Genomic DNA, 72,089 nt, shown 5'->3' on the forward strand with positions numbered 1-72,089 from the left:
AGGTGGAGAAAGAGTAACTTTACAGGGTAAAACTTGATAGCAACCACTTTAATGAAGTTAACGAAGTGAATATCATTAATAATGATACACATTGAAATCATGCACTACCTGATAACATGCAATGAGATGAACACAACATTGCTTCTGTGACGTTTCTGTCGAAGATGTGTGACATGAATCTAATTATGAGGAAACATTCAGTGAACCAAAATTGAAGAGATTCCTACAAAATAACTGCCTTCTGGTTTTGGCATCCAGGTAATACTGGGCTCAGAGAATGAGTTGGGCAATGTTTCTTCCCCATCTACAGTTAGAATGAGTTTGGGGAGAATGGACATGAATTCTTGTATAAATATTTGGTAGAATTCACCGGTGAGGCCATCTGGGCCTAGGCTGTTGTATGGGGAGTTTAAAAGTCACTAATTCTATCTCTTAGGTCTTTTATTTCCTCTTGAGTCAATTTCAGTCATTTGTGTCTTTCTAGGAAATTGTCCATTTCATCTAAGTTTTTTACTTTGTGGCATGATACTCCCTTATACACATTTTTATTTCTCTAAGGATGGTAGTAATTTTTCATTTCTAATTTTAATAATATGAATCTTCGCTCTCCCTTTTATCAATATAGCTAAAGGTTTGTCAACTTATTGATTTTTTTTTTCAAATAACCGTGTTTTGGTTTCTTGATTATCTCTGTTTTTCTATTCTCTATTTCATTTATTTTGCTCTAATTTTTATTACATACTATCTTCAGCTTACTTTGGGTTGAGTTTGCTCTTCTTTTCCAATCTCTTCAGTGAAAGGTTACATTATTGATTTTTTTTCTTCCTTTTTAATATATGAATTTGTAGCTATAACTTTCCTGCTAAACACTGTTTTGGCTAGATCCCGTAAGTTAGGTGTGTTGTGTTCTTTTTTTTTTTTTTTTTCAGTCTTATCAATGTATTTTCTATATTCCCTTGTGATTTTTCCTTGACCCACTGCTTTTTTAGGAGTGTGTTATTTAATTTCCACATATTTGTCTATTTCTAAATATTTATTTTTATTATTCTCTAATTTCATTACATTGTAGTCAAAGAACATACTTCAAATGATTTAGAGCCTTTAAAATTTGTTTAGTTTTGTTTTATGTCCTAGCATATGGTTTATCTTGGATAATGTTCCATATACTCTTAAGAAGAATGTGTATGTTGATGCCGTTGGATAAATTGTTCTATAGATGTGTTAGACCTAGCAGGTTTATATTATGTTCAAGTTCTCTGTTTCCTAGTTGATCATCTGCCTACTTGTTCCATCATTGGAAGTGAGTTGTTGGGGCACCTTAGTGGCTCAGTCTGTTAAGTGTCTGCCTTTGGCTAAGGTCATGATATCAGGGTCCTGGAATCGAGCCCCACATTGGGCTCTGTGCTCAGCAGGGAGTCTGCTTCTTTCTCTCCCCCTGCTTGTGCTTTCTCTCTCAAATAAATAAAATCTTTTTAAAAAAATAAAGTGAGTCATTGAAGTAGAGCTATTATTACTGAGTTTGGGCTCCCTTCTCAGTGGGGAGCTTGCTTCTCCCTCTGCCACTCTCCCTGCTTGTGTTCCCTCTCTCGCTGTCTCTCAGTCAAATAAATAAATAAAATCTTTGAAATAAATTCATTCATTCATTCATTCATTCATTCATTCATTCCAGTATCAAAATGTCTGCTTTTTGTACAGATTAACTCAGTTTTATTGTTATTAATATGACTGGTTTTACAACCATCATTTTACTTTATGTTTTTCCTGTGATTCATGTTATTTTCTCATTCTTTCTGTATTATCTTCATTTGAAGTGATTATTTTTAATGTAGTATTTCAGCTATTTTAATAATTGTTTATTATTTTTAAAATTTATTTTCTTGGTTACCCTAGGGCTTTCAGTATACATCTTAATTCTCAGATCTATTTCAAATTTATACCAACTTAAGGACAGTGAGATAGGGAAATGTTACTTCTATGTAGCTCTAGCCTCCTCTGCCTTTTTGTATGATGTTTGCTTATCAGCAAAATCTGCATTTTTTAAAGATATTGATTTTTGTTAGAGAGAGAGTATACACACATGGGTAGGGGAGTAGACTCTCTGCTAAGCAGGGATTTTCCCATGCAGGGCTCAATCCCAGAACCCTAGGATCATGATCTGAGCTAAAGGTAGATGCTTAATAGACTGAGCCATCCAGGTGCCACAGATCTGTATTTTTTGACAGCATCCATAAGCAAACTTTTCTAGTCGCTTTCAAACAAAGTCAACCCCTTTAAGAGAGAGCTACCAAGCTCTGTTCTTACCGCTTGACTCTCGCCATATGTGAAACTCTTTGCTACTGCTTCAGAGATGGGGCAGGAATATTTACCCTTACAGTATCATCCATGAGAAGCAAGACTCTGGGCTGGGGGGCAGGAGGGGAACAGACATCTCTGATCTTCTTGGTTTGTCCCTTCCAGCATAGAACCTTAGTCCTACATGGAAGCTGGGGTGAAGATTACTGGAACCCAGTATTCTTGGCTTGCTGCACCTGTGAATGGGAGGTAGGTGAAGGGAGGGAGCCTCAAAAGTCCTTTGCCAAGAACAGAGCTTCTGCAACACAGAACTGGGAAGGACAAGTAATGCTGGTGACCAACACCATCTGGGGAGAAATCATAGTCATAAACGGATATGGATGTTTTTATGGTATAGCTTGAGCAGTCTAATCAGAACTGATGGATTATATAATTAAGAGGGCACAGTGAAGAATAAAATATGGGGTTCCTTCTTCAAAACTCATTAGGAATTTCAAGACAGTGACAGCAGATTAAATCATGTCTGAAGCTCTTCCAAGGCCCCAAGCATAGGTACCTGTGTAATTACATAGGACATATAGTCATGAAGTCATCCTCACTCCTTTTTGCCCTAGAGTAGGATCCTGGAGAACTCCTGCTATTTAAAGTTTATTAAAGGTGTTTCTTGGGGCACCTGGGTGGTTCAGTGGGTTAAGCCTCTGCCTTCGGCTCAGGATCCTGGGATTGAGCCCTGCAACGGGCTCTTTGCTCAGCGGGGAGCCTGCTTCCCCCGCTCTCTCTCTCTGCCTGCCTCTCTGCCTACTTGTGATCTCTCTCTGTCAAATAAGTAAATAAAATCTTTTTTTAAAAAAGAAAAAGGTGGGCGCCTGGGTGGCTCAGTGGGTTGGGCCGCTGCCTTCGGCTCGGGTCATGATCTCGGGGTCCTGGGATCGAGTCCCACATCGGGCTCTCTGCTCGGCGGGGAGCCTGCTTCCCTTCCTCTCTCTCTGCCTGCCTCTCTGCCTACTTGTGATCTCTCTCTCTCTCTGTCAAATAAATAAATAAATCTTTAAAAAAAAAAAAAAAAAAAAAAAAAAGAAAAAGGTGTTTCTGGGAGGTCCTAGGGGAGAGGCTTCTAAGTGAGGGCATAGGGCAGCCCTAGGTGACAGAAGTCAGATGGGAGAGAGGGGCGATGTGACTTAGGGGACTATCTATATATCAAACATTTGGGAAATTTTTGGTATCTTAAAACTCTATCATAATGCAAAAAAAAAAAAAAAAAAGGACTTGAAAAAATTCAATTTCAGAAAATTTGGAGTCACATTATTGAAAGGTTAGTAAACCTATAGAGTTAGTAGGCCAGGAGTTCCAGGGATCCTTCTGCAAAGACCTTTTGTCTTTTTGTCCAGATTTGTTGTCATTTTGTTGTCATATCCAGTTTATTAGGGCAATTTTGGTAGGAACTTGTAGGTTTATGGCAGGAATGCCAGCAATCTTTTGATTAGTAGAACTAGTTATGCAGCTCTCAAGAGAGGAATTGAAATACTTGTTCCCCAAGACCCACTCATGTGGCTGACTTCCATTTCTGTCTAGGCTTGACATTTTCCCCTCCACATTCCTCTTTCTTCCCCAACACCTCTCAACTCTTCAAAACATCTTTAGCAAGACCTGGTTTGAGAGTAATTTGCTAATCATATATATTGCTATAGGACTTTTAATGTTTAACAAGGATAGGCCTTAGGAAGGTGGTAGTGCATCTGTCATTGATTACAAGTGACAGTAGAGAGTGGTATTCTGGTTTACACCTCGGTTTACCTCTTCTTCCCCTTTTAGAGATAAATGGTCACTACCAATAATAGTCAAAGCTGTGGTTATCCTGCTGATGGGTTTATCTCTCCATTATACTGTTTTAATCAATTTCATTCTAAAATGCTCCTATATATCAGTGCTTTTCAAATTGAATGTGCAAATGAATCACCTGGGGATGTTCTTAAAATACAGATTGCTAATTAAGAAGGTTTGGCTTAAGGTCTGAGATTCTGCATTTCTAATAAGCTCCCAAGAAATCCCTACTCTATTGGTCTGTGGACCACAAGGAAAAAACACTTTGAATTATATTAAAAGAAATTTGTCCAAACTAAAACTTGGCTCTTGAATGTAATCTATAGGTCATTATTCCCTAAGTTTTAAAGCAACTCTCTACACTTAGGTTGCCATGTTCTCTCCCAGAAGTTAATTGTCAATTAGTCTGAAAGTTATATTTACTTTTAAAAGGCTTCTTAGTAATTTCAAGGCTTCTGCCTTTTGGTTCCTGAACTTAAAAATAAATAAATAAATAAATAATCACACCATCAGAAAGTAGGAGATGCGGCCTGCCAACTAGTACAGGAAACTCCCAAGCTTTTACTACATATTTGTGACATCTGGATTTTTCAAATATGATCTCTCTACTCATTTCATTATTTTCAGCCTTCCTATGCATTCATTTCTTCCACCTTTTTCCACAAAATATAAAGTACATATTTAGACTATCAATGTACTGAAAACTTCTTATTTCTTATTAATCCTCTCCACAGGTTAATTTTAAAGCCAAACGACTTTACTTATGGTGACTACATTCATCCCAAGTATTATTTTTTTTTTAATGAGAATCTCATTTTCCAGAATTCAACAATATTTCTGGCTTAGTGCAAATTATAAAATCACACTGTTTTATTAACACATCAGTGATTAGAATCTGACCCAACCCTTGACTTCTCTATGTGTAGTACTCTGACTATGCATTAATGAGGAGAAAACTTATTAGAATCCAGAAAATGTACTACTAGTCGAAGGTTTGAGTATTCTAAAGTCTACTTAAATACAACAATGCTTTTAAAACAAGATTTATTCAATATTTGGTGAAAAGCTTCAGTTTAATAAGACTCATATTTAACATTTGGTCATAAGACTGAAAGTTAATGAGTCAAAAAAATGTCTCCTGATGAGAAAAGACTTCTTTTTTTGCCTGAAAGATCTGAAATTTAAAAAAGAGCTCCATTATTAACAAATAATCAGTAATAACACAAACTATTTCAACTCAGATTAGTAACTCAGAGAAATAGATTTTAAAAAAGCGTTCAGCAGAGAAATACAGTGAAACATTTCATGCACATTCAAATTTCCCTTTATCTTTAAAAGACTTGGCATTAAGATATTTTTCTACAAATCACAGTTTCTCCTTAAAGCCCACCAATCTTTATTGACCTTCATTTTCTGAAATTGTGTAACATTTGTACAGCTTAAATAGGAACTATCTAAAAACAGCTCACAGTACAGATTATTACTTTTTATGGATTCTATCTCCCCAACTAGAGTATATAAACTCTTGGAGGGCAGACACTATCTTTTTCAATTTGGGGGATATTTGCCTGTGACATACTAGTAATATATTTCTAATATAATTAGTAATTACTAGTATAATTAGTATAATTAGTAAGTTATATTACTAATATATATATATTCAGTTTAAGTCACTCCTTCCTTCCTCCCAATCCTGCTTTTCTCCTGTAACTCTTTCCTTATATTGTTCCCTAAACTAGAGGTGAATAGTGTTTCATATTCCAAAACATTATTCCTATATTTCAACAAAAGTAAATCCACCTCCAAATTTAGCTTTATAGGATTAATTTTTTAAATTATTGTATTTTCTGAAGACATCATCATAATCCATACAACATCAGTTGTATATCCACAGTTTATAGGAAAAATTATAAAAACATAGGTCTATCAATTCTAAACACAGAACATTTATTTGTTAGCTACTATCTCAGACTAAACATTATGTTATACAACTTACCGTTTTCAGTAAAGCCCTTTGATTATACAAAAGCAGACAAGTTATTACCAAAATGAACAGTGAGATAAAAGCAAATGGTATCAAGAAAAATACTACGGTTTCCTTCCATTTGTCACCTAGGATTAAACAGTTAAAAAAAAAAAAAGGAAAGGTTAGATGTTTACAATTTTTTTTATAACTTTCATCTTTTTTTTTTTTTGAAGATTTTATTTAATTATTTGACAGACAGAGATCACAAGTAGGCAGAGAGGCAGGCAGAGAGACAGAGGAGGAAGCAGGCTCCCCGCGGAGCAGAGAGCCCGATGCGGGGCTTGATCCCAGAACCCTGGGATCATGACCTGAGCTGAAGGCAGAGGCTTTAACCCACTGAGCCATCCAGGCACCCTACAATTATTTTTGAAGCTAAATTAGTTTGTAAGTAAGCCAGTAACTGGTGAAGAACTGAGTTAAACTTGGAAGCCTCTGCCATATTTGCTAGTGCCTAGGTACCACAGTTTTGTTTGAGTATAGCATACCTTCCATTTGTGCAATTTGTATATAGAACAATTACTTGACTAAACGTCCCATCTCTTCATTGCACTTGGAAAAACAACTCCCTAAAGCTCAATTCTTGTTTTCCGATGTGATTTCATTTAAAATTTTACCTTGTGAAATTTCATACCAAAATGATGAAATATTAGCTAAGTGATTAGAAAAAGAGATCTTGTGTATCTCTTAACTCTTACTAAGTCAAAGTTTTATATCACCTAATGCTATAGTGAGCAAAATCTGGTAACAGGGAGCAGAATACATAACCAGAAAATACACCACCTTGGCAAGGGGATTATTTTGAGCTGAAGGCAATCAAGACTCAGCAGACGCAGGGTGCCTGGATGGCTCAATTCTTAAGCTTCTGCCTTTGGCTCAGGTCGTGATCCCAACATCCTAGGACTGAGCCCTGAATCAGGCTCCCTGCTCAGAGGGAAGCCTGCTTCTCCCAGTCTCACTCCCTCCCCCTGCTTGTGTTCCCTCTCTCTCTCTATACATAAATAAAATCTTTAAAAAAAAAAAAAAAAAGACTCAGCAGACTCAAGAAAAATGTTTACCTCTCCCTTAACCACATAAAAGAATTTTTATTCTTTTATTTATTTATTCTTTTATTTATTTAATGATCTTATTTATTCTCAGCCTGGTCTGAGAGCAAGCTATTACCAGAAACAACTTTCATTTGAATGACCTATCTGTATGGCAGGGGAATCATGTAATTACAGTAGCATCCCACCACCATCAACATCCTTATCCATGGGGGCGCCTGGGTGGCTAAATGGGTTAAAGCCTCTGCCTTCGGCTCAGGTCACAATCTCAAGGTCCTGGGATCGAGCCCCACATCAGGGTCTCTGCTCAGTGGGGAGCCTGCTTGCCTCCTCTCTCTGCCTGCCTCTCTGCCTACTTGTGATTTCTCTCTGTCAAATAAATAAATTCTTCTAATAAATAAATAAACAAACAAAACAAAAAACCCCATCTTTTTCCATGGTTTTGCTTTCTATGGTTTCAGTTACAAGTGGTCAACTGCAGTCCAGAAGCAGATGATCCTCCTTCTGATGTATAATCAGATCAACAGTAGCCTAATGCTATGTCATAATGCCTACAGTAGTATTGCCTCACTTCATCTGATCACTTAGACGTTTTATCATCTCACATCATCACAAGAAGGGAAGATTGAGTATAAGGTATTTTTAAAGACCACATTCAGGGGCGCCTGGGTGTCTCAGTGGGTTAAAGCCTCTGCCTTCGGCTCAGGTCATGGTCCCAGGGTCCTGGGATCCAGCCTAAAATCGGGCTCTCTGCTCAGCAGGGAGCCTGCTTCCCCCCAACCCCCTCTGCCTGCCTCTCTGCCTACTTGTGATCTCTGTCTGTCAAATAAATAAATAAAATCTTAAAAAAAAAAAAAAGACCACATTCACATAGCTTTTATCACACTATATTGTTATAACTGTTCTATTTTATTAGCTATTGCTGTTAAATCTTTCTGTGCCTACTCCTAAATTAAACTTTACCATAGATTATATAGGAAAAAACAGTTTATAGAGGGTTCAGTACTCTCCATGGTGTTAGGCATCCATTAGGGGTCTTGGAACATATCCCCTGTGGGGATATCCCCCTCTTCCTATTGTCCTGTGAATTACCCTTCTCCTACTTTGAAAAGCCAGGTCCCAGTCCCATTCCTTAGCTCATGATGGCATATAAGCCTCAACTGCCCTAATTGTCCTTGGGTCTCACATTTCCATGGGGCCCCTGTACTTATGAAATTAACTTTTTTTATTGTTAATCTATCTTATATCAGTTTAATTATTAGAGAAGCCAAAGAATCTAGAAGACTAGAAGGAACATTTTTCCTCCACAACAGTTAGTGTATTCAGCAGGATAAATTTTAACTGGCTGGCAAGAATTCTTACTATGTGAGTCTCCTAGATCTCTGCCTACAGAGTCTCATGAAAGCAAGAGTGGTGAGAGTCCTTTTCTTTTCTAAATGTAGGTTAACAGGAGAAAATATTTATGGAACAAGTTCCTTGGGTGCAGTACATCTGGTAAAGATTTGGTATGAGTACTTTTGTTTTCTATTAATCCTTTGCCTCGGTTTCTTTTTGTCACTTTCTACAACTTGAGAGCTTGGCTTTATGACCAGTGAGAATATTCTGCCAACCAAAGGGTACATGTACCAGTGTGCATTTGGCAGAGAGCTGAACAGGCTGTGGATCTGAGCGGACGGAGTTAGGCCTGGGTCCAATGTAAAAACAGAACTTGGGCTAAACTAGTCTAGACCTAGGTTTCTTGGTCTGACTATGCCAGCTGTCAGGGGAATTTTGTCTTAAGGGGCCTCAGTTCATAAGGGGCCTTTGTCATCTCAATTTTTGTTGTCTCGTTGTGATAATAAAGGTCTTTGTTCTCTTAGACTGAATCCTGTGAGGGCTGTATCTGGTGTACTCTCCTTTGCGATACCCTTTGTGTCCATAGAGAGGCTTATTGATTTGAGTCACTATTGAGATTAATAGATCTTACTTATCAATGGCCAGAAAATGGATCTTTTGAATTAGATTTCTAGATTGAAGCTTTTAGGGAGCACTCATCCTATTGACAGCTGTGGAAAAACTACATTTTTTTCCACAGGCGCCTGGGTGGCTCAGTTGTTGAGTATCTGCCTTCGCCTCGGGTTGTGGTCCCAGAGTCCTGGGATCAAGCCCTGCATCGGGCGCCTTGCTTGCTTCTCCCTCTCCCCCTGCTTGTGTTCTCTCCCACTCTCTCTGTCAAATAAATAAATAAAATCTTTTAAAAATAAAAATGGAACACAAAGGAATATAATATGGCAAGCCTTAGGGGCTCCCTTAACAAAATGGAAGAACAAAAATTAGAAAAAAATTAAAGTCTACATCCAATGTAAATTCTCCTTTTCAAAATCTGGCTCCATCTGCCTAGTTCAGCTTCCCCTTTCCTCTAACATTTACAGAGAATACTCTTGCCTGATCGCCAGGTCCAGGGTATATGGGTTACTTGTGTAAATACTGAAAGCTAGGAAGTGATTTTAGCAGAAGCACCCAATAAGGGTGGTGGAACTCATTTTGCTATCCTTTATAATTCCTACTTTCCAAGGCTCTTTAATCAGGCTCTACCAGCTTCAGGTCTTCCCATATGAAGTCCTTTTCAGGTATATCTTGGACCCCCACTGTGAAGAATTCATGTCCCAGGGACAGCAGCTATTCTTTTAAATTATAAAGCCCCTTTACTTTCGCTTTCAGATCATACAAATTTAGAGAGGAGTTGGAAAGATTAGTGGCCATTCAACACCCCTACTCACAAGGACCTTATTAGATGCTAACGGGTGTTCTTCCTACCGGTATATTGCAGTTAAGAGACAAATCATATGGCTCCCTGAGAAATCTTTCCTCCGCCACCCTCCCCCCCCCCCAAAATATGACCAGAATTGCTCTTAGGCCCTCCTACAAGTGATCAGCTGACAGCCAATGTTCAGGGGCAGATAGAAGCAACAGGAGATGCTTCCCTCCAACTCTGGAACAAGGGTGAATTGGTCCAAGTTTAAATTGTACACTCAGAAAGAAGGCCTTTGCTTAAAAGGTTTGCTTAAAAGTTTTGCTTAGAAGTTTTATACAGACTTTACAAAGGCCCTATGCAAATTCTTCAACATCAACTCAAATGTCCTCAGTTTTATCCTTCCCTGAAGGAAGGTTCCCGTATGGGCCCCTCCCAGAGTTGATGAGACCCTGGGGGATTTTCTCGTAAACTGCTATGTTATTCCCTTAAACAGCCAAGGGAAGCTAACACTAAAATTAATTAAAAACTTTGCCAAATTCTGGAGTCTACAAAGGGCATCTTGGGAAAACTGGTAGAAGCCAGCAAAGGGTAAGAATTCTTATCAGAGTCAGCTCTCACAAATCTCTGCATAATGCTCAAGAGAAGAAACTAAAATTTAATATTGTCCCTTCCTTTTCAAATCCAGACCCACTGGTTATTGATCCTGTCTCTCCCAGAGATAGCTAGCTATATGCCTTCTTGCTTGTCTCGTTTGTGTGTCCTACAAATCAGGCTTGGATTCCTGCTGCCTGGGACATGCAGGTGGTTGATTCCTTCCTAGGGCTATCTTTAGGAGTGACTCTGGATCTTCGGAAGGTAATATCCTTTACATCCTCCTTGGGGCCCCTCTTACACCAAGTGGGGATTGTTAAGTACTGCCAGAAAAACTGTTTGTCCCAGCTGAAAATTCACAAGATAGTCTAAAGGATTCTTTAGCAGTTCTATGGTCACAAGTTGGTCAGACACTGAAAGCTGATACACAGAGCCTGAAAGAATTTTTTTTTTTTTTTTAGGCTTCCTTCCCTAAACCAAAAGGAAATTATGCACCCAGAAAGAAAAACCTTCTGAAGCCTTTGTAAAAGGATTTACTAAAACATTCCAAAGATCCGTGGTATAAAAAAGCAAATTGAAGATAAGGTACTTTAATAGGAGGATCAACCTCTTATGTCATTTAGGCTGCAATCCAGTTGTTGGAGAAAATAAGAATAATTGTCCTTATCTTACAAATCTTTACAGAATGAGAAATGCAGCTGTAGAAGTAGTTTAAAGTTCACTTCTTCCTTTTTATCGCTCCCTAAACCTCCCCTGTTTATTTCTAAAGGCTTTTTAAGTATTGTAACAATTCTGGCCTTAGGAAACTAAAGTCCTTGTTGGAGGAACACACATTCTTTCCCTCTGTCTTTGGTAAGTGCTTTTATCTAGGTCATCTCTTTAAAGTACAAACTTCAGGGAGGTAATTCTTACCAGAAGAACTCAAAAATAAAAAGGTCATTTGAAACTTAGATGAATGCTTCTCACAAATACTAATTTGTATTATTGTACCTGATTCAATGGCAGTATTTTTTAAATGGAAGCTATAAGTTTTCTGTCTGTATATTTCTAGTTATTTATTTTTTTAACATTTTATTTGAAACAGAGAGAGCGAGCGTGCATACACAAACGTGCGTGCACACACACACACACACACACACACACACACACGTGCACACATGCAGGGGGGAAGGGCAGAGGGAAAGGGATAAGTAGACTCCCTGCTGAGCTTGGAGCCCTGCTGGGGCTTGAGCCCTGCTGGGGCTTGAGGTCATGACCTGAGCAGAAGTCAGAAGCTTAACCAACTGAGACACCCAGGCGCCCATTTGTGTGTGTTTATATATACATGTATTGTAAGATATTTTTCTGCCTATGGATAGTACTGTCAAAATTAATTTGTAAAAAAATTCTATTTAACCAACTTAAAATTAAACATTTATATAAACAATTCTCAGAAATATAATAAGAAACTAACCCAAATGAGTTTCAGGTTTACATGATCTGGGAAAATACTGGGTATTAAAACTACTTTAAGTTTGTTGGTTTAATTAAAACAGGTATGTCTTTCAAGTTACCAGGATTAAACATAATTCTTTTTTTCTACCAAAGCTTATTAAAGGTCAAAAGAGTTCATGTTATCTCTTACAAAACTTGTCAGCATGAAAAAATAGTTTGAGATGACAGTTGACTTTGTTTCATGTCTTATCAAGTTTTTGTGAGTAATATAAACATAATTGAGAACAATTAGATAGATGTTTATGAAATAAGAGTTTTTAGGTGAATTTTTTTGTTTCCCCAACTCTTTTTGGTAACATAAAACCTTAAAAGTTTTGGTAAGTTAGGGGCACCTGGGTAGCTCAGTGGGTTAAAGCCTCTGCCTTTGGCTCAGGTCATGATCTTAGGGTCCTGGGATGGAGAGCCCTGGCATCGCATCGGGCTCCCTGCTCAGCAGGGAGCCTGCTTCATCCTTCCTCTCTCTCTGCCTACCTGTGATCTCTGTCTGTCAAATAAATAAACAAAGCCTTTAAAAAAAAAAAAGTTTTAGTAAGTTAAATGAAGGATAGCTCTAAATATCCATAATATAGTAATAAACAAAGATCATTTTGGGGGCACCTGGGTGGCTCAGTCCTTAAGTGTCTGCTTTCAGCACAGGTCATGATCCAGAGTCCTGGGATCGAGCCCCTCATCCGGCCCTGCATCAGCCCCACATATGGCTCCCCACTCAGTGGGGAGTCTACTTCTCCCTCTGCCCCTTCCCCAATTCACTCTCTCTCTCTCTCTCTCGCAAATAAATAAAATCTTTTTTTTTTAAAGAAAAAAGACATTTTTATTTTATTTATTTATTTATTTAAAATTTTATTTATTCATTTGACAGACAGAGATCACAAGTAGGCAGAGAGGCAGGCAGAGAGAGAGGAAGGGATCTCTTTGATCCCTGCCAAGCAGAGAGCCTGTTGTGGGGCTGGATCCCAGGAACCCAAGTTCATGACCTGAACCGAAGGCAGAGGCTTTAACCCACTGAGCCACCAGGTGCCCCGAAAAAAAGACATTTTTAAATAAGATAACATACTAAAACATTAATTGCTGAACATAGGTTTATCTATTTTTTCTTCCTATTGCTAAAGGAAAAAGATAACGGGCTCAAAATGGAGTCCCTTGTGCTAAGCTCCACACCAGAAAACTAAGACTTAAAATCTAACTTAATTACAGTTTCAGCATTGTGCCAGGGACATGACCTTTATCAAGTGTCTGGAATTACCTGATCAGTACTAGTGAGATAATCTGCCTGGTGGACCTCTGACCCCTTTCATCCCGTAAAGGAAAGTGACCTTTCCTAAAATAATCCATAATTTTCCCCCTTCTGCCTATAAAACCTTCCATTTCATACAGCTCCTCAGAGCTCCTTCCTATTTGCAAAATGGGATGTTGCTCAATTTATAAATCTTACATAAAGCCAATCAGATCTTCAAATTTACACAGTTGAATTTTGTTTTTTAAACACTATTACAAAGAAACTACGATATTGGGGTCTGTCGGTAAGCATGTCTTGTGTTATAGTGAAAGACTATATTGTGAAGAAACATATGTTTCTAGAAATTATGAAATGTATTCATAAATTTTCCAATCTAAAGCATGTTGGCAAAATATACAATTCACAATTGCTTTAGTTTCACTATAAATTAAATTTCTAAGGATTAAGAATTCTAATTAATACATGTAATTAAAGCTGCTAGAAATAATAAGGAAAACACATCTGTATGCAAGGATAGTACGATATGCATGTTTGGTAAGAGAGGTTATGAGGAATGGAGATGCATTTTTTGTTGAGGAAAAAGAAAGTAGTTTTATCCTAAAATCAAACTGGTTGTTTCAGAAGGAGAATGAAGATAATAAAAGACAAATTATATAGAAAATTAGGAAGAAAGAAAGAGAGTCATACCTTGTGTTCTTAAGTTGGGCTAAAATAGAATTCATTTATTACAGGGGATATAAAATTAAACTTTAAAATCAGTAATGCACTTTCATAAAACTGGAGCTTAATTTTCTTTTCTATAAATCTATGTTTGAGGTGCTTGCTAATTTATCTATTTATAGACTATATGCAAGAGCATTTTTATTTCCATTATTACAAAATACACTGAAAGAAAATATATTTGTTACCAAATAGCTATTCAGTTACTGCTCTTATCTCTTACCTTTCCAGCATTGTTCATCACTCCACTCACTCCAGAGTCCATCATCTGAGCAATACATATTTATTTTACTTCTTACCAAAAAGCACAATTTTTTACTTTCATTTGATGTTCTGGTGATTTGAATCTCATTTTCAACTGTGGTAGTCTGAAAGCCAAGTAAAAAATAAGATGCTATTATTTGATCTAATTGCAGCTAGATAGATCTCATTTGACTTGTCATTTTGGTAGCAGATTTTATTACATGAAATATACATATCAAATGACAAGAAAGCTATATACCAAATCTTTTTTTTTTTTTTTTAATTTTATTTATTTGACAGAGATCACAAGTAGGCAGAGAGAGAGGAAGGGAAACAGGCTCCCTGATGAGCAGAGAGCCCAATGTGGGGCTTGATCCTGGGATCAACCCTGGGATTATGACCTGAGCCGAAGGCAGAGGCTTTGATCCACTGAGCCACCCAGGCACCCCCATATACCAAATCTTCACAGCGATTATCTCTCTGCATGGTGGGGTTTTTTCATTATTTTTCTTCCCTTCCTTATCTGTATTATAAAATTTTTCTATACTAATAATGGATCACCTGTAGTAAAGGCATGTGGGACAGAGCAAAATGTCTACATAGCTTTATTGTTTATGATAACCAGTATTTGGAGTAGTGTCAAATTTCGCAGATTACATAAACTGGAATATGCTACAGATACTGAGTTAGCAAAAGGAGCCATCATGTGAATGTTATTTCTATGGAAACTACAGAGTTCATACACATAAAGTCTTTTTTTTTTCCTCTCTCTCTCTCTCTCTCCTTATTTTGGCTAACTGCCATAAAAGCTACATAACAGTGCTCAGGGCTTAGCATGAAACTTCTTCAGATATGAGAATACACAGGGCTAGATGTTCTCAAAGGGAAAAAAAAAATCAATGAAGAAATTGCTTGAGTTTTGCATTTCAAAGAACTGAACAGTATCTCTCATCCAAAATAACAGCTTCTATTTTATTGTATCTTTTCTTGGGAACCGGCATAACATAGTGGACTGGGACTAGCTGAATAATTTGTAAGTCAATTCATTTTCTTGGGACTTGTAAATCAATTCAACTCCCAGTTTTCTTCTTATCCGTAGGTGAAATTAATTGATTAGAACTAATGGCTCACCTATGCTGTCTCCACCACTTTCTAAGTTGGAAACCAATGAATAAAATTAACATATAACAATGTAGGGCTAAAGGCATCATCACACTGTTGTTACTGGGGGGTAATGAGTTTTGCAATCATTGTCTCCTTCCTCTGTCAGCCCCTCTCCTGCATTACCAGCAATTCAAGTAGCCCTGTCAGAGTCTAATTCTGACATGATGCTTGTTCCTCAAGAAGTGGTTTTATTGTGCTGTTTTCCTTTTCACCAAAGCCCTCATCATAACCCATCTCATACCTGCACTTGGCAACTTTAATTTATTGGCACAATATTAGAAACAACTGATTACATTATCTCTAAAGTCCTAACGTAGCTTTAAAATTTCTATGACTGATTATCCTTTCAGACTACAAGCAAGCATCTTTCTTTTGTCCCCTACATTATATTGTTTTCTGGAAATTATACTAAGATACATGTCATATTCTATTTCTTATGTGGATAGCAACTGATTTTGGTTCTCGTATTTGCTTATTTTATTAAGTCTATATTTAAAAAAAATTAAAAACTATGTTTACGTTTTTTCCAAACAAATGCAATGTTCGTACCACCCAGGTAGTGTCATCTTCGGTGAATTCAATTTCATAAATAAAACATTTGGCTGGAATGGGTCCTTTAGGCATGCTCCATCTCAGGTTAACTTCCTCTGAATTCTCCACAGTAAGACTAAGGTACTCTGGTGGCAAAGGTTTAACTGAAAAGCGAAAGGAAGTCATTTCAACATGGAAGTCATTAAGTTTAGCAGTAGCTCTTATCAAAAGCTAGGGACACCTAGTAAGAGAAATCTCTAACATAAATCGGATGGGTCAAGACTAATCACTACAATGTGAATTAAAATCAAAGTTGCTTGGCAACCAAGATTAGTTTATTGAGAAACTTGGTTATTTTGGAAACTAAATTTTGGTAAATCACATATTGACAAATATTTAAACCCAAAAGAAAACTTAGAAGATCCAAATCATTACAGTCATTTTTCCATTTGGTAGCATTAGGAACAGCTGCCACAACAATTACCACTACTATTTTTATCAATAGCTAACTCTCATTTAGACCTTATGATGAGTCAGGCACTGAAGCAGGGATATCACATCATAAACTCACTCATGGCGGTGTCTACATGGCTTAGTCGCTTAAGCGTCTGTCTTCAGCTCAGGTCATGATCCCAGGGTCCTGAGATGGAGCCCCTCTTTGGGCTCCCTGCTCAACAAGGGAGTCTGTTTCTCCTTCTTCCCTCCCCCCACCAATCTGCAATGCTCTCTCTTGCTCGCTCTCCTCTCAAATAAAATCTTAAAAAAAAAAAAAAAAAAAACCTCACTCATGTCTCACAATAAGCCTTTGAAGTGTCCTCTATCATCCTCATTTTACTGATAAGGAAATTGAAACAGACTTTAAAACTTGCCCAAAGTTATACAGCTATAAACTGGTAAATCTAAGATTCAGATCCAGGTATGGCTGACTCTAAAACCTGACATTATTGTAACACTAGAACTAAGAACTCCAACTCAGAATATCTAACCATTTGTGCATTGAGATGTGGGAATAAGGGATTCTATAATTACTCCATTATTAACTCTAGACCAAAATACTTTACAGCAGACCAATGCTTTGAAGCTAGGGAATAAATTGTAAATTCTAAATAAAAATTAAAAAAATAATTCTTGCTGAGATTCCTTATTCCTATACTTTTATATTTAATAAGAGCTTCTTCATATACTCTCTTGGCCCTCATTTCTTAGGCTTTGCATTTCCATAACTTTTTCTATATCTTTGTCTCCATCTCTTCTCTTCCATGTGATTGTAAATGGCTTAAACTAAAAACATTTTGAAGTTGTTTAACTCACCTATATTTTGAAGCTGAAAAATAAAATAGCTGGGTTGGATAGGATGGGATTCTGATGATCCATTAACACAGATATAGAAATCTTTATAGTCTGATGACTCCAAATGGGGAAACCTGCAACCTGTATTTTTTCCATTAGCCTTGATGTAATCGGGACACTGTATTGCGTGCTTCAAGCCCTCAAACCTGTAAAAAGAGGTATTGTAAGAATTGTGCTTCCCAATATCTTAAAGTATCATGGTATTCAGTTTTCAATTATTTTAAGATACCAAGTGAATAAAAAAATCATTTAATAACATCCAATATTTATTGGGCACCAACTCTGTGCCAAATCCTATGCTATGTGATAGAGATATAATAATAAAGAAAGCATATTTGATAATTTCATGGAGATTACAATCTGATGGGAGTCTTTACAAAATATCGAGGATAAGGCAAGGATTCTTACTCATGTATTGAAGTGATATTAACTTGCCCACAGGATTTGCGAATCAAAGAGTAAGATTTCTATTTTAAAAAAACCTAGGGTTTAAATATATAATGCTGGGTGATGTTGCCCTTTTAATATTGTACTGGAGAACTTATATTAGAAGAAAGCACATCTAAAAAGCAGACTTACAAAATACTGCTATGTTTAATAAAATGAATGATAGTCCTCTGAAGATACCATACACATCAAGAGCTAAGCCTCAGAAAAGCCAACAGAGGGGTCAAAAAGAAAAAGAGCTGTCTGGCAAATAAATATGTAATTTCCCATTCTCTTTGACAAGAAATGTTGCCATATCACTCACTGAAAGTTAACCTCTTTCCAGTATTAAAGCTAATGGGAATTAGGGTGGATTTCCCTACTGATTTTCAAAACACAAATGTCTGGTTTATTTTCCTAAATTATATTTTGCAATGCAAAATGTGACATCTGTAAAAGCAGCCAAAATCCCTCTTGAAATTAGGCCAAGCTAGTAGCTGACCAGGTGCCGATACAAATGGCCAGACTTTACTGAATTCACTTTTTGCCAAGTAGTCAGGTTGTTTCCATTGCTTGTTTTGTTTTTTATCCCAAGTTGTTATGTATTTGCATGAGGGGGGGTGATAACAGAATTTTATGATAGTGAAAATCACTTTATTTTTTAACACAATAGCTGCCAGCAGCTAGAGAGAGGGAAGAAAATACAAGCATTCTATAATATATTAGCTTTAATTTCCCTTTTCAAGTAGTCAAGTATTTACTCTGGGCAGATTTTGCAAAGTTACAGTCTCTTGGTTAGTTCACCTAATTTTGTTTGGGAGACTTGAGTTTTAGGCTTGACTTTACTCAGATTTACTATGTGCCAGCGTGAAGCCTCATGGCAACCTTATTTTCCAGTTTCTAAGATGTCAATATTTACCCCTCACTACTAAGATGAGGATAAAGCTATGTTATATATGAACTACAATGTATAAAAGGGCATACTTTCGGCCTTTTTATCTAGAACAGTGCCTGGCATTTTATAATTGCTTCAAATTTGTTGAATTAATGAACAAATAAATTAGACTGTAGAGATTGACCCAGCCAATTCCAGATGAAGAAACCCCAGAAAGGAAAATGGCTTGCCCAAGACCACCAAACTCAATGATGCCAGAGCAGGCGTTAAAACCTAGTTCTCAGTATTCTCAATAGCTTATGGCTTATCAGTTATGTCTTATGATTTGTCTAAAAAAAAAAGCCATGGGTCTGAAACACAAAGAGTAACACTTTGTCCTCTCTTGCTTTTTAACGTTATTTAATAAATGAATAAATTCTAATACATATTTATCAATGTACCAATACTCTCATTTAATGAATATTTTGTGATGATCTATGATAGGCATAGCACAGCACAGATAGTGAAAAGAAATGTAAGAAACAGTTCATGCCCACTAATCACTTAAAAATTTAAGGGACCAGACAAAGCACACATATATGACAAAAATTTAAATGTCATTCGGACAAGGAATTAAGAGCTAAAATAAGTAATAGTTCGGAGAAAAACTGAACAGAAGTTGATGTGATCAGTAAAGAGTTAATGAAACTGAATACCAGATGGGCCTAAAAGATGGGTGATGGGTAAGGGTTAGGGAGAAAGCCAGAGGGCATTCCAGATAGTAATGCACACAAAGGCATAAAGAATCATAACAGAGGTGAGAAAGAAAATGTAGAGATGGGTCTAAATGGAGTGGAACACTCACACCAGAGATAGTAGAAGGTAATGTTGGAAGAGCAGTGATAAAGTGAGGCAGACATTTGAATGCCAGACAAGATTTTTATCCTGGAGCAATGAAGAGCCACTGGAAGGTTTTGATATATGAAAATAGCAATATAGGAAGATAAATCTGGCTACACTGTGCAGAATGAATAGGAAGGGAAGAGCCTGGAAGCAGAGACCATCATTTGGGAAACTATGAGTCATCCAGTTGCGGAACAGAGGTGAGCCTACAGTAGAGTTCTTACAGTAGAGATGGGAAGTGAAGAACAGATGTGCAACCTTGGAAAGCAGTGTCAGAATGCAGTGAACAATGTTATCATGAAACAATGAAGGAATGAAGGAGATAGAAGATTCAGATGGCTCTAAGTGTAAAGCCTCAGTGATAGTTAAAAAAGGGAAGTCAGGAAAAGGATTCAGCATTAATAGGTACCTGCCAAAACTTTTTAGGTTATAATCCTATATATCTAAAGGATACAAAATTTAATCCAGTACAGGAACAGTGTTGCATTCCTGTATCACCCCATAGAGTGACTTCCAGTAGATACAGCCTAAACCTACTTATCCCCCCTTGAAAACCCCAAATAATTGTAAGCAACCTTCATCATAAATGCAACTCCGAAAAATAATAAATTCAATTTAGTAAAAATACAGTTATTCATACTATAATATTTATAGATACTTTCTTAATATGGAATTCTTATTATAAAAATACTTACCAGTAAAACAATTGGTAATTGGTAACCAAATGGGCACTCACACCAGGTTTCCAAGAGCAGAGTAAATGTTGCCAGTTGTAATATACACAGTCCATTTCCCGAACTTTGGTATCCTCGTTTCCTAAAGAATGAATGAACTATCAATGCTTGAGAGGCATGGTTATGAGTAATTTGGGAAATCACTATGCAATTTAATTCATTTCTTTTGATCTCTCTATTTCATTTAGCAATCAATATATAATCAGGAATATTCTAAAAGGAAATTATTAGAAGTCACTTCACTGTAATGGGGCATGTAAAAATCAAAAAACTTTTGAGGGCTCATTTAATGGTACTAGTATAAGCATATGAAAAGGTACTAAATGAATAATTCTAGGATGCAGGGTGCCTGAGTGGCTCAGTTAGTTGGGCAACTGTCTTCGGCTCAGGTCATGAGCCCAGGGTCCTGGAATTGAACCCTGCATCAGGCTCCCTACTCAGCGGGGGCCTGCTTCTCCCTCTCCCTCTGTCTGCTGCTCCCCTTGCCTGTGCTCTCCCACTCTCTATCTCTGTCAAACAAATAAATAAAAAATCTTTAAAAATTAAAAAAAATTAAAAATAAAAATTATTCTAGGATGCTCTGAGCAGTTGAGCAAATACTCACATACGTATTTACTAATATGACCTCAAAACTGGGAACTATAGGAGCACCTGGGTGGCTCAGTGGGTTAAAGCCTCTGCCTTCATCTCAGGTCACGATCCCAGGGTCCTGGGATCAAACCCCACATCGGGCTCTCTGCTCAGCGGGGAGCCTGCTTCCCTTCCTCTTTTTCTGCCTGCCTCTCTGCCTGGTTGTGATCTCTGTCTGTCAAATAAATCTTTAAACAAACAAACAAACAAACAAAAAACTGGGAACTATATTAACCTAATAAGATGCAGGTTTTGCCAAATTTGTTTGCTGATTTAAAGGATTCAAAATGGCCAGTCACCCACTCCTAAGAAGAATTCTATCTGCTGCCACACTTTCATTTATACATACAATCTAGTAAATAAGGGTTAAGGGCCTTATGCCCTGTATGGGTTGTTCTGACAGTATTAAATATGAAAAGAGAGCTTTATTTTAACCTCTTGGTGATGTCCAATAAGTAGCTTCTGACCATGAACTTCGAACTTCCAATCCATTTGTGCATTGTGCTGGCACAAGTGTGTGTATCTTTGCTTCAACACCTTTGTTAAGATCAAACCCATCTTTGTAATGTAGATTCTTGGTAATGACGGTCTGTTTGATAAGAAGATGAGACAAAGTCAAACTTACAGTGACAGCATCATGAGCCACATTATTGGGGCTAAGAAGTCACCTTGGAGTGTTACCAATATCTAAGAAATTCCTAATGATTATCAGATACAATGTCCTAGATATTTCTAGGCAGGCTCATTTCTGCATATTGTATCATTTGAGAATCTTAACATCTTATACAGAATAAACCCAGGGGTGCCTGGCTGGTCTAATGGGTAGAGCATGGGACTCTTGATCTTAGGGTTGTGAGTTCAAGCCCCATGCTGGGTGTAGAACCTATTTAAAAACAAACAATGACAACAAACGAAACAAAACCAAAATAACCCCCAAAAAATCTGGAAAAGAAGAGAGTCTCTATGCAAGATCTTGAGCTATAACAAACTTGAAATCAAGAGATAATTTTCAGATACCATATGCCTATTACATGACAAATGTTTCTAATCACATTTCAAGTATCATTTGAACTCTTCAGGAACCATATACAGTAAAACCTGGGAGGCAACTGGAGAAAGGCAGACAAACTATGAGCTCCCAGAGGACTACAATCATGTCATTTATCCTTGTATTCTTGATACCTAGCCAAGTGCCTGGCACAAAATGTTGCTCAATAAATGTACTTGAATTGTCTCTTGAAACTACCTATGAATTGAGGAAGCTAACAGTATGCCTCATACAACGAAATCTTTGAACATGCTTGACTATGTCCTTAATAAGTCAATAAAGTTTCACTGAACACTTACTATAATATATGCAAAGAACTATGCTTTGTTCTGGGGTCAAGTGCAAAGATAAATAAGGCTTAATTCCTACAAAGAAAAAGCTTACGGTCCAATAGCCTATATAAGACTCTTATACAGGTATTTACGTAACCATAAAATACAGTAAAATGTGTAAGTATTCTTCAAGTCTATATTCCATGGAATCAATTTTTTTTTTCCTACACTTCAAATGGTAGTCTTAATACTGGGTGTGGTAAAAATAGATGTGGCAGGATACTCAGGCGATAGCAGCAGGCATGGCAGCTTATTATTTCTTAACAATAACTATTGAGAGGGTGCCTGGGTGGCTCAGTCAGTTAAGTGTTTGCCTTTGGCTCAGGTCATGATCCCAGGGTCTTGGGGTGGAGCCCCACACCGGGGTCCCTCTTCAAAGGGGAGCCTGCTTCTACCTCTGCCTCTGCTGCCATTCTGCCTACTTGTGTTCTTTCTCTCAGTCAAATAAACAAATCTTTAAAAAATAATAATAATAATAGCTATTGAGATACAGGATTCAGAGTGGACACTGACATCAAAAATTAAAAGAAAGTTCCTAATAATCACAACAAGTTTGCAAGTGCTTGCTTTACTTACCTTCCAATATTTGCTACCAATGTTTCGGTATTTTAATTCATACTCTATTGGGCAGTCTTTAAAATTATCCAGAAACAGTGGAGGTTGCCATTGCAAAGACAGATAACCTAAATATCCAGGGTCCACTATCTCAAAATCCTCAGGAGGATTAACTGAAATAAAATCAATAAAATATTTTTACTTTTTTTCCTGTATCTTATGACAAAATTTGCTAAATCTAGATCACTTCCATATGTCCACCAGGTGGTGAATAGATAAATAAACTGTAGTACATCTATACAATGGAATATTATTCAGCCATAAGAATGAAGTACTGATTGACGCTACAACATCCAAAGGCCCTGAAAACATTAAGCTAATTTAAAATAAGTCAATCACAAAAGATCACATAAGACCAATTTATATGAAATATTCATAATAGGCAAATTCGTAGAGACAAAAGTCAATTAGTGGTAGCCAGGAGCTGGAGGAAAGGAAAAAAACACATGACTACTGTATAAATACTTGATTTCCTTGGGGAAGGGGATATAAATATTCTGGAATTGAGTAGCTGGGGTTGTTAAACAAGTATATTGTGAAGATACTACAGACCACTCAACAGTACACTTTTTTTTTTTTTAAAGATTTTATTTATTTATTTGACAGACAGAGATCCCAAGTAGGCAGAGAGGCAGGCAGAGAGAGAGGAAGGGAAGCAGGCTCCCTGCTGAGCAGAGAGCCCCATGCGGGGTTCGATCCCAGGACCCTGGGATCATGACCTGAGCCAAAGGCAGAGGCTTTAACCCACTGAGCCACCCAGGCGCCCCAACAGTACACTTTAAAAGTCTGTGTTTTATGTTATGGAAATCATATCAATAAAGCTGTTAAAAAGTCTAGATTAGGGGCACCTGGGTGGCCCAGTGGGTTAAACCTCTGCCTTCGGCTCAGGTCATGATCTCAGGGTCCTGGGAGAGAGCCCCGCATCAGGCTCTCTGCTCAGAGGGGAGCCTGCTTCCCCCTCTCTCTCTGCCTGCCTCTCTGCCTGCTTGTGATCTCTGTCTGTCAAATAGATAAATAAAATCTTTAAAAAAAAAAAAAAAGTCTAGATTACTGCTATATGCAAATATGACTTTGCCTTACCTAGCTACTAAGTTTTCACAGAAGCAGGCAGTTGAACATGGAATTATCTCTGTGGTTATATAGACCAGAATTTGGCCTAAGATGGGAACACTTTATTACATAAATCTCTCTAATAACAAGAACCAATCAGTATTAATTCAGTGTTTACTATATGCATATAACACAAAAGGGATAGGAAATGTAAAATATGACTACTATGGCTTAATGCCTTAAGGATTAGAACAAGCAGATCTTGTCATTCCATTCTGGTTAACTGAATTCTCCAACTAAAGTTCATTACTATCCCAGGGAAAGCCAGGGCCACTCTTCCGAAGGACTTAAGAAAAAGTGTGAGGGAGCTGAGGAGAGTAAAAAGCCCATTTTATTTGTCGGGAGGAGCAGTGGACGGCAATGGCTGCCCCAACTGGTGGTTTAAAAAGCAAACGAACAAGTAATTTTCTCACTAGCAAATCTAATAGTACTATAGTACTGCCCTCATGTTGCCTTTCTGCTCATAATTTCCTTTCATTTTTGCCCATTTGTTCATTTTAATGCCTCTCATGATACATATTGAGGTGAAGAAAAGAATCTACAAAAAGATTGTAATTTGCGGTACAAATTATGATTTGACATGGGACCCCCACCAGGTACCAATAAAGAATGTCTCTATTGAGGATAAAATGACAACCCTATTGTTTCAATTCTTATACTTACAAATCTTTGTGAAATGAATTGTTCTGATTACCTTCCGCAATAAGGAAAATTCAGTAGACATGATTTAATAATTCTGTAATTATGTTTAAATTTTACTTTTTAAAAAATTTTTATTTTTTTTTTTAATTTCTTTTCAGCGTTCCAGAATTCATTGTTTAGGCACCCCACCCGGTGCTCCATGCAATATGTGCCCTCCACAATACCCACCACCAGGCTCACCCAACCTCCCACCCTTTGCCCCTCCAAAACCCTCAGTTAGTTCCTTAGAGTCCACAGTCTCTCATGATTCATCTCCCCCTCCAATTTCCCCCAACTCCCTTTAAATCTCTGCATATTTTTCCGTATTTATCTAATTATCTCAAAGATTAAGGACCACAAATAAGTTTCCAGTTAGTTGAGTATTAGGCAATGAGATTTCAGATAATTAACCTATTAGAAGACTATATGAAAAGGTCTGGAAAGTGTCTTTTAGTTTGACTTTTATCCTGCAAAATGTTTGTTACCATTAGTTACCTTAAACATGAGGCTGGCTAGTAAGAACATATCATTTGTGTATGGACTTCCTAAAATATTTCCAGTAATAATCTATCTACTTGTTATGCACTTCTACAGGGTAGGTTGAAAAGACAGTTAATATCCTAAAGTTTAAAAGTACTCCATTGTTGGTTTACCTTTTATCTCAGCATTTGAAGGCACAGAGACAAACGTTGTGCAAATAAGCAGGGTACAGAAGTGTCTCCCATCCAAATGAGCGAAAGCCATTTCTCCAAGATTAAATACCTTGAGATTTCCACTCTAAGAAGGAAAAATACATTTTAACTTTATGTTACTTCAAATAACTAAGACTAAATGTGATTAAAAACACATTTGATAACTCTGTGTGCCTTCAACTAGGAATTAGGAAAACTGTGCCCCTTTGAACCATGGAAACAGAAAAAATCAGGTTTGGAACCAATAACCTAGAAAGGGAGGATTCTAGGCTCTTTTTTCCCTAACAGTTAAAAAAAAAAAAGCAAAACAAACATATAAACATATAACTGCTTGTATCCCTTCATATCGGCCCCCCAACATAGACTTTTCCATACATCACATGCTCTGGCCAGGATAGGATAACTTCAAATAACCTTCAGCCTGAAGACTGAGTCAGACCCACCAGAGGGTCCTTATTGGATCACAGTGGGCGTTATGACATCATTAATCTCCATAGCAACCCTCTCACCTAGCAACAAGATACATACACTGATACATATACTCTTTTCTGAGATTAAAAAGCATTTGAAAGTTATCTGATTACCAAGAAAGCACAGAACCTACACCAAAGCCTCAGACTTTTTTTGCTCCATAAGTATTAAACCACCATCCTCTACTCTCTATCTGTTTCTGTTTGCTGTATCAACAAATAGCATTCTCATCTTCCCAGTTGCCCAAACTAGAAACCTGGGAGTTCAACTTCTCCCTCTCCCATACAACCTCTCCCATTATCACTACCCCTTCCAAGATGAGGAACTTATCATTAGGATTTCATTATCCAGTCTTTCTTGTCTCCAAACCATCCTCCATACCACATATAGCCAGAATGACCTCTCTAAAAAGCAAATCTCTTTTCACCTGTTTCTTAAAACAACACTTCACTGTCATAGAATACAACTTAATAGTCTTTACATTCTTGAAGAATATTGGTTGTATGACCGAAATTTAAAGGATTCATGTCTCCACATAACGACTTAATAAAAAACCACTCTTCTTTCAAAGAAAAATCACTACTCCCAATTTTATACTTCTCCTTGAGTCTATACTCCTGGAACCAACAATTTCACAGGAAGTTAAGGAGTAAAGATCACTATACCAATATTTAGTGATTACCTTTCTTTTCTCTTACATAAATTCATTAAGCAGGGGAGACCCTCTCTCCCTGTACCACCCTCTTCAACCTACCTGGACCGTCTGTAACATTCTAATGTTGCTAGGTTTCAATTATTATCACACAGGACCTTGAGATCAAACTATTAAAGCCAGCCATGTATTTTGGAGGTTATGTTAGCCCAGCCTCATTTATATGTTGGGAAGTAAAACTCAGACTTGCCCAAGATTACACAGCAAGTTAGTAACAGAGCTGGAAATAAGACAGAAACATGATCTCCCTAACTCAGTGTACTTCCACCCTATGCTGGATCCCACGCGTTTGAGAGTTATGAAACCTTCCTCTGGGACTCCAGCATTTAAGTCTTCCTTCAATTAGCTAGCCAGGCTGAGACCACACCATGCTCTTGTTTTTCTATGTCTCATAAAATCATAAAAGAATAACATTTCTCTTACTAATGTTGGGTTCGTGGTCAAAGGAGCGAGACTGATACAAAGCGAAGGTCAAGCCAAGCTTTATTTTGCGCCAAGAATCGAGAATCAAACTGACTGGCCAGAGCCATCTCTTGCAAAGAGGAGACCTCTCTCTGCCTTATAGGCTAGCTTTTAAGGGCAAAGGCCATGTGGTTGGGCTTGGCCACGCACAGGTGGCCAATGAGATTGTAACACACAGAGAAAGCTGCACAGTCATGCTAGGTCACGCATGGGTGGCCAATTGAATTACAATTTACCCTAGTACATATTTGACCTAGTCTATCACTTTGGTCAGAATTAGCGCCCAAAAGGTGTCCAGAGGGCAGGGCCCATACTCCTTGGTAGCTAAGGAGACAGTATGCTCCCCACTGATCAGATACCTCCACCTGGCCTGACCCGCCCTTGTATTTGGGCTTTGTTACCTAGGATTGGTTTCTGGGACTTGTTTTTAAGTAAGTTCCCGGGGGGGGGGGGTGGGCACAGGGTCAGTTTAAGTTTTACTGCATAAACAACAAAATCATTGTTTAACCAGATGGAGCTGCTCTGGCTAAGTAGGCTTACACTAAGATCGAATAAATCTCCCTCAATTCCTCCCTGCCAACATGCAAACCCATTGCTGTCCTCTAAAGCATCTGTAAGTAGTAGGTAGGCCTGTCAACAGATCTTCCACAGAGCTGCTCTCATGGATTGAGATGAACACTCTGGTTACATTCTCATCTAAGGCAGCACATAGGTCTGACAAAGAGAAATCCCTTCCTATTCCTAATAAGAACGAATCCAATCAGAACTCCCTTAAACTGCTCCCAGAAAGATCTTGAAGTTCTCTCTTCTTTATCAATCTGTCCTTATATATTTTCATAGACCTGTTTCATGTGCAGCACAAATGGTCAGAGTTAAAAATCCTTTGTTTCTGCTCCTTTTATAAGTTACTGAAATTTGATTTCGGCTACCAAATCGCATATTTCCTACATCGGCCCAACACATTTAAGCAAAGATAGGAAATGGAATAGTCACTTCCTGAGTCAACTTTTCTATAAATCTATGAAAGGAGTCCCCTGAATTTCAATGCACTTAGGGCCCCACCTAGACTTTCACACACAAATGAATGTGAAGACAACTCTTTCCTTGGTTTCCGGGTTACAAGATTGCCACTTGAGCAATGAGGTGCTTTACGTACTATGTGGTTACCAGGAAAGACAGGATTTTTCACAAGAGGGGAAAGAACCTGAAGGCAAAGGGAAAATAGGGGATGGAAACACAGACATACAAAATTTAAAACAGTTTCTGGTAAATTCTCCACCCCAGCCCACAGTTAACAACCACTGTTAACAACAAACCCCATCTGGTCTTAACTCCTTATTTTTAAAAATGAGGACATACCAAGAGAGGTAGATGAACTGTAGACTCACACAACTTACTGTTGTGTACCGGAGGTAGGACTGAAAACCAGATCTCATGATCCCTTTCCACTGACTAAACAATAAATTTTCTTGTTATAAGGAGTCTGTGCTGAGCCCATTTTACCAGAAGCCTCCCCTAACCTTGTTCAGCCTACCGTCACCACCCAAACCATCAACCCAGCACACAGTTTTACCAGCATGACCTTTCTGGCAGAATAATAATTGAGAAAGCATTTACTGAGCACTTTTTTTTTTTTTTTTTTTTTTTGCCAGATGCATTTCCAGGTAAATCTTGTCCAGGATACAATGTATAAGTGACAAATCATAATATCCATAATAATAGCAATCCTCCTACTATTTATTCAGCATTCACAGCATTCCAGGCACTACTCTGTGCTAAGCACCACACATACATTATATCATATGATACATAGTCAGCCTTGGATGCACATAGTATTTTCACGCCCATTTTAAAGACCAGAAGCTGAGTCACAGAGAAATTAAACAACTTCCTGTAAGTCACACGGACCATAAATAATGAAGCTTGGTTTGAATCCAGACAGTTTAGTACCAGAGTCCTTGATGACAACCACTAGGCTAGACATTTTCCACTGTTAAGATTAATGTGGAGGGCAGCTTCCAGTTTCTACCCATTCAGTTTCACACAACACTATTGCTTAAACAGTTTCCCGCTGAGAATCTCCTTTGGAATGGCAAGCCTAAACTATTTCCTGTTTTCAGCCTCACTTCCCCACCTCTTCAAAGCCATGCTACATAATGCTCTTGTTCTAGGAGTTGGGCGAAGATAATCCTTGCATGACTGGAGAAACTCCAGGTACTTACCAATAATACGGTTTCTCAAGAAATGAATTATCATAGGCAATTATCACAAGTCCTTCTTTTTTTCTCTTCTTCACTTCAGAGACATTAATTAAAATCTCTAACACTTCCCTTCCTGTCTGATGAACAAGCACACTGGAAAAAAAAAAAAAGATAGTGTTCCTGAAATAGCCAGCATGTCTATGGCCATACCACCCTGAACGCGCCCGATCTCGTCTGAAATAGCCAGCAGGCCAGGATATGGATTCTGCAATACACAAGACAGGGAGGTTATGGGTGGGGCTAAAAGCATCTAAAACAAATTTAGAATTACAGCAGGGAATGTAAAAGCTGACAGGACTAATTAATCTTTGGATAAACAAACAGATATATAGCTGAGGAACTTGTTAAAACAAAAGGCACAATGGTCTAAGTATCAACTGGGATTTCAGCACTGCCTCAACCACTAATGTTCCTGGAAGCAAATTATAATTCAATTCCCATTTATACAATAGAGGTAATGACACCGGCCTGGCAGATTCGTGCTGAAGACTAAAGGAAACAATGTATGTGAAAGGACTATAATTAAATTATTATATTAATTAATTATTATATTAATTAATTAATAATTATTATATTAACTTAAATTGCTCTGTATGCTTAGGAGGAGTTTGCTTCTGAGCACCTTACTACTAATCACAATTTTGAAAATAACTTGCTGAAATAATTTTGAAAATACACATTTGCTCCTACTAATTCAGGAAAATTGATCCATCCACAGTTGATAAGTAGACAGTTATCAACCTCCAACTTCCACTACCCTTATTGATCATCAGTTGCCTCTACTGATACTTGTCTTAATAACAAAAGCTTCACACATTCTCTTATCTTTTACAATTTACAAAGAACTGCTTAAATTATTCTAACAAATCCGCAGGTGTATAAGGTTGGTATTACATATTTACAGTCAGTAACATTGCAGCTTAGAGAAGAGATATGACTGGCACAAGATCCCACAGCTGATACAATCTTTATGGAAAGGCAAGGTAAAAGAAGTAAGGGACAGAAATGTTGCAAGCCTAAGAATGCAGTCACTTACATAATATGGCTTTATGGAAAAGTTCCATTTCTGCCTTGACAAAGAAATACAAAAAGACTATTCCAAACTATCTGAAATGACCACAGCTTCTTGTTTCATTTATAAAGGCAGTGAGCAAGTTCCAGAGACAAATAATAATGGAGTTTTGTAATGCCACTAAAGCGATCTCTAAAAAAAACACATAAAGTATGGCCATGTCATTTATGTTGCCATTAGACTGAGAAACCAGTGTTACAAAATTTGAGAATTTCCATTCACATTATTTAAGGTATCTAAAAAAATCAGCCAAAGCAGTAAGTAAGAATAGGGCTTGGAGAAAAAGAAAATGGGAAAATGGGAAGTACAGCTTAAGGAGAGAAAAATAGAAAAGTGGGGTGATGGTAAAGGCTTAAATCTCATCTGCGGACAAAACAATTTATGTGGTCTTAAGTGAAAAGGCACACCGACTAGGAGATCTGGGCTCTAGTACCAACTTTATCAGGGGATTTAGAAAATAATAATAACAGGAACTAGAGTTCTTTGAACTCTCACCAGGTGTCAAGCTCTGTGCCAGATGCTTGATCTGTGATGAGGCAACAGAAGGCTCCGGAAGAGAAAAGCGTAAACTGACACCCTGCAGTCACTCCAGGGTGGGACAGGTGTGACATTCTTCCAGGAATCTCCCAACTATCTTAAGGTTAATACCTTGCCAGAGGTAAAAACAACCTTAGCTTGATAATAGCCAGGCCTCCAGTATCCTGAGGTTCTTCTTTAACATATAAATATCCTTTTGTAACCTCTTTTTCCTTACTTCTCCCAACTCCAGAGTATCAAATCAGCCACCCCTCAAGATCCTGCAGCAGCTCTTTCTGCCCAGGGATCCTGTCCCCATGCTTTAATAAAACACCTTTTTGCACCAAAGACCTCCCAAGAATTCTTCCTTGGTCATTGGCTCCAGACTTAACTCCACTGAACCTCACCTATATTTCTAAAACCACATCAATATGGATTAGCTCACTTAGGTCTCACAAACATTGATAGTTACTGTATTATTATCCCAATATTACAAATGAGTCATTTGAGGCTCAGAAAAGTTAAAGTACTCAAGGTCATATAATTTAAGCAAGAGAAGATGTGTATGTCTGATTCTTAAAGACTTGTTCCTTTTAACATATAATGCCTTTCAACTAATCTCACTTTAGTGAAGCTAAATTTCCTTTCAAACAAGTTCTCCCTGGGATATCATTCTGTTTCATTAGTTAATCTGCTGTGTATCCATGCATGGTTTCAGGATGTCACTCAAAAGTACTAGCTTCCCAAATAACTGACCTCCTTTCCAGGAGACCACCCGACATGCACAAAAGTCTAGTTACAGCTTCTGGCCTATGGCCATGACTCAGCATTATAATCAGCACCTCTGGAACCTGCCAGATCCTGAGGCCTGACAACATGCTGAGATCAATACGTGGATCAATCAGCATATGAACTAGTGGTGAGTCAAATTCAATTTAAGTTTCAGTGGAGTAATTCGTAAAGAATGCTAGAGATGACTGTGTACTTTCAAACACACACACACACACACACACAACTTTGAATCAGGCAGATTCCTCATACTTGCCACTAGTCAAGTGTAAGTCACCTCCCACAAAAATACACAAAAACTTTAGGCACATGCTGAATGATAAAAATCATTGTAGAGCAATGAAATACAGGTAGGATCTCTTTTCAACACATACCACTTTAACAACCAGTTATCTATAATATGATTATATCTGTGCCCTTGACAACATTACATTCTAACACTGTATACAAAAAAAATCCTTCCTGTAGATGATTTCCTGTATGACACCCTGAGTTCATCCAGCGAACAAGTTTCCAAAAGCATGCACAAAGCCAGTGAATTCAGTTTTGAGCTACAATAGCCACTGCCAGTTTTACAGTGTTAATTCATGAAGCAGTTTGCACATTTCAGAATCAGTCCCTAATCTGAGAGGATCAGAGCATTATTAGTTTATAACCCCACCCCACTTTTATAACCCTTTAAAGAAAAGCCCCCACTTCATCCACTTCCTAGAGCAGGTCAAATTGTTATTATGAAATATACCTTACACTCTATTCAAGTGAAGTCACAGCTGTAAAGCAATGCAGCATCTTGAAAGGCACCACTTCTCTGGAGCTGGCAAAACAATCTCTTTTGTTCAACACCCTTCTCCCCACTACCAGATGCTCCCAAATACTTGTCAGCAAGCAAACACTGTGTACTCAAAACATTAATTTCGCGTTACTTCGCGTAACAACTTCAAAAGTAAATAATACAGTGTGCCCCACCCCCTCCAATTAAGTAAAAACAGAATACAAAATGTACCACACCAGGGTTTGTTTTGTTTTGTTTTTTAAGACTTTACTTATTTATTTGACAGAGAGCACAATCAGGGGGAGAGGCAGGCAGAGGAAGAGGGAGAAGCAGAGTCCCTACTGAGCAAGGAGCCAGGTGCACCAGATCCCAGGACCCTGGGATCATGACCTGAGCCAAAGACTGACAAGACTGACAAAGCTTAACAGACTGAGCCACCCAGGAGTCCCACCACAGCAGGGTTTATGACTTCAAGGTTATTCTACCAGTATATTTCTTCATGTCCATGAGGTATAAACTGCAAATACATGAAAATATGGTATTATATCATATATATAATATATATTATATCATATATAATATCATATATAATACCATCAATTACAGTAAGGAACGCTAAGAAAAACATATGAATATTTCTATCATGTATTCATTATTTAATAATTAGTTTTGAAAGCCTACTACATGCTAGGCCTTCTTCCAGGCATGAGGGATATAACAGTGTACAAGACCAAAAAAACCTGCATCTCATAAAGATAGGCAGGCTGTAGACCATAGTAATGAGTTTCTCATTTATTTTAGTAAAATGGGAGACAACTGGGCAGTTGTGAGTATAGTGACACCATGTGTGGAAGGAAAGGGTAGAAGCAATAATACAGGCTAAAGCTGATGGTGATGGGGATCAAGTTGATGGCAGTGGAGATGCTGATAGGATCTACTGATGGATTAAGTACAGACCATCAGAGGATGATGTCTCTATTTTTGTTGTGGGCAACTGGGTAATTATTTATGTAGCTTGGGGATGATGGACAAGGGATCAGCTTTGTATGTTTCAATTTAAGCTGCCTAACTAAACATCCAAGGGAGGAAGATGAATAGTTGGATAGTTGCCTCTGTTAGGGGAAAGAGCAGAGATACAGATAAATATTTGACAGTCACCCATATATAGACAGTATTTAAAGACACAGGAACAACTGAAGTCCCCAAGGGTATAAAAGAAATGAAATAAAGAAAAGAGGACCAAGAACTGAGATCTGAGACCCTCCAATATATTGAGGTCAAAGAAATGAGGATGTACCAACAAGGGAGACTAAGGAGAGGCCAGGGAGATAAGAGGAAAATCTAGAGCTTGTAATGCCCTAGAAACCAAGTAAAGAAAATATTTCTAAGAGTGATAGATAATGTCAAAAGTTGCTGATTGGACAAGATGAGACCTGAAAAAAATCTAATGGATTTGGCAAATAGGAAATAGTTGGTGACACTGATAAGGGAACAGGTGGAATATCCAGAGCAAAACTCAGTTGTAAGTGGGTTCAGGAAAGAATGGATGAGCCAATGGAGACAATGAGTACAGTTAACTCTGCTAAAAGTTTGCTATAAAGGAACATGGGTCCCTTTAGGGAGATCATAGGTGCTCCTGCTAGGAGGCAATCACACATTTCTTTCCTCTTAAAAACATAAATGGAGAACATCTCACATGAAGGTTTGATCCTACTTTTTCCTGGAATTTTTTTTTTTAAGATTTACTTATTTATATGAGAGAGAGAGAGAGCACTTCTAGAGGATAGGGCAGAGGGAGAGAGAATCTTTTTTTCTTTTTTTTTTCCTTTTTTTTTTTTTTAAGATTTATTTATTTTAGGGGCACCTGGGTGGCTCAGTGGGTTAAAACCTCTGCCTTTGGCTCAGGTCATGATCCCAGGGTCCTGGAATCGAGCCCCACATCGGGTTCTCTGCTCAGCGGGGAACCTGCTTCCTCCTCTCTTTGCCTGCCTCTTTGCCTACTTGCGATCTCCATCTGTCAAATAAATAAATAAAATCTTAAAAAAAAAAAGATGTATTTATTTTATTTTAGAGAGAGAGCATGTGTGCACGAGCCGGGGGAATGAGCAGAGGGAGAAGGGAAGCAGATTTCCCGCTGAGTGGGGACCCTAAGGCTGGGCTCAAACTCTGGACCCTGAGATCACAACCTGAGAAGGATCCAAGAGTAGGACACTCAACCAACTGAGCCATCCAGGTGCCCTGAGGGAGAAAGAACCCTTAAGCAGACTACATGCTAAGTGTGGAGCCCAACTTGGGGCTCAACCTCACAACCCCGAGATTACAACCCGAGCCAAAACCAAGTCAGACACACAACTTGCTGCACCACCCAAGTGTGCTTCCTTGGATTTTTGTCATACCTGTTCAGGAATGGCAGGTGTTCTTATTTGAGGGATGCAGGCCAGAGTAGTTTAGAATTGTAATATGAAAGGGTATCATACCAAGGCAGAACATTTTTTCTAGGGCAACTAGAACCTAACAAAATTTAGTTTCATCAGTGATTACTTTAACAAATAGTTTCCATCTGCTCAAATTATTTTGCAAAGCTATCTCCAACTTCTTGCATTTCTAATGAAATAATATTTTTTTAAAGTACCATTTCTCCAGACTATAGAACATCTTTACTTTCTATGAGAAATAAGAGATTTCATTTTTTTTCCTTCTAAATTTGTCTTTTGCAGCAAAAGTCATCAGAAACAATTTTATTTTTATAAGGCACATACAAAATTCAGCTGTTAGTCTAGAAAGATAATTGAAGATCTGAATTGAAAAATATCAGAGATTCTGGTTCCTGTCCCGATTTCAAAGTGCAAAATAGGAACATATAGTCTTTATCATATGTTGAAAACTTTGAAACTGAGGGATCAAACAATACAACTGGACATACTCCCAGAGTTCCAGTAAGTGCATCTCTCTAGGCTAGAGGATTTGTATTCTGGTTTACAGAATATCTGAGACTCAGACCATGGATGGTAGCTAATCCATCATTTCTCTTTGCTTCTTCTCCCTCATGCCCCTCTGCCACCTGCTCCCACTTTCTTTTCTCTTCTGATTCTATTTTTTTCCCTCTTTTCCTTTTTTTTTTTTTTTTAAGGATTTTATTTATTTGTTTGACAGACAGAGATCACAAGTAGGCAGAGAGGCAGGCAGAGAGAGGGGGAAGCAGGCTCCCCGCTGAGCAGAGAGCCAGATGCAGGGCTCGATCCCAGGAACCCAGGATCATGACCTGAGCCAAAGGCAGAGGCTTTAACTCACTGAGCCACCCAGGCGCCCCCCTCTTTTCCTTTGTCTGACTGATGTTTCTCTTTTCCATTAAGTAGAAATTAATATATTTTTGGATCACTAGCTGTCCTCATTTTTAAAACACTGGAGCATTCTCTCTTCTCAATGCATTTTCTTTGGCTTCAGAATAATCACTTAATCACTTGAAGATTAAACCAGTTATTGATTGATTGATTGATTGATCGATATTTTTTATTTTTTTTTAAAGATTTTATTTTTTTACTTGACAGAGAGATCATTAGTAGGCAGAGAAGCAGGAAGAGAGAGGGGGAAGCAGGCTCCCCACCGAGCAGAGATCCCGATGTGGGGCTCGATCCCAAGACCCTGAGATCATGACCAGAGCCAAAGGCAGAGGCCTAACCCACTGAGCCACTCAGGCGACCCAGTTTTGTTTTGTTTTTTAATTACCATATAATGTACTATTTATTTCAGGGGCACAGGTCTGTGATTAATCAGTCTTACACATTTCACAGCACTTACCATAGCATATACCCTCCACAATGTCCAGCCACGCTATCCCTCCCACCACCCCATCCCCTCCAGCAACCTTCAAAAGATTAAACCAATTTTGTAACCTTGTAAGCTTACTTTTTAAAAGTGCTTATGATAGAGGAGCCTGGGTGTCTTTGTCAGTTGAGCATCTGATTCTTAGTTTCATGATCAGGTTTCATGACCTGACATGATCAGGTCATGATCTCGGTTGTGAAATTGAGCCCAGCGTCAATCTCTGTGCTCAGCAGAGAGTCTGCTTCAGATTCTCTCTCCCTCTCTCTTTGCCACCCCCCAAAATAAATAAATCTTTTTTAGAAAAGTACTTTTCTAAAGTGACCCAAAAAAGAGTTATTTTTTTACTTGTATGTTGACAGAGATTTCTTGCTCTTCAGTTGACTTATTGCCCTTCATAAAAATGCATTCCCTTCTTTAAGAGAACTGGTTTTTATAATCATATCTGCTTAAAGGTTCAAAATCCACTTCATAATCCTAAGTGATAGGTCTGCCTACCTACCCAGTTTCTCACTGTTTTTGATAGCTGCTTTTGAGCTTCAGTGAGACAATATTTCCTAAGTGACTTTAGAGCCCTCTCATCAAAATGCAACCTCAAAATTTCTATTTTTTCAGCCTGACCTTTGACTGTTGTATTGGTGCTGACATAGTCATAGGCATCCATCCAGATCTTCATTTCACAGACATTTCCTGAGTATCCATTTTGCACTCAAGGCTACAGATATGAAAACAAGCAAGATATAGTGTTCCCTACCCTAAAGTCTACTCAAGGAGCATTTAAAATTTAAAAAAAAAAAAAAAAAAATTACTACACATCTATTAGAATGGCCCAAATCTGGAACACTGACAACAGATGAGAAAGAGGATGTGGAGCAACAGGAATGACCATTCATTGCTGGTGGTAATGCCAAGTAGTACACCCACTTTGGAAGACAGTTGGGTGATTTCTTAAAAGCTAAACACATTCTTACTATACCATCCAGCAAACAAACTCATTGGTATTTACCCAAAGAAGTCAAAAACTTAGGTCTACACAAAAATCAGAGCATAGATCTTTCTAGCTGTTTTATTTTAACTACTAAAATTTAGAAGCAACCCAAGATGTCTTTCCAGTAGGTGAACAGATAAAGAAACTATGGTATATCCAGACAATAGAATATTATTTAGTGCTAAGAAGAAATGAGTTATCAAGCCATGAAAAGACGTGGAAGAACCTTAAGTGCCAATTACTTAGTGAAAGAAGCCAATCTGAAAAGGCTGCATACTATGTGATTCCAATTATATGACATCCTGGAAAAGCCAAAAGTATGAAGACAATAAGCAGATCAATGGTTTCCAGGGATTGAGGTGATGAAGAGGGATGAATAGGTAGAGCAAAGGATATTTAGGGCAGCAAAAACACTCTATGTGATACTATAATAGTGTATACATGCCATTATACGTTTGTTCAAATACATAGAATGTACAATCATCAAGAGTAAACCTTTAATGTAAGCTATGGACTTTGAGTGATAAGGCCAGGTCAACATAGGCTCATCAATTGTAACAAATGAACCACTGTCATGTGGGATATTGAAAATGGGAAGGCTATGCATGTGTGGGAGCAGAGGGCATATGAGAAATTTCTATACCTTCCTTTTTATTTTCCTATGAACCTAAAATTGCTCTAAAATTAATCTTTTAAAAATAAATTCTATAAACTTAGAGTTAAATAAATTATAATTCAAGCAAAATTAATAAAGTGTGAGCCTTCTCTCAGGCTACTGGTAGAAATACAAATTGGTATAATCATTTTTGGAGGGGGTGCAGCTAACATTACTGTTTCATAATATTCATCTTCTTCAGTAGTAACGGAGTCCCCAAGGTTTAGCAGGAAACATGGCCACACAAAATGGAGACTACATTTCTGAACATCTTCTCAGCTACATGTGACATGTACTGAAGTTCTGGCCCAAGACATATAAATGGAAGTGTCATCTCCAATCTCTGGGTCACATCTTTTTTTTTTTTTTTTAATTTAAATTCAATTTAGTAGGGTGCCTTGGTGGCTCAGTCGGTTAAGTGGCTGCTTTTGGCTCAGGTCATGATCCCAGAGTCCTGGGATCAAGCTCCATATTGGGCTCCCTGGGAGCCCATTTCTCCCTCTCCTATTCACTTGTGTTCTCTCATGCTATCTCTGTTGCTATCTCTGTCTCTTTCTTTTTCAAAAAAATAAATAAATTCTTTAATAATTAATTAAATAATTTATTAGTTCGATTTAGTTAACATATACTGTATTATTAGTTTCAGGGGTAGAATTTAGTGAGTCATCAGTTACATACAATACCCAGTGCTCATTCCATCAAGTGCCCTCTTTAATGCTCATCATTCAGTTACCCCATCCCCCCTGTCACCACTTCTCTAGGTCTTACCTTTAAAAAGAATGAATGTTTTCTCCTCTTCACCTTTCTTCCTTTCTCTATCCTGCTGCTTTGAATATGGTTTTGGTAGGGGCGCCTGAGTGGCTCACTTGGTAAAGTGTCTGACTTTGGCTCAGGTCATGATCTCAGGATCCGGGGACCGAGCCCCAATGTCAGTGTCAGGCTCTGCACTCAGTGGGGAGTCTGCTTCGACCTCTGCCCCTCCCCCTGTTCATTCCCTCTCTCTCTCAAATAAATACATAAAATCTTTAAAAAATATATTTTTAAAAAAGAATATGATCTTGGTAGTGAGCCACCTCAGATCAAGTAGATGAGGGAATCACCCTAGGTGTGGTAGAACAACGAGTTTGGGGTAGCCCCCCCCGCTCTTAATCTGATGCAATAAAGCTGCATATTCTTCCTGCAGCCTTAGATTAGCCAACTCAAGACATTCAGGTGAGAGCAAAATAAACTACTTTCTTATTTAAGCAGAACCTATAACCTAATTAGAGGAGTATTTAGCATTGTGTATTAAAATACTTTAAAAGTTCATAACCTTTCAAGCACAGATTTCCATGAAATGAAAGATGTTTGCACTTACATAGTCCAACCCCTCGTTTTCTACATAGCCTGAGTCAAAAGCTCATTCTTGTAAAGGGCCACATTTAAACTCTGTAGCACTTTCTTTGGCAAAAACCTGCAACCTGATACCTGGGGTTGGGGAGGATGGGGACATACTTGAACCACCCTACTTGTGAATATAATCACAAAATGCTGAAGTAGAAGCTTTTTACAATGACCAAAAAAACATTTCTTGACTCCCCCCTCTGAGGCCTTTGAAGTCCTTATAGCAACAGACAAGAGGATACAGGTGCTGGAGGACTCTATGGCCCTCTGGAGGTTCTGCTAGTAATAACTGCTCTTGTGAACCACAGCACTTCCTCCCAACACCAGCTGCTGCCGTGGTGTTCTGAGATGTTGTGGTGATGCACTTACATATCTTTAATCAGACCTAATTTCTCCCTTTCCAGATATTGACAGTTCACCCCACATGCTTTGGCTATTATCAGGATACCCTGGAGTTCAAGTTTCCTCTCAATAAATGAGTACTGATTCCATCAAAAATGTACATTGTTCTTCCTGCAAAAGTGCTAGACAAAGCAAATGGCTGATTCCATTATTAGTGATTAGTCACTGCTGGATGAGCAAAGTCAAACACGCCTAGGGGAAAGAACACTACTTGTAATAGAATTACAACTTTAGAACACGGTTTTGTCTTCCTTTACCTTAACATCCATGGGAAAGTTAGAATGACGAATACCTCCTACCCCCTAACTCCACTTCATTCCTTAGAAGTGGGTGGGGTGCTCCTCAGGAGTTCCTAGGCCCATCCCAGTCTATTGATACTTACTACCAAAACACAACAAGATATGTGTAGAAATTAGTTTCCACCATCTATCACCCTGGCTTAAAAATAAACGAGAAAACAGAGGCCAGAGAAATCAAACGATTTTCCCATAATCTCATTTCATTCTAGCTTAGGTCTTCCAGTACTGCCACTCTGTTTATTTTTCTGTTTTGCAAAGACTTGACTATTTTTTCCCAAATTCATCCATCAGATTTGGTCTTGTTTCCCTTCTTTATGTCATCTAGATTGGCTTCCCTACCCCAAAATAAATTTGCCTCTCTGCTTTTGTATCATAACTTCCTAACAAAATCCCAAACCTAATGAATTTAACTCTCAAGTCCCCCCTGTGCCTCTCACTGAGCAGGTAAGTGCTGATGGAACAAGTCCCACGCTCGGTTATTCCATGATAAAATCCTAACATTCCATTTTATATAAATCCACCCTACTACTCAAAAACATTATTATATGTCTCTGTTCAACTTCTTTTTTTAAATTAATATATTATGTAGGGGCACCTGGGTGGCTCAGTCCTTAGGTGTCTGGCTTCGGCTCAGGTCATGATCTCAGGGTCCTGATATCAAGCGCTACCTGCATCAGGCTCCCTGCTCAGTGGGGAGTCTGCTTCTCCCTCTCCCTCCTCCCCTGCTTGTGTTTCTTCTCTCACTATCTCTTTCAAATAAATAAACAAAATCATTATATATATATATATATTAAATATAATATCATATATATATAATATCATTATATATATATAGTGTATTATTTACCCCAGGGATACAGGTCTGTGAACCATCAGGCTTACACATTTCATAGCACCCACCATAGCACATATTTCCCCCAATGTCCATAACCCAGCTACCCTATCCGTATCCCCCACCCCCCAGCAACTCTCAGTTTGTTTCCTGAGATTAAGAGTCTTTTATGGTTTGTCTCCCTCCCAATCCCATCTTGTTCTATTTTTTCCTTCCCTACCCCCCACAACACGCCACTTTGGCTCTCAAATTCCTCATTTCAAGGAGATCATATGATAATTGTATTTCTCTGATTGGCTTATTTTGCTCAGCATAATACCCTCTAGTTCCATCCACATTGTTGCAAATAGCAAGGTTTTGTTTCTTTTGATGGCTGCATAGTATTCCATTATATATATATGTATACCACTTCTTCTTTATCCATTCATTTGATGACGGACATCTAGGTTCTGTCCATAGTTTGGCTATTGTGGACATTGCTGCTATAAACATTCAGGTGCACGTGCCCCTTTGGATCACTACATTTGTAACTTTATGGTAAATACCCAGTAGTGCGATTGCTGGGTCATAGGGTAGCTCTATTTTTTTTTTTTTTAAGATTTTATTTATTTATTTGACTGAGATCACAAGTAGGCAGAGAGAAAGGCAGAGACAGAGGCTCGATCCCAGGACCCTGAGACCATGACCCGAGCCAAAGGCAGTGACTTAACCCACTGAGTCACCTAGGTGTCCCAGAGTAGCTCTATTTTTAATTTTTTAAAGAATCTCCATGCTGTTTTCCAGAGTGGCTGTACCAGCTTGCATTTCCACCAACAGTGGAAGAGGGTTCCCCTTTCTCCACATCCTCACCAATATCTGTTAATTTTAGCCATTTTGACTGGTGTGAAAAGCCTTTTTCTAATATCTTCAATCCTTTCCTACCCTCTCTTCCTTAGCATATGACCTTACCTCTTTAAAAACAAAATTAAGTCATCAGATGGAAATTCCTTCAATTTCCTGAATCCATATCTTCCCCACATCCTCCCTTCCTTCCCTCCTACTATAATAAAGGAAGTATATTTTCTACTATTGAAGATAAAATACCTACTGTGTGTTTTGAATTCCTACCCTGCTCAGATTATCAGAAACCTTCAATTTAATTTTTTCCTTCTCTTTAATATCTTCAACATACATAAGATAAACATATATATGGATATAGCCAGATACATCCCATTAGCATTCAAACATGCTCATCTCTCCCAAGGCTTAAAAAACATAAACTACCTTGCCCACATATTTACTTTCAGCTACTGCTCCAGTACTTCTTTATAACCAAGCTTCAAGAAAGAGTTGTCTATATTTACTATATTCTCCACATGCCCCCACTCACTCTTTATCACTTCATTTTCTTCTAGTTTTTTCTTTCATCCCACAAGTCCATGACTCTCTTAAAACAGGTCTCACCAGAATAACCTTAACCTTGACCAGAATAACCAATGACCTTCATATTGCTGAATCAATATTTTTCATTCCAATCTTGTTTCTCTCTTAACAACATTCACCTGTTTACCACCAACCTTAAAACACTATTCCTTTGGCTTTTCTGACAACAGCTTCCCAGTTTTCCTTCTATCTCTCTGGCTATTCATCTTACTTCATTTTTAGGCTTATCCCTTATACATCAGAGTTCTTTGGTCCTCATTTCTTCTGACCCTATGTTCTCCCTAGATAATTTTATCTGTTCCTATACCTTCCATTACCATCACTATGACAATGACTTTCAAACGTATATTTCTCATCCAAACTAGTGCTCTAAGCCCCAGATTTATATATCTAATTGTTTTCTTAAAATCTTCACTTGGAAGTCTCAAACACACCTCAAATGCAACCAAAAACCAAAATCATGATCTTCCATCTGAAAATGGGTCTTATTGCCAGAGATGTAGTTTCAAGGTATAGTAGTTCCATCTTACTAGTTATCAGTGGTGTCCATTCCACAGTACAAGCCAGAAACCAGGCACCCTAGATACCTGACATTACATCTCCCATGTCCAATCCATAATCAAATTCATTTCAGTTTTCAAATATCCCTTGAAACTACTTATATCCATCTATACCCCTCCAATAGTAGTCCAAATCAAATCACCATCATAATTTGCCTGGACTTAAAATAATAATTTCTTTAAAAAAAAAAAAACAATCTGGGGGCAACTGTGTGGCTCAGGCTAAAAGAGTCTGCTTTCAGCTCAGGTCATGATCCCAGGGTCCTGGATTGGGCCCCCCACTAGGCTCCCTGCTCAGTGGGAAGAGGCCTGCTTCTCCCTCTCCTACTCCTTCTGCTTGTGTTCCTTCTCTTGCTGTGTCTCTCTCTGTCAAATAAATAAATAAAATCTAAAAAAAAAAAAAAAAAATCTGTATTCAATTTTTAATCATCACCAATGGGCACTAGCAATCACTTTTTTTTTTTTTTTTAAGTAATGTCTACACCTAATACGGGGCTTGAACTCATGACCCCGAGATCAAGAGTCACATGCTCTTCCGGCCAGCGGCCCCTATAATAGCTTCTTAATACATTTCCTTGAATTTACTCTGGTCCCTGTAATTTCTACCGTCAGGGTACCTGTCTTTTGTTCTCCAAGAGCAAATCTGATTATACAACTGCCCTGTTAAAAATTCTCCATGGCTTCCTCTTTATCTTGGGACACTTGATTTTCAAGGTCCTAAACATTGTGGCATCTGACTAATTCTACAAACATTTCTTATACACTCTCCTATTTTGTGCTCTGCGTTCTCACCACAGGGCTTATGCACATGTTGCTCCATCTGGCTGAAAAAAATCATCTCGTATGGTTAATCATAAGGCCCATGAGAGTAAGAACTGCTTTTGCTTTTACATCACCATAATGCCTATTACCTAGTAGACAATAAGTGTTTGGTTAATAAATGAATGCACTGATACTGTTTTAAGGCTTTAAACTAGTTATCTCCAAAGGTCCTCTTATTTTGGAAAGCTGACAGACTCCTGATCCAAAATAAATTTACCAGAGCTCTGTTATGGTACCTTGATACTTCTACAACATGAGTCACCAAAGGATTCTTCTCAATAATATTTTTGAGCTATGCAAATAACAAACCAGTACTTGTAGAAGAACAGCATGTATATCTTCCCTAGAACAAGTATATCTTCCCTAGAACAGTGATAAATTCCACTTATGCAGATGACCTTAAAATATCCAGATAATCCTTCCATACATGATTTCAAAACTGATAGATAATGTAACAGTTTTGAAATAGTTTTTTTCTGGTTCAAAGAACATGAATACACATGGGAACTATGAATACTCAAAATATTAATGGAACTTATCATCACTTTCCTTTCCTCTATTTCCAGTACCAAACAGTAGTGTGACTTCTCAAGCAGTGCCCTAAAATAGAAACATAGGAGTCATCCTAGATTCCTTTTTCTCATTTATCTTCAATCACCATTTCATACACACACATACGCACAATATAAAGATTCCATTCTCTAAACCTTAGAGACCTCTAAAGACCTTAGAGGGCCATCCATAATCACTTCATCTTCACTGACAAGACCCTAATCTTAGCTCTTAACATCTCTTGACTGATCAATTGCAATAACCTTTTGATGCATTTCCGTCTTCTAACAGGACAGATTCATGTCATTTTCCATGCTGTAGTCAGTGTGACCTTTTCAAAACACAAATATGTCCATTCAAACTCCTTCACTAACTTCACATTGCCCTACAGAATAATTTATAATAATAGCTCAAAATTCAATTGTGCTCATATTGTGCCAGCGCTTCGGAAAATGTTTTCCTATATTAATTCACTTAATCCTCATCACAGCGTTATGAGACAGGTACTGATGTCATCACATTTTACCAATAAGGGAACTGAGGCACAGAAACACTAAAAGATTATTGCAGGGTCTCAGGGCTGGTAAGAGATGGGGCCAGATTCAGAGCCAGGCAAGTGTCATTCCCAAATTGGTGCCCTAACCTCTATGCTGTATTGCCTCTCATAAAATGAAGAATAAACTCTTTAGCATGGCAGTCAATACTTTTCATTACCTGGCCCTTACCAGCACTTTCAGTCTCATTTCCTACATGTAGATCTTCAAAAGTAGGGTCTTATTTTATCTCTAAACTTTTGTCTATACATGTCTCCTGAGACTAATTTTGTTTTATCTAGCCTAGTCATGGATTACTCCTAGTCACTGAGATTTAGCTCAGGTAGCAACACTTCCCTCTCTATGCTTTCTGAGTACACCTTCTCCCAGACTAAACTGTGAATTATGTCTGCACTGTCTATTGAAATATTAGGTAATGAAATTCCACAACACTTTAAAAGGCACTTGCAATTTAACGAAGAGACGAGACTCATAAACAGACAAGTATACGGCAACATTTTGAGATAATTATTTGTATTTTACTCAAAGCTTTTTTTCTTCTCCCTCTGTTTTCAAGAAGATAACCAGTCTTTTTTTAATTTTCCTTACCTCACCCAAGGGGTTTCCTCTTCCCCTGTTGCCAAGACTAAAAGCAGAAATTGTGCACACAGACTTCCCCTCCTAGCTTTTGTATTGCCAAAAATCAAGCTCATAGGAGAAATTATGCTTAGGAGTGCCAATGCAAGTCTTAAGAAGACAAATGAAATTCCTTTTAGGGTACTCAGGAGGGAAAGGAACAAATACTTTTTCTTTTTAAAGACTTTATTTTGGGCGCCTGGGTGGCTCAGTGGGTTAGGCCGCTGCCTTCGGCTCGGGTCATGGTCTCAGGGTCCTGGGATCGAGTCCCGCGTCGGGCTCTCTGCTCAGCAGGGAGCCTGCTTCCCTTCCTCTCTCTCTGCCTGCCTCTCTGCCTACTTGTGATCTCTCTCTCTCTCTGTCAAATAAATAAATAAATCTTTAAAAAAAAAAAAAAGACTTTATTTATTTATTTGACAGAGAGCATGAGAGAGCACAAGCAGGGAGAACAGTAGGCAAGGCAGGCAGAGGGAGAAGTAGGCTTCCTGTTGAGGGAGCCTGATGTGGCGCTTGGTCCAGGACCCTGGGATCATAACCTGAGCCAAAGGCAGAAGCTTAACCATCTGAGACACCCAGGCATCCCAGAAAGAACAAATACTTTAGAAAAAAAGAAGTCAAGGGTCTGGCAGAGAGAACAGCTCAGCATTCAATGGTAGCAGCCTATAAAGGGGCAAACCTGAAAGGACCATCCTTGGTTGAGACAAAATAGTATCTCAGAGACTGTATCAGAGAATTGACAGAAGGTAAAGATCAGTGACCAAAAGGGCCTCTCTAGTATTTTGGTGTTGCCTAAGGCCTCAGAATATTTGCATAACATGGTAGGAGGATCAAGTATTAACTGAAATTGCATATCTTACTTTCTTGGCGGAACGCTGAATACAGGGTAGCTTAAAGAACATATTAAAATGTGAAATTTCTTGGATACCAAAGTTGCAGACTAACTTCATACTACCTTCAGTTATAATAAGGTGTGGTAAATTCTAAGACTGAGACAAGCACTTAGAAGCACAGAGGACAGGTACCTAAACTGGTCCGGGGAGATGGAAATGGTCAAGTAAGAATCCTCAGAGAAGTAGTACCTAAACTATCTCATATATATGGAGTACATTTTTGCAGGGGCAGGGAATATGAGGGAAGGATTCCTCCTCAATGGAAACTGATTAGGCAAAAGCAGAGAAGTGAGAAAGCTTAATGAATTCAAACATCTACAAGTGGTTTGATTTGGTGGCAGTGTAAGATATACTTAGGCATGCTATCTGAGCCATGTTAAAAGACTCTGACTTAGGGACGCCTGGGTGGCTCAGTTGGTTAAGCAGCTGCCTTTGGCTCAGGTCATGATCCCAGCATCCTGGGATCGAGTCCCACATCGGGCTACTTGCTCCGCAGGGAGCCTGCTTCTCCCTCTGACTCTGCCTTCCACTCTGTCTGCCTATGCTCGCTCTCGCTCGCTCTCTCTCTGACAAATAAATAAATAAAATCTTTAAAAAAAAAAAAGACTCTGACTTAGTACTGATGGTAATAACTGGTATTGACAGGAAACAGTACTGAGGAAAACTACTGAAGTAGAAGATTTCAAGGAAAAGGTATTAAAACCTCAGATGCCAACAGGGATGGCATGGGGGAAAGTAAGACAAAACTGCAATGGTTCTGTTGTACTTGGAAATAAGTAAGGAATGCCTGGGTAGCTGAATGGGTTAAGCATCTGCTTTTGTCTTAGGTCATGATCCCAAGGGTCTCGTGGTCTTGATCCCTACTCAGCAGGGAGTCTGCTTCTCCCACTCCCTCTCCCTCCTCCCTGCTCATGCTCTCTTGCTTCTCTCTTTCAAATGAATAAAATCTTTTAGAAAAAAAAAAAGGAAAGGAAATAAGTAGTGACTTTGATAAAGGTAGTTACATGTATAGACCACTTTTTATCGAAGTTTAGTTGTATAGATTGTGCTGGTCTTGGTTGTACAGAGAAAGGTTAAGAAAAGGTATCTTGGGGTGCCTGGGTAGCTCACTCATTGGGCCTTTCGCTCAGGTCATGATCCCAGTGTTCCTGGGATTGAGCCCCGCATCAGGCTCCCTGCTCAGTGGAAGGCCTGCTTCTCCCTCTCCCACTCCCCCTGCTTGTGTTCCCTTCTTTCGCTGTCTCTCTCTTTCTCTGTCAAATAAATAAATAAAATCTTAGAAAGAAAGAAAGAAAGAAAGAAAGAAAGAAAGAAAGAAAGAAAGAAAGAAAGAAAAGGTATCTTGGGGTGCCTGGGTGGCTCAGTCGTTAAGTGTCTGCCTTCGGCTCAGGTCACAATCCCAGGCTCCTGGGACAGAGCCCTGCATAGGGCTCTCTGCTTAGCAGGAAACCTGTTTCTCCCTCTCCTATGCCCTCTTCTTGTGTTTCCTCTCTCTCTCCAATAAATAAAAATCTTTAAAAAAAAAAAAAAAGTATCTTTTTTTTTCTTTGCTGAGAAAGTGGAAGAGAGTAAAGGAAGAGAAAGAGAATAATTATGTAAAGAAATCCCTGAAAAAGCTAAAGGCCAGCATGTAATCTAAAACAAAAGTGGAAAAATTGAATTTGGACTGACAGAGGGCTCTGAGACAAGACAAAAGCATGGATGAAGACGAAAATTGATGTGTTTATAAAAGACAGTGAGGTTGGTGGATAAGAGGTTCAGGCACATCTGATGGCATTTATTTTCTGTGTGAAATAGGAGAAAAGCTTACCTCCTGAGAATAAATATGTAGTAGCTGAGTAGAATGCTCAAAAGCAGAGGAGAAGGTTTGCAATAGCCACCAAGGAGGATGTAAAAGAATTTAGGAGAATCCAGAAGACTCTGAGTAAAGACCTGTAGAAGGATAACCTGGCTAATACCTGTTCATGCTTCAGATTTCAGCTCAAATGTTACTTGCTGAGAGAAGTTGAAATGAGGCCCCTGTTGAACTTGAAATGAGGCCCCCTGCTTTATGAGCACTATGTTTCCTTTAAAGACTTGTAATGGTTTTAATCTTATACTAATTTGTGGGATTACCAGATTAACTTCTACTCCATTAGACTATAAACTCAGTGAGGTCAGGGATCATATTCATTTTGCTCACCACTATATGTATTTTGCTCAAAATGTAACCCTTAGATTCCAATCACTAAAATGTGAAGAATATTAATACTGTTCTGCATGACCAGAATATGGATATAGTTAGGTTAGCAAGAAGCTAGAATTTAAGATATAAGGAAGCAAGAACTTCAAATGGTTTATGTTGTACCCTCAGTGCCTAGCACAGTGCAAGACACATAGTAGATACTCAATACTTACCTGAATAAATGAAACAAATATGGCAGAACACCAAGTCTCCTGAATTCCATTCCAGTGCTCTTCCGACTCTATCACAGCAACCCATACCAGATGTTCAACATATTGATTACTATAATAAGGGCCTATGCATATGCATTATTATCTCTGTTTTTTTAAAAGATGTATTTATTTATGTTAGAGAGAGAGAGAGAACGTAGGTAGGGTTGGTGGAGCAGAGGGAGAGGGAGAGAGAGTCCATGGAGCCTAACACGGGGCTCAATCTCACAACCTATGAGATCACAACCTGAGGCGCAACTAAGAGCTGGATGCTTAACCGACTGTGCACAGGAACTCCTATCTCTGTTTTACTCAAGAAGAAAATGAGAGCTCTGAAAGATGCAGTATCATAGGCAAGTTAAACAGCTAGGATGTGGTGGAATCAGAATTCAATTGCCAGTTTCTCTGGCTCCAAAATATGAGTTATTTCTTCTATTCCATGCTCCCTGTTAAGGTATTATGTGATAAAAGACTTAATCTATGAACCTTCCTAGGGATATGTGCATTCAAAAGTCCCCCCAATATCCCCACTGGCAAAGAAAAACAGAACAAACAGAACACTTCCATATCCAAAGTAGTGACTTCCATGGTAAAATCTTAGGCAAAGGGACTGAGACAGGTCAAGTGGTCTGAGACAGGTCAATGAAGAGAACATCTGTGGGCAGGCACCTGTCAGCCATCTCCTAAATCATCCCAGGTAGGCACCTGTAGTGTGATTGGTCATACTCTATGATCCTGGACATTATCCATCTACCCAGCATAAGTCTTGATTATACAGCGAGAATGAAAGAAAGAAATTCCAAACAGCTTTTCCTCTCAGCTTTGCTTCAGTGTGACCCTAGACTAGAAGCAGCATGGAATGATGGAAACAGCATGGCTATTGCAGCCATAGAGATCTGGGCAAGACACTTCAGCTCTCTATGCCTCAATTTTCTTATCTATAAAATGAAGGCAACAATATTTGTCATCATAGGGTTTAGGAAGTGATTAAATGAGATAGTACATGTAAATGCCTGCAACATAGTGGGCATTACTCAATTGTTATTACTTGCCTTCCACTTCTTCCACATGCAACAGTCACCCCCTGTTAATTCCTCAAAGACACCCAGAAAAATACATCAAAACGAATAAGCAACTCTCTCCACACTCCTTTTGTTTAATCCTACCACTTAAATAATAGTTTTTAACAGTTCTTAAAAAAAAAAAAAAAAAAAAAAAGATTTATTTATTTATTTGAGAGACAGAGAGTATGTGAGTGGGAGGAGGGGCAGAGGAAGAGGGAGAGAGAGAAGATAAGCAGACTCCCTGCTGAGCACAGAGACCTATGCAGGGCTTGCAGGACCCAAGATCATGACCTGAGCTAAAAATCAAGAGCTGGCCACTTAACAGACTGAGCCACTCAGGTGCCCCTGTTTTTAACATTTCTATTGCCTTTCACAACATGAGTCCTCATCAGGACATTTGGCTCATTTTACAATTAAAGAAACTAACATGTACAGATAAAGAAACTAAGATGAAGACCACTTAGTCCTTACTTTATTATTCTCTGCTCAAAATAATAATAATAGGAGGTGCCTGGGTGGCTCAGTCGTTAAGCACCTGCCTTCCACTCAGGTCATGATCCCAGGGTCCTGGGATTGAGCCCCACATGGGGATCCCTGCTCAGCTGGAGCCTGCTTCTCTCTCTTCCACTCCCCCTGCTTCTGTTCCCTCTCTCACTGTTTCTGTCAAATAAATAAATAAAATCTTTAAAAAATAATAATTTTATGCAATTTACTTAAGTCTTAAACTCTCTAAACATTTCATACTTTAATAAAATTTGTATCAAAAAACAGCTACTGGGGTGCCTGGGTGGCTCAGTGGGTTAAAGGCTCTGCCTTCAGCTCAGGTCATGATCCCAGGGTCCTGGGATTGAGCCCCACATAGGGCTCTCTGCTCTGTGGGGAGCCTGCTTCCTCCTCTCTCTGCCTGCCTCTCTGCCTACTTGTGATCTGTCTGTCAAATAAATAAAATCTTAGGGGGAAAAAAAAGCTGCTAAATCCCCTGTATTCATGTCATGGTTTCATATACTCTCTTACATGTTAAACAAAGAAAATGAATCTGGAAATATTCAAAGGGAGTACAATGTATAAAAGTGATGGTCAGATTTAAGTGTTAACTATGTATTTTTTTTTTTCAGAAGAAGATAAGCATCAAATGTATATTAGTTCATTTCAGAACAAAAACAGTGAAAATTGGAATTTTTATTTTAATAACTCTACTATATATGTGTTTAACCATACTACACAAGTAAATGAAATCATCACATACAGAAGATACGCAAGTTCCATAAATAAAACCAAACATCATATAAAATATATTGTCATTGATTTTAGAGGAGCCGTATGGTTATTTCTGAGCAAAATAGAGAAAAGTTGCAGCAAAGTAGAGAGTTCTCATTTATAGGGGGGGAAAAAATCACATAGAAAATAATTTCAGAAAACTTAATTCTAAAATGCAGTTTTCCTTACCATTTCCAAAGGACCAGTTTTGCTTATAAGAGGTATGATTTTTTATAGGAAATAAAGGCCAATAAAAGAACAACTAGAAATTAAGCAATAGTGTTATTCATATTGATTATCCAGCACCTATTAATTAGCTGCATGCAAAAAAGCAGTATTTCCTCAAATGAATATATATCATTTCAAACGATTTTTGCTATAAAAAGATTTCTGAGCCCATTTTTTATTAAAATCTGTAAAATTATTTCTAAGTTACCTTTCATCCCCACATTCCCTCTCAGAAACTTCAGTTTCAGACTTACTGTGAGTGAATAATGTGTCCAGTTATATTCAAATTCTTCTGAAATACCACTGAAATCTGTCTCAATGAACAGCTTCTTAGCTTAATGGATTTTAAATGACCTAAGAAATGAAGACTTTCTGTAGGAGGAGCTCTGGTTTATCCACGGAATGTACTGTCATGAGAAAATTTGCATTCAAAGCAGGTCAGCATTCAAGGTTACATTTGTCAAAAGTTTCAGAGGAAATCACGAAGTTCATCTGATTTTCTTTCCCCTTTAATTAGTTCCTGATATGGCATTTCAGTATGCCAATGTTATTTTACTACGTGACTCACCACATTGGGAATTAAAAGATAATCCAAAGGTAAGTATGTGATTGCCAGGTCTATGCTGTTTCCTCAGAGTATACAATCCAAAGTACTTCACTGTTTTGAGTTTCAAATACCTTAAGTATGAAAAGAGTCATAAATGGACAAGGAATCTGGAAACCTAGGTTCTACTCTAGGGTGTCCCTCCCACAATCAGCTAGGTATAGGTGACCTTGGACAATTTCCTTAAATTCTTTAGGACTCAGTTTCAAAAAAATAAAATATTAAAGGAACCTCAGAAATCATCTAGTTTAACCTTAAATTCCAAGTAAAGATTGCCTCTGCATTTCACCAAAAAGGTGGTCAGTTTCTCATATGTAAAATTAGCAGTTGGAACTAAATGATGTCCTAAATTTCTGATTTCTAAAATCTTTGGTGCTGTAATTAAAATACATTGTCATGTATATGTTTTTTTCCTCCACTGAAAGTTTATCAAATATATCTTCATATAACCAAACAAGATTTTATTTCAGCCCAGGTAAAAGTAAATAAAGAAACTTAAATTGTCACCAAATTGTCCCTCAACCTTTAAGTCTCCAAATTGCCCCTCAACCTTTAAGTCTCCAAAGTAATTGCCATGTCCGGGAACCATGCAAAGCCATAAGAAGATGGGAACTTTGGATGCTTTTCTAAAGTATGTCAGGTACTTATTCCAAAATATAAGTAAATTGAGATTGAACCCAATCCATATAATATCACCTAATTTCCACTGGTTAAAAAGTGCCTTCCTTGGTTCAGAACACAGGTTCACACTTGATAAATTCTCTCATATACCAAAGATACATTTTACAATAAATATGTGAACAAATAAACGGTAAGGAATCTGAATGAAGAGAAGACCGTGGGTAGAGCCTTCTATCACTAACTTTATCTTTTACTCTAAGATTTTTTTTTCATTTTTATTCACTGCATAGTTGATGCTTCAACCTAAATTGAAACTGGGAGGTGGGAAGACATTGAGCATTGTTTAGGGAATTCGGTATGTATTTTACAGATGTCAGCTAGTTTGTCTATTTCACAATCATTTTTTCAAAAATCATTTATCAGACCTACATGAGGAATATCACAATCAGAATTTGCCACCTGGGTGGCTCAGTGGGTTAAGTCTCTGCCTTCGGCTCAAGTCATGATCTCTGAGTCCTGGGGTCGAGCCCCGCATCAGGCTCTCTGTTCAGCAGGGAGCCTGCTTACCCCTCTCTCTCTGCCTGCCTCCCTGCTTACCTGTGATCTCTCTCTCTGTGTCAAATAAATAAATAAAATGTTTAAAAAAAAAATTGCTGACATGATGGTAAGAAAAAGACCAAGACTCAAAATCTTCTTTCCTTTTCCTGTGATTGCAACTTCAATTAACTGTTTATTTATATTTTTCCATTAAAAATACTCTCCATGAAGTTTTCTTCAAGCTTCCTGTTTTCCCCAAATTTCCTGACCCTTGCAAACATTTCATTACACTATACTTTATAGTTTTAATGGAAAGGTACAATTCAATGCAAGTATAATCATATCTTGGAATGATACAGTGCATTTATTCATGTTAGCTTATTCATAAGCTAAATATAGTTAATAAAATACAGTTGGGAAAATTTTAAAAAAATAAAATAAAGTTGAAAGCAATAATGTACCATGCCTCAGATGTTAAATTTCATTAAATATGAACTTCTATCTTGATTTTATAGCATAATCATGAAAACATAGGCAAATCTTTGTTTCATGGTGTGAAGAGAAAGAAATTAAAAAGACAATCCAAGGCACCTGGGTGGCTCAGTCATTTAGGCATCTGACTCTTGGTGTCAGCTCAGGTCATAATTTCAGGGTCATGAGATTGAGCTCTGTGTCAAGCTCTGTGCTCAGTGAGTAATCTACTTGTCCCTCTTCCTCACCCTCTGCCCCTACCTCTCTTTGCCATAATTTCTCTCCCTCTTTCTCTCTCAGCTCAAATAAATAATCTTTAAAAAAAAAAAAAAGAACTTATTTTAATATACTACAAGTCCTATTTGATGGCTTTCTACTGATATCAATAGAAGTTGCCAATGATAATTGTGTGCTTGTACCTTAGCATTCATTACTCTGCCTCAAATACATGACATGTTGCAACTCCTAATAAAGAGAATTTGGAAGTAAACATGATTAGTGCAGAGAAAGGAGGCTAGATAAGACTAATTGGAACAGTCCCTCTTTAGCTGGAAGTTAGTCCAAAATCAAGAGACTATAAACCAACATTTGATGCAGGGCAGGGTCAGTGTCACCCAGAAGGGATGAAATGAAGAGGTACATCAAAGCCTCGGGGTGGGGAAGTTCTTCAAGATAGTGGGGATCAGGTCACATTTCTGGGAGAATTGAGCAAGATAATACAAGAAATTCTGCAAGCAATCAACATTCAGTTCTGGAAGGGGGCCAGCAGAAACTAGGCAAGAAGATTTAGGCCTGGGCCCTCCTTTCATCAGAGACACACAGAACTGAGCTTTCATAAGGAAGCCAAAGTCCAATTAAACACCCAACAGCAGATGGTGAGGTAAGAAACAAAGTCTAAAGCCTGATGCTTACATAGTTTCCCAGAGGCCCAAATCAATTCTAGAAGCAAAACACACACTAGGCTACTTCCAGACTTCTACCTAGTAAAAGAGAATGGCTCTCACTGGGCCAGAGCTGTGTAAGAACTGAGACTTCCTAGCCTGACACCATAAAGTGAAACTAGGACAGACGAAGGGCACCCAAGTACTATCCCTGGGGGCCTTTCTAGCAGGAACATAGTACTTCAATTTATCGCTTCTCAGCCTTTTGGCTAAGATCAAGTGTAGTACTTCATTTTATCCACTATCCCCTTGGGATAGCTAAGTAGATACTAGGTAGTTTTACAAATGGATATCACTCAAGTTTCAATAGGTTGTTACTTTCCAGAAGTCAAAAATTCAAGAGTAATTCAATAAAATCTAGGTGGGCCTGACACCTACCCCAGTGCTTTCCCTGCAGTCACACTATTGCTAGAATTCTCTGATAACTCAGTTGCTGAACTCGTTGACTAGCAAGGATCTTGATATCTCTTTTGCTGTGTAAAGCTGTAGAACTCCTATTCTGTAGACCATCAAAACAGGAAATGGGTATTCCTGAACTGCTGCTCAAATGAAGTAATCAGCAAAGTCAGTATTTAGTGCCCCAAAGTGTTATTTCCTTTGTAAGTTTAAAAGACACTAAATAAGCAAGAACAAAACAAAACAAAATGTTAAAAAAATAAAATAATAACCACTGACTCTTTATGTGTACACACACACACACACACACCTCTTAACAAAATTCCTGGATTTGAGAACAGTTTTTAAACATTCAGGCAAATGTCAAACTTATAATGTCCAGAGAGCTTTTCTTTTCATATGACACCCCTGGAAAACTGACCTGAAGATTACTTGGTAGGCTTGGCATATTGCACAGAAAAGCAGTGTCTTACAAAGAACAAACTCTGTGAGACAAAAGGCATCTAGACAGCCTGCTTTCCCTGAATTCCAGTCTTTTTATTCTGAAACCAACTATTTATGAGTCTTAAATTCCCCTCCAGACTACCATAGATTCAACAGCAGAATACCAGAGCTGAGATTCTCAGGAAACCCACACAAGCTGAAAAATACAAATAGCAACAGTATGATCCAGTCCCCAGATTGACACCAAACAGGCTTAAACACAGACCCACAGACCACAGGGGTCAGCAGTGGCAGACTCTGCTTTCTATTCACTCACATTCATTCAACCATTTACAGAGCAGCAACGTGTGAAGCACTGTGCTAGATGCTGGGGATTCAAAGACTACCTCATGTAGGTCAATTCTAGTTAGAGCTATGGAAGCTAGAGGCTACTGAATAATTATAGTACAGTGCAATAAGAACAGCATACTCTGACACAATCTACAGAATCTTCGTCAGCTAAGGAGCTCAGAGAAGAGAACAACTCATTCTATCTGCTTTGTGATGAGAAGGATATCTTCAGGCAGAAATGGTTTGGGGGGTCACTCTTGCTTCTGCTGTCAAATTGTGGTATAGTAAAAAAATTGTATTTGGTCTTTGTCTCCAGTTTCTGGCACAGAGCTCCTAAAACCCTTAGAAATTCCTGAGTGACAGAAGTGTCTTTTGTTATTCATAATGAGTCCCTTTCTACCATACCTGAGCTTATGCTGAGATGACTATTGGTGAGCTCCTAGATAGCTTCAGGATGGGGGTCAGTTGCCAGAGGAAGCCACCATGTGATTAGAGGGTAAGAACTATCAGCCCCACCCCCAACAGCCCACACCACCGACCTCCTGAGAGGGGAGAGGAACTGGAAGTTGATTTCAATCACCAGTGGTAAATGATTTAATCAGGGAATGGACCTAAGGTAGACAAGTGCTATCCCTGACCTCTCTAGCAGGAACATAGGTATTAGTTTATTTTATCCATTTATCTCCCTGAGATAGCTAAATAGATGCCATTTCAGTTTTACAAATGGATATCATTCAAAATCCAATAGGTTAAGTCACTTTCCAGAAGTCAAAAATTCAAGAGAGGGTGCCTGGGTGGCTCAAATGGTGAGGCGTCTGCCTTTGGCTCAGGTCATGATGAGATTGAGTCCCTCATCAGGCTCCCTGCTCAGTAGGGAGTCTGCTTCTTCCTCTCCCTCTGCTGCTTCCCCTGCTTGTACTCTTTTGCCCTCTCTCCCAAATAAATAAATAAAATCTTTAAAAGATTCAAGAGAAATAAAATATAGGTGGACCTGACATCCAGGTCCATGCCTTAGTAATGAACATCCACAAAATTGGGGTCAGAGAATCTGAGCCTGGATAATTGCTTGATGCCAGAAAACATCCTTGACAAGTCAACCTTCTTTATAATTGTTTCTTTATGCATCAAATAGCCACCTATTTGGAAAGGCCTAGGTTTTTCAGGAAGCTTATCAAGATAAATTTGTCTGATACACTGTGATAAAGACTGCTAATTTTTTCTCAGTATCCATATTCCCCTTCTTTCTTTTGGTAACTGAAACTCATGAACTTTAGCTGGGTACACAGCTTCCCAATCAAAGACTGTATTTTCCAGACTGCTTTGCAGTTTGATATGAAGATATGACAGAAATTTAGAGGATGATATGCAAACACAGCGATATGTGCAACATTTGGATCATGTTTTGACAAGAAAATCTCTTGTCCTCTTCCTTCTCTCCCCTCACTCAACCAGTAGGCTATTCCACAGACATGACAGTAAGGACCATATCTGACCACAAAGTCAACGCACTAGGAAATGGCAAAGCAACGGGGTAGAAGGATTCTGGGCCACGGATGGCCTGCTGCAGTGCTGCCTGCTCGCCTTTGGTCTGTTACTTGAGCCATAATATTCCGAGGTGTCTTGAATATGGCAACTTACCTTGTACCCTAAATAATAAAGAAATAAATTTTCATTAAAGTGCAAGTGATATTACTTAATGTGTTATTCTTCCCAAAGTCACTTGTACCTGGAACCCCAAAATCAAAGAATGTATAAAGTCCAAAGGAAAAAAAATCTTAATGATATTTCAGACCTAGTCAAAGGCCAGAGGTTTTTGGTTTGGGTTTTGGTTCATTTTTGCTTCCCTTTGAATCTCAGCATACTAATCATTGCCTACTCTGTCACTCCTTTAAGTTTGGCCCTGACTCTAAGCTCTCACATATCGGGTTCTCTCCTTAGTAGGTGATTTCCTTAAGAACAGGAAGTATGCTTTACTTGTCTCTATACAACTAGTTCCTAGTTGTTCAGTAAATATGTATTGAATGCTTCTAACGAAGGTAACCAAAACAGCCATATTTCCTTTAAAAAAAAAAAATTCCTCCACATATAACTTTTATTTAATAGTGCAAATAAATAAATGACCAAAAAATAATGACAGAATAGGCTGACATTGTTGGTCGAAACTTGTCAGGCTCTATGTTTAATGATTACCCATGGTCTTTAGTTGTCATAATGATACATACATGATGTATATACTACCATTTACATTCCCATTTTACAGAAAAGATAACTGAGGCTCAAAGAAGTAAAAAAAGAAAAAAAGAAGAAGAAGAAGAAGAAGAAATTAAAAAAACTCTTTCTCAAGATGTTACATTTAGGAAATAGCTGAAATAGGGATTTTTTTATTTTTTATTTTTTATTTTTTTTTAATATTTTATTTATTTATTTGACAGAGAGAGATCACAAGCAGACGGAGAAGCAGGCAAAGAGAGGGATAGAGGGAAGCAGGCTCCCCGCTGAGCAGAGAGCCCCATGCGGGACTCGATCCCAGGACCCTGAGATCATGACCTGAGCCGAAGGCAGCGGCTTAATCCACTGAACCACCCAGGCGCCCCGGGATTTTTTTTAATATAAAGTTTTTTTATTTGAGAGAGAAAGAGAACAGGCAGTTGGGAGGGGCAGAGGGAGAGAGAGAGACAGAAGCAGATTCCTTGCTGAGCAGGAAGCTCAACTCAGGGCTCTATCCCAGAACCTGGAGATCATAGCCTGGGCCCAAGGTAGACACTTAACTGACTGAGCCACCAGGCGCCCCTGAAATAGGGATTTGAACCCAGGATTGTTTAACATTAAAAGACATTTTCTTAGCTACAATGTAGTCTACCATATTATCCTCCACAAACGCTTGCTAATGTGTAGGGTGGCAAGGGAAAAAAAAATCAGCCTGGCTTAAAAATGAGTTACAGATAATTAAGCTAATCTAGATTATGTGTTATTAGAGAGCCAAATTAATATAAATTATATCATACTTGTAAAAACTTTTACTAGTTTCCTGATCAATGAATATCTTGACCTTGAAAATCTGTTCATGGGGAATTTTTTTAATCTGGTCTAACCCTTAGCACAGTTATTTAAAAACTGAAGAACACTGCCTGCCCTGTAATGCTCATAAAGACTGCTATTTTGCATAAATATTTCAGAGCAAAATGGAAGAAAACAGCATAGGCAGAAAATAGACTTCATAGGACCAGTTTGAATGTAGTATCTGCTATCAAGCATTTTGTAAATCAATTATATTTCTAAATTTGCTATTTTATAAAAATATTCAAACCTACATAAAAGTAAAAATAGCTAAATGAAATCAAATGTACCCATTATTCAGATTCAACAATTATCAAGCTAATATTTATTAATCATATCATGAGAACTGACATTCCTATTCCCAGACATCAGTAAGTATGTTCACAGAAACTGAAACTGGTAATACTGAAACAAATCTAAAAACTCTTTTTTTTATAGCCAAGAAAATCAAGGACCTGAATGAAGAGATGATCTAATCAAGGTCATTTATTAGCCTTTATAACAATCAGTTGTCTGGGATGTCTGGGTGGCTCAATCAGTTAAGTATCTATCTTCAGCTCAGGTCCTGATCTCAGGGTCCTGGGATCGAGTCCTGCGCCAGGCCCCCTGCTCATCAGGGAGCCTGTTTCTCCCTCTGCCTGCTGCTCCCCCTGTTTGCATTCTCTCTCTTTTTGACAAATAAGTAAATAAAATCTTTTTAAAAAGATTTTTTAAAAATATCAGTTTTCTGATTCATATTGCTATTTAGTGTTAAACATATTTTAATTTACTAGAATCCTTTGAAAACAAGTAACGAAATGCAGTAAAAGCTTTTTCTCTATAAATCCGTTAATACAGACTAGGTTAGTCTCCAAATATGTCTTTTCTACCTAAATTTTTTCCATAAATATAAGTTACAAAACAACTCTCCCATTTATCCCGTTTCAAATATAAATGAATTATAAAATAAACAGTTGTTCAATCAAAAGAATTCAGAGAAACAATCATATGGAATTTTACCATAACATCATGATCTTTTCCAATTTGTCTCTTGATAATGCTGAGATAGGAACAACCACATAATGAACTATTAACAGGAAACCAGAGTGTACACATGTGTGTCCTCAGATTGAGGCTTAATAAAATTAGGAAGTTAAGCTCCAGCTGGAGACCAGACAACCAGCAGAAAATTTCTTACAGCCAGGGCACATCATACTTTCAGGAAAAATAAAGATCAACAACACATATTAATTTCCTCAAGTTGTCACTCTATTAGTGGCAGGCATATGGGTTTTCAAATGCTTAAGCAGGCTACTAAACAGGGTTTCAAAATCATCTCATCTATTATTCTTTACATTTAATTTAGAAAAAAAACACTGATCATATGGGTCATAGTCACTGCATATTAACATGTGACTTTAAAGTGGCTATATTGCCTGAAAAGAGAATAGCTAGATCTTTTACACTAATACAGAGATGATCTTGTGAGTGGTATTTCAGATTGGCAGCACATCTTTGAAGAAATGTTTTCCTTCTTTCCTCAGACCATGACCTACTTTCTCCCTAGGTTACTGCCATTTAGTGATTCATTGATTCAGCCAGTCGCTTACTAATTCAGCAAATAGTTACTGAGTGTGTGTTAGGTCACGGGGCTATAGCAATGAGTGAACAAACTCCTGCTCTCATTGAATTGACTTTCCAGTAATGGAGATAGATCATAGATAAATAATCAGAAATACATTAGGTCATGATAAATGCCATTAAAAAAGAGCAGGGTAAGATGTTAGATAATGATGGGTGAAGTGAGAGAAAGAGGCTATTTTAGAAAGGAAGATGAGGAAGGCCTCTGCAGGAAGAACCTGAATAAAGGATGGAAAGAGTCATGAAGAAGACTAAGTGGAGAGTGTTTCAGGCAGGTGGAATAGCAAGTGCAAAGGCCCTGAAGAGGGACCGTGTCTGGTGGGCAGATGCTAGGAGGCCTGTGTTGCTGGAGCAGAGTAAGCAGGAAAGAAAGGAGGATACGTCAAAGAGGTACAGGGGACAGTTTGTGTGGTGCCTCCTAGGCTAGTTTAGTTTGACATTTTGTTCTGAATGAGATAGGGAGCCACTGGAAGGGTCTGCTATTTGATCAGGGAAGTATATACAATTAGTTCTGTTTTAAAGATAACTCTGGGGGCGTCTGGGTGGCTCAGTGGGTTGGACATCTGCCTTCAGCTCAGGTCATGGTCCCCGGGTCCTGGGATTGAGCCTTGCATCAGGCTCCCTGCTCAGAGGGGACCCTGCTTCTTCCTCCACACCTACTCCCACTCCAGTTCTCTCTCACTATCATTCTCAAATAAACAAATAAATAAATAATCTTTAAAAAAAAAAAAAAAAGATAATTCTGGCTGCTGATCCCAGGACTCTGGGCAGATGCTTAACCTACTGAGCCACCCAGGGGCCCCTTTATACCTGAAACGTATAACACTGTGTATCAACTATACTCAAATAAAAAAGAAACTTGGAGGGGCATTTGGGTGGCTCAGTCATGAAGAATTTGTCTTCAGCTCAGGTCATGATCTCAGGGTCCTTGGATCAAGTCCTGCATTGGGCTCCCTGCTTGGCAGGAACCCTGCTTCTCCCTCTGCCTCTCCCCCTGCTGTGTACCCTCTCTCACTGCATCTCTCTCTGTCAAATGAATAAATAAAATCTTTATAAATATATATATATATATATACATATATATAAAATAAATGTTTAAAAAAAATTTTTGAGCACCTGGTAGAGCATGAAATGCTTGCTTTCAGAGCGGTGAGTTTGAGCCCTGTGTTGGACAGAGAGATTACAAAAGGAAAGAAGGAAGGAAGAAAGGAAGGGGCTTAAATAAATAAATAATGTGGAGGGGTTGTTTTGGCAATCGTTCTTTCTTGTGTCATCAAATTGTTGCATGATATCCAGTTACTGCTAGTTTCGGGTGTTCTTTTTGGTACATTTCCCCCTTATTTGTTGTATACTGGCTTTAAATGTTGAGAGCAAAGTTACGTACGATTTTCTTTTGTTCTGAGCTACTCTCTAGCGTACATATATGACACATAGAAGAAGACACAGAATAGCTAAAAGAAAATGAACATATACATACTAAATTGATCATACTAGTTCCATATCTGAATATAGTATCTAAGGGCATTAATCTGGAGTCATATTGCCTGGGTTCAAATCTCAGAACCATCATTTACTAGCTATGCGACCCTGGAAAATGTACTGAGCAGAGTGCCTGGGTGGCTCAGTGGGTTAAAGCCTCTGCCTCCAGCTCAGGTCATGATCCCGGGGTCCTGGGATCAAGCCCCACATTGGGTTCTCTTCTCAGTGGGGAGCCTGCTTCCTCCTCTCTCTCTTCCTGCCTCTCTGCCTACTTATGATCTCTGTCAAATAAATAAATAAATCTTTTTTAAAAATGTACTGAACATCTATGCTTCAGTTTCCTCATTTTTAAAATGGGAGATAGTAATAGGGTTTACATCATAGTAAGAATTAAATGAATTTATATGTATAAAGCATCTACTATATGCCTGACACACACACACACAGTTAGCCTCTGTATGAATTAGGTGATGGAAGATTTTGATCAGAAAGTAATTAAAGCTCCAGGATACCAGGACGGCTCGGTTGGTTAAGCATCTGCCTTCGGCTCAGGTCATGATCCCAGGGACGGAACCCCACATCAGGCTCCTTGCTTGGCAAGGAACCTGCTTCTCCCTCTACCTGCCACTCCCCCTGCTTGTGCTCACTCTCTCTCCATCAAATAAATAAGTAAAATCTTAAAAAAAAAAAAAAGGGTAAAGCTCCATCTGTCATTTACTTGTCAGTATTTCCCCTTGCTACCTACTGGGTTTAAGTCTCAATATTAGCACCACTCTTTTTTTTTTTTTTTTAAGATTTTATTTATTTATTTGACAGAGAGAAATTACAAGTACACTGAGAGGCAGGCAGAGAGGTCTGTGTGGGAAAGAAGCAGTGTTAGTTTTTCACATTTGTACTGCATGACTAATTCTTATCTTGAGTATTCTGCAAAGTACAGAGACTAGGGCTGGCAAACTTTAGTGATGTATAAGGAATGAGTATATGTGGATGCATGCATAAATGAAATAAAAAATTCTAGAAGAGGGAGGATAAACATAATGAAAAAGTATCAAAAGGGAGGGAAATGAGAAAGCAAAAACTGCTAAGCCACTAAAGATCTCATTCCCCACTTGGCAACTGTTCCTAAGCCTCCTGCATTTTTTTTTTTTTTTTTTTAAAGAGGAACCGTTTTCTGTAAATGCTTAACAGAAATCCCTTAAGTTCCACTGTTGATACAAAAGAGGCCCCTCCTTTGGAAAAAATGAAGTTCAGAATGTCTCAGGATACAATATCCACAAATAATTGTAAATGCCCAAACATGAAATAACAATAACCAGATCCCTTCCCTGGCTTATCAATTCCATATGCCAAATTGGGTTACAGAAACTCAGGGACTCAAATGACAGAATAAAGGATTGTGAGAAAGCCAATGTAGAAAAACTATTCACATTTTCACTTCTCGCTAAAGGTTGGAAAACTTAAATTAGGGGCAAGGGGTAATGGAAAATATCTTACAAATCTTTCAAGTAAAATTGGTCACACATGTAAAATTGATTTGTAATAACTATTTAAAAGTGTCATTTTTTTCCCCTGAATAACCTCTGTGATGAGGTAGCCATGCAAATCTTTACAAGCCTTTATAAAGACCTCACTTATGCCCAAATGTCAGATAAGCATTGCAAAAGATAGATGGGTATACAATACCTGAGAAGTACATGAAAATGAGAGAAACTAAAGGACAGGTCCAGGATGGTATGGAATCAAGGGTTAAACTACTGAGGATGGATTCTAAGGGCATTCAGAAGAGGCAGAAAAGGGTGAGCACAGACTACTCTCCTGAGCTCCAGACCATCATATCAAATTGCTTAGTAGAAATTTTTACCTGGATATTACACAGGTGAGTCAAGCTCAACATGTCCAAGTATGAATTGATCATCATCCTCCCCCACGCAGAACTGGTCTTCCTCCTCTGTTTCAGATTTCATAGAATGGCACTGCTAACCAGTTGCTAATGCCAGGTAAGATAATTCTAGTTCTCTCCCCTCATTTCTCCACCACAATCAATCTAACAACAAATTCTGTCAACAGCAATTCCTAACTACTTCTCAAATCTGTGCATCTCCCTGTATTCCCACCACCATTGCTCTAGTTCCATCATCTTTTTCATGATGCCTCTCAACTGGGCTTCCTGCCACCGTGCTTACCCTCCCTCCAAAGCATTCTCTACTTAGCAGTCACAAGATCAAAATGCAGATTGGACTGGGTTATTCTTCCACTTGCAACATATTCTACTGCTCTTCAATTTCAACACTATAGGGTTCATGACATACAAGGTACCCCGTGGTTGAGTCTCTGCTTATCGTCTTGACTTGGATTTTTCACCTCTCAGTAAAACCATACCAAATATTTGAAATTTCCCCCAATACACGATGAATTTCTTATGCTTCACTGCCTTTCAACTGGGAGCTCCGTCAAAATGTAGTAGGGCAAGCATGCCGGCAAGACTTTCAGTTAGGGAATACTTTCAATAATCCAAAGAGAAGATAATGAGATCTTCTGATTTATCATTCAAAACTCCACTCAGACATCATCCCCTCACTGAAACACATAGCCTGAGTTTCCATAGACACATATGGAAAAGTTCTTCCTGATATCACAGCATTAAGTAGAATGCATCATAATTGTCTCTATTTCTCTACCTCCGTGAACAAGGCTGTGAGCTTCTTGAGGAAATGAAATATATTTTTATTTACCTCTATGTCCTTGGACTCTAACATATAGTGCATAGCTAGTGGGGCCAGAGAGATGGGTCAGAGAAAGGGAATTATGAGGGAGGACTTGAATTGTATGGGAAAGCAAAACCTGATATGGTCCAGCAAATGTGGTTTTTATTTGGGACAAAGTATCTTGATTGTGTATAAATTTGGGCTGCTTTTTCCTTCATTTAATAGATCAGTGATATTGGCCTTCCACATCACCATGACCCTTTTACACTGCCACACTGCTTGACAATTCTTATTTGTTATGTCACTCAAATACTTAATGACACAGACAGAATCCAATTCCAAGCTACATAGATACTGCTTACTATGGACACCTTGGGGGAAAAAATTGAATAGCTATGAACATCCTATTACATAAAGTTTAGTGGGATTTTCTTGTGACCAATACATGCCACATTTAATTTCTTAACTACTACCTATGATATTTAATATGAGAAAAATTCCCATAATGCCAACCATTTGTTTGTATTTGCATAAATTTCAAATTAGTACCTCTCCCTTCTCCTCACCCTTTATTCTAGCACAGCCCAAAAAGAAAAATATCATCTCTAAAATCATAAGACATATATTCTGTATGAGTCTCCGTCTACAGTGGCACCCTTCCTGTGTCTCTCCTCTTTAAGGAATATACTCTTTTGGGAGGAGGAAGATTACATTGGAATAGGAGGCCCCTAGGCTTACCTTATCCTATGAATATAACTAGATAACTATCAAATCATCCTAAATACCTCAGAAATCAACCTGAAGACTACAGAACAAACTCCACAAATAAAGGGAGAGAAAAGACCACATCAAACAAGGTAAGGCAGAGAGGTGTTTTAGGGGAGAAATGGATTCTGGCTGCTGTGGAAGAGAGGGAGCCATGGTTACAGAGAAGAGCAGGAGACAGAGGAATACTCTGGGAAATGCTCAAGGAGAACGTTTCCCCATAGCTATTGGCTTGGAAAATGAGAGGGTTTGAATTTCATGAGTTCTTTCAACCAGCAGGGCTTAACGCTGGGGGTTTTAAAGTTTAGTTAAGTTGATTGGGATAGAGCCCAGAGGGAATCGTGCTGCTCTTGGAGAGAAGGCAAGAAAAACAAGCCAGGGGCACACAGAGTGGAAACAGCAATTAGAGGAGTGTCTGGGGCACACAGTGGGGAGATTATTTGTTCTTTTATGAGCATGTCCCTGACAGGCAGTGTTCAGAGAAACCTCTCCTGGAACAAAGGAGTTGGCAGGTGCCATTTCCCTCCTCCCACCCCTCAGCATAAACACAGAGCCACCTGTGGGAAGCAGCAAAGCACAGACACTGGCTGCTGAAATTGCTTACACTAAGCCCCATCTTCTTGTGTTCCAGGGGATCTGTCCTTCTCAGTTACACTTTGTCCCAACCAAGCAGCCCCCTCACCCAGAAGATCAGCACAAACTCCTGCTCATATCACAACTCCCAACCAGAGAGTTTTGTAGGGCCTCGGTTCCAGTGGAGGTGGTGTCAGGTCTCATTTCAAAAGCAGACCAGAGAGCACCTAGTTAAAACTCACCACGTGCAGGCCCTGGGAACAAATACTGCTCAATCAGGTGAGGAGAGCCTCAGTAGACAACTGGCCTGAAGGGTAGAACAGCCAGAACACAACAGCAGAGCTGAAGCAGACACACTGAAGACAATCCATGAAGTGTCAGGCCTATGGTACTACACGATCTCTTCTTCAAAAGGCCATTACTTTGAGGAACAAGAGACATAACTAGCTTCTCTAATACAGAGAAGAATTCGGAGACTTAAACAAAAAGAGAAAAACAAAGAAATTAATCCCAAATGAAAGAACAAGATAAGGTCAAGCCACAGATCTAACCAAAACAGATATAAGTAACATGCCTGATGGAGAATTTAAAGCAACTATCAAAAGGGTACTAAATGGACTTGAGAAGACTAGAAGACAACAGTGAAACCCTTACCCCAGAGACAAAAAAAGTTTAAAAAGAATCAGAAATTTTTTAAAAAAAGATTTTATTTATTTATTTGAGAGAGAGAGAGCATGAGTGGGGGTGAGGAGCAGAGGGAGAGGGAAAAGCAGACTCCCCACAGAGCAGGGAGCCCAATATGAGGCTCCATCCCAGGACCCTGAGATCATGACCTGAGCTGAAAGCAGACACTCCACTGACCGAGGCACCTAGGCACCCCAAGCAGAACATTTTTAAACAGAATCTTTCCAAACCAGAAGGGAGTGGCATGATATATTCAATATGCTGAATGAAACAAATCTGTAGCCAAGAATTCTCTATCCAACAAGACTATCACTCAGAATAGAAGTAGAGAGAAAGAGTTTCCCAGGAAAACAAAAACTAAAGGAGTTCATGACCACTAAACCAGTCCTGCAAGAAATATTCAAAGGCACTTTGAGTGGAAAAGAGAGACCAAAAGTGACAGTATAAAAGCAGGAAACACAAAAGCAAGTAAAAATTAATATTTCTGTAAAAAAAATCATCCAAAGAACTCACAAAAAAGACATAAAATATAAAAACATATGTCTAAAATATAGGGAGGAGAAAAGTAAAGAATGAGTTCAAGCTGAAAGACCATTAACTTAATATAGACTGTTACATGCATAACAGGTTACATACAAACATAATAGTAACCATATATTAAAAACCAGTAATAAATGGGCGCCTGGGTGGCTCAGTGGGTTAAGCCGCTGCCTTCGGCTCAGGTCATGATCTCGGGCTCCTGGGATCGAGTCCCGCATCGGGCTCTCTGCTCGGCAGGGAGCCTGCTTCCCTCTCTTTCTCTCTCTGCCTGCCTCTCCATCTACTTGTGATTTCTCTCTGTCAAATAAATAAATAAAATCTTTAAAAAAAAAAAAAAAAAAAAAAAAAAAACCAGTAATAAATATGCAAAGAATAAAGAGAAAGAATTCCAGGCATATCACTAAAGAGGTGAAAAACCTACATTCTGAAAACTATAAAATATTAATGACAAAAACTGAAGATGACATAAAGAAATGGAAAGATATTCCATGCTCATGGATTAGAAGAACAAATATCGTTAAAATGTCTATACTACCCAAAGCAAACTGCACATTTAATGAAATCTGCATCAAAATACCAACAATATTCTTTTTTTTTTTTTAAAGATTTTATTTATTTGACAGACAGAGATCACAAGTAGGCAGAGAGGCAGGCAGATAGAGAGTGAGAGAAGGAAGCAGGCTCCCTGCTGAGCAGAGAGCCCGATGTGGGACTCGATCCCAGGACCCTGAGATCATGACCTGAGCCGAAGGCAGCGGCTTAACCCACTGAGCCACCCAGGCGCCCTACCAACAATATTCTTTTGCAGAGCTGGAACAAACAATCTTAACATTTGTATGGAACCACAGAGACACCAAATAGCAGAAGCAATTTTGAAAAAAAAAAAGCAAAGCTAGGGGCGTCTGGGTGGCTCAGTGGGTTAAAGCCTCTGCTTTCGGCTCAGGTCATGATCCCAGGGTCCTAGGATGGAGCCCTGCTCTGTGTTTCAGAGAGAGAGGGGGGAAGTAGGCTCTCTGTTGAGCCTACCTCTCTGCCTACTTGTGATCTCCATCTGTCAGATAAATAAATAAAATCTTAAAACAAAAAAAGAAGAAAGAAAGAAAGAAAAAGAAAAGCTAGAGGCATCATAATTCCAGACTTCAAGTAACATTACAAAGCTACAGTAAACAAAACAGTATGGTACTGGCAAATAGATCAATGGAACACAACAGAAAACTCAAAAATAACCCCAAAATTATGTGGTCAATTGATCTTCAACAAAGCAAGAAAGAATATCTATAGGAAAAAGAGAGTCTTTTCAACAAATGATGTTGGGAAAACTGGATAGCAACATGCAAAAGAATGAAACTAGACCACTCTCTTACCCCATACACAAAAATAAACTCAAAATGAATTAAAGACCTAAATGTGAGACCTGAAGCCATAAAACTCATAGAAGAGAACACAAGCAGTAACTTCTTTGACTTTGGCCATAGCAACTTCTTTCTAGATATGTCTCCTGAGGCAGGGGAAACAAAAGCAAAAATGAACTATTGGGACTACCTCAAAATAAAAATCTTCTGTACAGTGAAGGAAACAACCAATGAAACTAAAAGGCAACCTACAGAATGGGAGAAGATATTTGCAAAGGACAATACATAAAGAACTGAGGGGCTCCTGGGTGGCTCAGTTGGTCTACCATCTGACTTTGGCTCAGGTCATGATCTTGGGGTCAAGGGACCAAGTCCCATGTTGGGCTCCATGTTCAGTGAGGAGTCTGCTTTTCCCTCCCATTCTCCCCCTGCCCTCTTTCCACTCATTCTTCCTCACTCTCCATCTCTCTCTTTCTCTCTCAAAAAAATAAATAAAATCTTTTTACAAAAAAAGAAGAAAAAATAATTGATACAACTCAATACCCAAAAAACAAATAATCCAATTAAAAAATGGGCAGGAGACATGAAGAGACATTTCTCCAAAGAGGATACACAGATGGCCAATACATGAAAAAGATGCTCAACATCATTCATCATCAAGGAAATGCAAATCAAAACTACCATGAGATATTACTTCACACCTGTCAGAATAGCTAAAATCAACAACGCATGAAACAAGATCTATGGGCAAGAATGTAGAGAAAGGAGAACTCTCTTATACTGTTGGTGGGGATGCAATCTAGTGCAGCCAGTGTGGAAAACAATATGAAGGTTAAAAGTAGAACTACCCTATGATCTAGCAATTGCACTACAGGTTATAAGAGATACACCCCAATGTTTATGGCAGCATTATTAACACTATCCAAGTCATGGAAACAGCCAAGTGTCTATCAACTGATCAATGGATAAAGAAGATATACTGAAGTATATGTGAATATTACTCAGCCATAAAAAAAGTTAAATCTTGCCATTTGCAAGGACATGATAGTGCTAAACAATGCTAAGTGAAATAAGTCAATCAGGGAAAGGCAAATACCTTATGACCTCACTCATATGTGAGATTGAAGAAACAAAACAAAGGAGCAATGGGAAAAAAAGAAAGGCAAACCAGGAAACAGACTTTTAACTATAGAGAATAAGCTGATCGTCACCAGAGGGGAGATGGGTGAGGGATGGGGAAATAGGTGATGGGGATTAAGGAGTGCACTTGTGATGAGCACTGGGTATTATATGGAAGTGTTGAATTACTATATTGTAAATGTGAACTAATATTACATTGTATGTTAATTAATTTAAATGAAAACTTTTAAAAAAAGAACAAATTCTTTTGAATTGTCTCCTACTTTTGAAGTGAAACAGAACTTGTCACCCTAAAATATGCTTCTTTGGTATAAGGATTTATTTTAGGCTGATTTTTTTTTTTTTTTTTAACTTACAGATTTAGGAAAAGCCTTTTACTCTCCATCAACTGTCTAAATTCTCATTTGAAAGGGAGCCTGAACCAGGAGGGGAATTATTAGGAGAAATACCTTTTTTCCTAAGAAACTTACCTGCATAAAAGGGCAAACTTTGTTTTCCAAAAATCTCTCACCTTCCTGTGAATGGCCTTCCTCCATTTTGTATTCCCAGAACCCTATCCCTTTCCTTGGCTCAGTATGGCTTATAAGCCTCAATTATCCGGCTGCCCTTTACGACTTATATATATATATATATATATATATATATTTTTTTTTTTTTAAAGATTTTATTTATTTATTTGACAGAGAGAGATCACAAGCAGGCAGAGAGAGAGGAGGAAGCAGGCTCCCTGCTGAGCAGAGAGCGCGATGCGGGCCTCGATCCCAGGACCCTGGGATCATGACCCGAGCAGAAGGCAGCGGCTTAACCCACTGAGCCACCCAGGCACCCCTACGTCTTATATTTTTATGGGACTCCCGTACATATGAAATTTGAGGGGTTTTCCTGTCAATCTTCTTCTTTTTTTAGATTTTATTTATTTATTTATTTGAGAGAGCGAGAGAGAGAGAGAGAGAGAGAGAGAGAGAAAGAGCACGAGTGAGGGTTGGAGCAGAGTGAGAAGCAGACTCCCCAATGAGCAGGGAACATTACAAAGGCCTCAATCAATCATGGCTTGAGTCTGAGGCAGAGCTTTAACCGATTGAGCCACCCAGGCACCCCCCTTCTTTTAATCTTTGGTCAATTTGATTATTAGACCAAAGAACCTAGAAGGGATGAAAGGAAAATTATTCCACCCCTACAGTAGGCAACAACAAAGGAATCTTCAGTTGCTGGACATTGCTCTCTCTGGGGCTGTTGCAGTTGTGAGATCCTGGGACCTATGACAAAAGCCAGCAGAAGTTATGAGTTCTTACCATCTCAATCTCCCAGATCTCTGCCTACAGGGTCTGATGGAAGTGAGAGTAATGAGAGTCCTTTTCTTTTTCTAAATTTAGATTAGCAGAAGAAAATAGTTGGGTGAACTAGTTCCTTGGGTATAGACACTTTGGTAAAAGTGTGTTACAGTGACTTTGTTTTCTATTAATGCTTTTCCTTCCAAAGATGGTCACTGTTTTCTTCTCTGTTATAAAATTTGGCCAGAAAAATGTGGGTTGTATCTCATTTGCAGCTAGATATGGCTGGACAGAAATGTGGGTTGGACCCCATTTGTGGCTAGATATGTGTCTTTGTCTTTTTTTATTATTATTATTTTTGGAACTAAAATTTTTGGATTATGAGGACTGCATCGTTTTCACTCTCCTTTGGAAGTGTTCTTAAAGACTTATTGGTTTGGTCCACTATTGAGAGTAATATAAGATCACACTTGGCAATGGCCAGACGATGGATCCTTGGAATTGGACAGATTCAAAAGAAAAAAAAAAAAGTAGAGAGTGCTCATCCTAAACAAATGTCATATGGGTACCTATGGAGAGACTGGGTTGAAATGAATACAAAGGACTCCTTTAGTAAAATGAAAGAACATAAATTGGACTTAAAACAAAAATTGAAGTCTACTCTAATGTAAATTCCTCCTCTGTGCCCTTATGTACACTTTTGAAATCTCCTATTCCCTGTTCCTGATACTTCAGGAGAACTCTTGTATCTCTGGACCCCTGGTCTAAAATCCCCATTCTCAAAATCCAGCCTCATTACCTCGACAAATTCCCTTAAATCCCCAAATTTCTACAGCTTCCCCAGAAAACCCCTTAAATTCCCAGCTGCCTGTTTGACTTCCCTCTCTTCATAAGATTTACAGAGAGCACGCCAGCCTGATCTCCAGGCCCAGAGTACAAAGATCACTCACGTAAATACCAAAAGCCAGGAAATGTATCAAGCAGAAACACCTGAGACAAGAGGTAAGACCTGCTTTGTTGGCCTCCTACTCTCCAGGATACTATAATCAGGTGCTGCCAGCTTCAGGCCTTCATATGCAAAGTCGTTTATGAATGCATCCTGGATACCCACCACAAAGAATTCACATCCTCTAGACATCAGCTTAAGTGCTTCATCTTAATGGAAATTTACAGAAAGGATTCTGGCAAGCACATGTTTCTGATCATTTTTAGATCATAAAACTGAAGGAAGTTTCCAAAACTAATGGAAAAAAGTGGTTTCAAGCAGAACAAGAATTAATTACATGGGCCCAAATGAACTGATGATGATTACAATTTGTATGACTTTTTTTTTGAAATATTGCTGGTTCTTTAATGTTTTGTTTTTCCAGATTTAAGGAAACTTTTTCTCCTAAGGTACCAAAGACTTAGAGCAAATTGGTAGAGTATACATTTG

The 72,089-nt window shown here is 38.5% G+C and overlaps 1 protein-coding gene and 1 pseudogene across 6 annotated transcripts; one reads left to right on the forward strand and one right to left on the reverse strand.

The window, feature by feature from the left end:
• Positions 1-5,140: 5,140 nt before the first annotated feature.
• IL13RA2 (interleukin 13 receptor subunit alpha 2) lies at positions 5,141-51,488 on the reverse strand. Of its 6 annotated transcripts, none has more exons than XM_059158271.1 (11): positions 51,379-51,488; positions 29,159-29,290; positions 25,253-25,376; positions 22,770-22,921; positions 21,249-21,402; positions 20,145-20,265; positions 17,208-17,392; positions 15,885-16,060; positions 14,182-14,326; positions 6,110-6,225; positions 5,141-5,287 (listed from the first exon to the last, which is right to left on the reverse strand). In XM_059158271.1, the coding sequence occupies exons 3-11, from the start codon at positions 25,341-25,343 to the stop codon at positions 5,237-5,239; spliced, it is 1,191 nt and encodes a 396-aa protein (XP_059014254.1). In that variant the 5' UTR covers positions 25,344-25,376; positions 29,159-29,290; positions 51,379-51,488; the 3' UTR covers positions 5,141-5,236. The 6 variants fall into 6 exon arrangements, with proteins under 6 accessions (XP_059014254.1, XP_059014257.1, XP_059014253.1 ...); XM_059158274.1 differs by lacking the exon at positions 51,379-51,488 and adding an exon at positions 45,226-45,301; XM_059158270.1 differs by lacking the exon at positions 51,379-51,488 and adding an exon at positions 38,580-38,986.
• A 2,999-nt stretch (positions 51,489-54,487) lies between these two features.
• Positions 54,488-54,596, forward strand: LOC131822430 (U2 spliceosomal RNA; annotated as a pseudogene).
• Positions 54,597-72,089: the final 17,493 nt, after the last annotated feature.

Source organism: Mustela lutreola, chromosome X (genome assembly GCF_030435805.1).
Source record: "Mustela lutreola isolate mMusLut2 chromosome X, mMusLut2.pri, whole genome shotgun sequence".
Taxonomy (NCBI): Eukaryota; Metazoa; Chordata; class Mammalia; order Carnivora; family Mustelidae; genus Mustela; species Mustela lutreola.

What these genes read in the sequence shown, in the direction of transcription:
- IL13RA2 (XM_059158271.1), bottom strand. Translation starts at nt 25,343, where the DNA reads ATGGCTTTCGCTCATTTGGATGGGAGACACTTCTGTACCCTGCTTATT. An exon ending in AATTACCAATTGTTTTACTG is followed by an intron (nt 17,393 to 20,144) that starts GTAAGTATTTTT and finishes CTCTTTTTACAG; the next exon opens with GTTTGAGGGCTTGAAGCACG. An exon ending in TGCATTTGTTTGGAAAAAAC is followed by an intron (nt 14,327 to 15,884) that starts GTAAACATAGTT and finishes CTTGGCTTTCAG; the next exon opens with ACTACCACAGTTGAAAATGA.